The following is a 72,089-nucleotide window of genomic DNA, read 5'->3' as shown; positions in this document are numbered from 1 at the left end:
GGGTCCCGTTTCTCCATGGCCTGTCGTGCATTTCTGGTTTTGACACTTTATTCAGCATGGCCCTTTTGACCGGTGGGAAGCGAGACTTCTTTGTAGCGCTGATTTGCCTTTCCAGGTTGCTTGGTTGGCCAAAAAGGGCGTATGCGTTTTTCCTGAATATATTTAGGAAAAAACGCATACGCCCTCTTTGGCCAAGGGCATCATTGTCGAGGTTTTGCCGCTTTTCCCGTGCTTTAAAGGCGATTCGAATCTACCTCCTGAAATCTGTTTCCTGCAATTCTGCCTTGCTTTCAAATCCTCTTCGTTGCCTTCCCTCAATATATTTGTGGACGAGAGTTATCATTTATAACTCTGCAGGTTTGTGAATTGCAGTGCCCCTGAGCTCCATTTTTCAACTCGCTTTCCTGGTAGCTGGCCGCAAAAGCGCAGGATTGCTTCAGGCCCTATTCTGGTTCCGGGCGGCAGGCTGAGCCTGTGGTTAATTCTTCTTCCTGATGGGAAAATAGAGTGACCTGTGCCTGTCCCAACACCTAGAGCTAGTCTCTCATTGGTTCCCCTCTTCCCGTTCATCCTCAGGACAAATTGCAACCTGTACGGAACAGGAGGTTAAAGGTGCTGATTCTCCAAGGAGGGAGATTGCTAGTAAAGCGGCTGGAATGGCGAACCCGAGCCCAAGGAGATGAGAAATGAGGTCCCTTTTAGAAACCTTTCCCGATCACACGGTGTACCATCTTCTGGGTTTCTCATGCATGTTTTCCATGTAGGAAGATGCCCTTGAACCTGGAGATTTGGGACCCATGGGATGGGAACAATGCAGTATTACTTTAAAGGGTCTGCGTTTGCTCACCCAACCTCACCAAACCTCTCAGCCCCAAGAGTGTCCACCCTTATGTCTCAATCAGCTGTGGGTCTAGGTATGGTCAATCCAAGTGGCATCACAGCCCCTGAGCGAATTTAGTAGGAATTTCTCTCTCTTTCACTGTCTTTGTTTCACGGGTTTTTAAAAGTGATTGATTTTTATAAAGGGGTTTAGATGCTTTTCACTGCTGTGTTTATGCCGCTTTACACCCACTTGACTCACTTACAGAGAGATATCAATACATAGCTTTTAAGATTCTTACTAGTCAGATATATTCTTGGGCGGTGAATAGGTGGTGTTGAGTCCAGTTCACTGAGCAAGGAGTAGGTCGTGTCTGTTACATATTGGGTTTATGGAACGGTATCTGAGCTAATTTGAAACCCTTGTTTTATGCATCACCCCACCTCACCTTTCCCGTTAAGCAGCCATAGTGTGTTTTCTAAACGTGTGACTCTGTTCTGTTTTGTAATTCAGTTCAAGGTCGCAGTTTTTACATTCCCTCTATAAGTGATATCTTATGATAAGTGTCTTTTTCTGTGTGACTTATTTCACTTAGAATCGTCGTACCTAAATCCACTCATCATGCTGCTACTAGACTTATGACGTTGATATCATGGCTGAGTGATATTCTATTATACATAAGGACTAATACTTCTTCATCCATTTTTTTCTTTCCTGGGATATTTACGTTGTAACAAAGTAGAGGTTCTTGTCAACAGATCAGCCCTAAACTTTGGGGTGCCTGTGTCTTGCTGATTTTTAGTTTTCCCAATTTATACGCCCATGAGTGGAAGTGCCCTATGCTCTCTAAGCTGAGTTTTTTAGATGTTTCAGGACACACCGTACACTTCTCCAGAGTGGCTGTTGGCAATTTACATCCCGCCCATCAGCGTAGCAAGGCTCCCGTTTCTCCATGGCCTGTCCTGCATTTCTGGTTTTGACACTTTATTCAGCATGGCCCTTTTGACCGGTGGGAAGCGAGACTTCTTTGTAGCGCTGATTTGCCTTTCCAGGTTGCTTGGTTGGCCAAAAAGGGCGTATGCGTTTTTTCCTGAATATATTCAGGAAAAAACGCATACGCCCTTTTTGGCCAAGGGCATCATGGTCGAGGTTTTGCCGCTTTTCCCGTGCTTTAAAGGCGATTCGAATCTACCTCCTGAAATCTGTTTCCTGCAATTCTGCCTTGCTTTCAAATCCTCTTCGTTGCCTTCCCTCAATATATTTGTGGACGAGAGTTATCATTTATAACTCTGCAGGTTTGTGAATTGCAGTGCCCCTGAGCTCCATTGTTCAACTCGCTTTCTTGGGAGCTGGCCGCAAAAGCGCAGGATTGCTTCAGGCCCTATTCTGGTTCCGGGTGGCAGGCTGAGCCTGTGGTTAATTCTTCTTCCTGATGGGAAAATAGAGTGACCTGTGCCTGTCCCAACACCTAGAGCTAGTCTCTCATTGGTTCCCTCTCTTCCCGTTCATCCTCAGGACAAATTGCAACCTGTACGGAACAGGAGGTTAAAGGTGCTGATTCTCCAAGGAGGGAGATTGCTAGTAAAGCGGCTGGAATGGCGAACCCGAGCCCAAGGAGATGAGAAATGAGGTCCCTTTTAGAAACCTTTCCCGATCACACGGTGTACCATCTACTGGGTTTCTCATGCATGTTTTCCATGTAGGAAGATGCCCTTGAACCTGGAGATTTGGGACCCATGGGATGGGAACAATGCAGTATTACTTTAAAGGGTCTGCATTTGCTCATCCAACCTCACCAAAACTCTCAGCCCCAAGAGTGTCCACCCTTATGTCTCAATCAGCTGTGGGTCTAGGTATGGTCAATCCAAGTGGCATCACAGCCCCTGAGCGAATATAGTAGGAATTTCTCTCTCTTTCACTGTCTTTGTTTCACGGGTTTTTAAAAGTGATTGATTTTTATAAAGGGGTTTAGATGCTTTTCACTGCTGTGTTTATGCCGCTTTACACACACTTGACTCACTTACAGAGAGATATCAATACATAGCTTTTAAGATTCTTACTAGTCAGATATATTCTTGGGCGGTGAATAGGGGGTGTGGAGTCCAGTTCACAGAGCAAGGTGTAGGTCGTATCTATTACATATTGGGTTTATGGTACGGTATCTGAGCTAATTTGAAACCCTTGTTTTATGCATCACCCCACCTCACCTTTCCCGTTAAGCAGCCATAGTGTGTTTTCTATACGTGTGACTCTGTTCTGTGTTGTAATTCAGTTCAAGGGTAGCGGTTTTCACATTCCCTCTATAAGTGATATCTTATGATAAGTGTCTTTTTCTGTGTGACTTATTTCACTTAGAATCGTCGTACCTAAATCCACTCATCATGCTGCTACTAGACTTATGACGTTGATTTCATGGCTGAGTGATATTCTATTATACATAAGGACTAATACTTCTTTATCCATTTTTTCTTTCCTGGGATATTTACGTTGTAACAAAGTGGAGGTTCTTGTCAACAGAGCAGCCCTAAACTTTGGGGTGCCTGTGTCTTGCTGATTTTTAGTTTTCCCAATTTATATGCCCATGAGTGGAAGTGCCCTATGCTCTCTACGCTGAGTTTTTTCGATGTATCAGGACACACCGTACACTTCTTCAGAGTGGCTGTTGGCAATTTACATCCCGCCCATCAGCGTAGCAAGGCTCCCTTTTCTCCATGGCCTGTCCTGCATTTCTGGTTTTGACACTTTATTCAGCATGGCCCTTTTGACCGATGGGAAGCGAGACTTCTTTGTAGCGCTGATTTGCCGTTCCAGGTTGCTTGGTTGGCCAAAAAGGGCGTATGCGTTTTTTCCTGAATATATTCAGGAAAAAACGCATACGCCCTTTTTGGCCAAGGGCATCATTGTCGAGGTTTTGCCGCTTTTCCCGTGCTTTAAAGGCGATTTGAATCTACCTCCTGAAATCTGTTTCCTGCAATTCTGCCTTGCTTTCAAATCCTCTTCGTTGCCTTCCCTCAATATATTTGAGGACGAGAGTTATCATTTATAACTCTGCAGGTTTGTGAATTGCAGTGCCCCTGAGCTCCATTTTTCAACTCGCTTTCTTGGGAGCTGGCCGCAAAAGCGCAGGATTGCTTCAGGCCCTATTTTGGTCCCGGGCGGCAGGCTGAGCCTGTGGTTAATTCTTCTTCCTGATGGGAAAATAGAGTGACCTGTGCCTGTCCCAACACCTAGAGCTAGTGTCTCATTGGTTCCCCCTCTTCCCGTTCATCCTCAGGACAAATTGCAACCTGTACGGAACAGGAGGTTAAAGGTGCTGAGTCTCCAAGGAGGGAGATTGCTAGTAAAGCGGCTGGAATGGCGAACCCGAGCACAAGGAGATGAGAAATGAGGTGCGTTTTAGAAACCTTTCCCGATCACACGGTGCACCATCTTCTGGGTTTCTCATGCATGTTTTCGAAGTAGGAAGATGCCCTTGAACCTGGAGATTTGGGACCCATGGGATGGGAACCACGCAGTATTACTTTAAAGGGTCTGCGTTTGCTCACCCAACCTCACCAAACCTCTCCGCCCCAAGAGTGTCCACCCTTATGTCTCAATCAGCTGTGGGTCTAGATATGGTCAATCCAGGTGGCATCACAGCTCCTGAACGAATTTAGTAAGAATTTCTCTCTCTTTCACTGTCTTTGTTTCACGGGTTTTTAAAAGTGATTGATTTTTATAAAGGGGTTTAGCTGCTTTTCACTGCTGTGTTTATGCCGCTTTACACCCACTTGACTCACTTACAGAGAGATATCAATACATAGGTTTTAAGATTCTTACTAGTCAGATATATTCTTGGGCGGTGAATAGGGGGTGTTGAGTCCAGTTCACTGAGCAAGGAGTAGGTCGTGTGTATTACATATTGGGTTTATGGAACGGTCTCTGAGCTAATTTGAAACCCTTCTTTTATGCATCACCCCACCTCACCTTTCCCGTTAAGCAGCCATAGTGTGTTTTCTAAACGTGTGCCTCTGTTCTGTTTTGTAATTCAGTTCAAGGGTAGCAATTTTTACATTCCCTCTATAAGTGATATCTTATGATAAGTGTCTTTTTCTGTGTGACTTATTTCACTTAGAATCGTCGTACCTAAATCCACTCATCATGCTGCTACTAGACTTATGACGTTGATATCATGGCTGAGTGATATTCTATTATACATAAGGACTAATACTTCTTCATCCATTTTTTTCTTTCCTGGGATATTTACGTTGTAACAAAGTAGAGGTTCTTGTCAACAGATCAGCCCTAATCTTTGGGGTGCCTGTGTCTTGCTGATTTTTAGTTTTCCCAATTTATACGCCCATGAGTGGAAGTGCCCTATGCTCTCTAAGCTGAGTTTTTTAGATGTTTCAGGACACACCGTACACTTCTCCAGAGTGGCTGTTGGCAATTTACATCCCGCCCATCAGCGTAGCAAGGCTCCCGTTTCTCCATGGCCTGTCCTGCATTTCTGGTTTTGACACTTTATTCAGCATGGCCCTTTTGACCGGTGGGAAGCGAGACTTCTTTGTAGCGCTGATTTGCCTTTCCAGGTTGCTTGCTTGGCCAAAAAGGGCGTATGCGTTTTTTCCTGAATATATTCAGGAAAAAACGCATACGCCCTTTTTGGCCAAGGGCATCATGGTCGAGGTTTTGCCGCTTTTCCCGTGCTTTAAAGGCGATTCGAATCTACCTCCTGAAATCTGTTTCCTGCAATTCTGCCTTGCTTTCAAATCCTCTTCGTTGCCTTCCCTCAATATATTTGTGGACGAGAGTTATCATTTATAACTCTGCAGGTTTGTGAATTGCAGTGCCCCTGAGCTCCATTGTTCAACTCGCTTTCTTGGGAGCTGGCCGCAAAAGCGCAGGATTGCTTCAGGCCCTATTCTGGTTCCGGGCGGCAGGCTGAGCCTGTGGTTAATTCTTCTTCCTGATGGGAAAATAGAGTGACCTGTGCCTGTCCCAACACCTAGAGCTAGTCTCTCATTGGTTCCCTCTCTTCCCGTTCATCCTCAGGACAAATTGCAACCTGTACGGAACAGGAGGTTAAAGGTGCTGATTCTCCAAGGAGGGAGATTGCTAGTAAAGCGGCTGGAATGGCGAACCCGAGCCCAAGGAGATGAGAAATGAGGTCCCTTTTAGAAACCTTTCCCGATCACACGGTGTACCATCTTCTGGGTTTCTCATGCATGTTTTCGATGTAGGAAGATGCCCTTGAATCTGGAGATTTGGGACCCATGGGATGGGAACAATGCAGTATTACTTTAAAGGGTCTGCGTTTGCTCACCCAACCTCACCAAACCTCTCAGCCCCAAGAGTGTCCACCCTTATGTCTCAATCAGCTGTGGGTCTAGGTATGGTCAATCCAAGTGGCATCACAGCCCCTGAGCGAATTTAGTAGGAATTTCTCTCTCTTTCACTGTCTTTGTTTCACGGGTTTTTAAAAGTGACTGATTTTTATAAAGCGGTTTAGATGCTTTTCACTGCTGTGTTTATGCCGCTTTACACCCACTTGAGTCACTTACAGAGAGATATCAATACATAGCTTTTAAGATTCTTACTAGTCAGATATATTCTTGGGCGGTGAATAGGGGGTGTGGAGTCCAGTTCACAGAGCAAGGTGTAGGTCGTATCTATTACATATTGGGTTTATGGAACGGTATCTGAGCTAATTTGAAACCCTTGTTTTATGCATCACCCCACCTCACCTTTCCCGTTAAGCAGCCATAGTGTGTTTTCTATACGTGTGACTCTGTTCTGTTTTGTAATTCAGTTCAAGGGTAGCGGTTTTCACATTCCCTCTATAAGTGATATCTTATGATAAGTGTCTTTTTCTGTGTGACTTATTTCACTTAGAATCGTCGTACCTAAATCCACTCATCAAGCTGCTACTAGACTTATGACGTTGATTTCATGGCTGAGTGATATTCTATTATACATAAGGACTAATACTTCTTTATCCATTTTTTCTTTCCTGGGATATTTACGTTGTAACAAAGTGGAGGTTCTTGTCAACAGAGCAGCCCTAAACTTTGGGGTGCCTGTGTCTTGCTGATTTTTAGTTTTCCCAATTTATACGCCCATGAGTGGCAGTGTCCTATGTTCTCTAAGCTGAATTTTTTAGATGTTTCAGGACACACCGTACACTTCTTCAGAGTGGCTGTTGGCAATTTACATCCCGCCCTTCAGCGTAGCAAGGCTCCCGTTTCTCCATGGCCTGTCCTGCATTTCTGGTTTTGACACTTTATTCAGCATGGCCCTTTTGACCGAGGGGAAATGAGCCTTCTTTGTAGCGCTGATTTGCATTTCCAGGTTGCTTGGTTGGCCAAAAAGGGCGTATGCGTTTTTTCCTGAATATATTCAGGAAAAAACGCATACGCCCTTTTTGGCCAAGGGCATCATGGTCGAGGTTTTTCTGCTTTTCCCGAGCTTTAAAGGCGATTCGAATCTACCTCCTGAAATCTGTTTCCTGCAATTCTGCCTTGCTTTCAAATCCTCTTCGTTGCCTTCCCTCAATATATTTGTGGACGAGAGTTATCATTTATACCTCTGCAGGTTTGTGAATTGCAGTGCCCCTGAGCTCCATTTTTCAACTCGCTTTCTTGGGAGCTGGCCGCAAAAGCGCAGGATTGCTTCAGGCCCTATTCTGGTTCCGGGCAACAGGCTGAGCCTGTGGTTAATTCTTCTTCCTGATGGGAAAATAGAGTGACCTGTGCCTTTCCCAACACCTAGAGCTAGTCTCTCATTGGTTCCCTCTCTTCCCGTTCATCCTCAGGACAACTTGCAACCTGTACGGAACAGGAGGTTAAAGGTGCTGATTCTCCAAGGAGGGAGATTGCTAGTAAAGCGGCTGGAATGGCGAACCCGAGCCCAAGGAGATGAGAAATGAGGTGCGTTTTAAAAACCTTTCCCGATCACACGGTGCACCATCTTCTGGGTTTCTCATGCATGTTTTCGAAGTGGGAAGATTCCCTTGAACCTGGAGATTTGGGACCCATGGGATGGGACCCACGCAGTATTACTTTAAAGGGTCTGCGTTTGCTCACCCAACCTCACCAAACCTCTCAGCCCCAAGAGTGTCCACCCTTATGTCTCAATCAGCTGTGGGTCTAGGTATGGTCAATCCAGGTGGCATCACAGCCCCTGAGCGAATTTAGTAGGAATTTCTCTCTCTTTCACTGTCTTTGTTTCACGGGTTTTTAAAAGTGATTGATTTTTATAAAGGGGTTTAGATGCTTTTCACTGCTGTGTTTATGTCGCTTTACACCCACTTGACTCACTTACAGAGAGATATCAGTACATAGCTTTTAAGATTCTTACAAGTCAGATATATTCTTGGGCGGTGAATAGGGGGTGTGGAGTCCAGTTCACAGAGCAAGGTGTAGGTCGTATCTATTACATATTGGGTTTATGGAACGGTATCTGAGCTAATTTGAAACCCTTGTTTTATGCATCACCCCACCTCACCTTTCCCGTTAAGCAGCCATAGTGTGTTTTCTAAACGTGTGCCTCTGTTCTGTTTTGTAATTCAGTTCAAGGTCGCAGTTTTTACATTCCCTCTATAAGTGATATCTTATGATAAGTGTCTTTTTCTGTGTGACTTATTTCACTTAGAATCGTCGTACCTAAATCCACTCATCATGCTGCTACTAAACTTATGACGTTGATATCATGGCTGAGTGATATTCTATTATACATAAGGACTAATACTTCTTCATCCATTTTTTTCTTTCCTGGGATATTTACGTTGTAACAAAGTAGAGGTTCTTGTCAACAGATCAGCCCTAAACTTTGGGGTGCCTGTGTCTTGCTGATTTTTAGTTTTCCCAATTTATACGCCCATGAGTGGAAGTGCCCTATGTTCTCTAAGCTGAGTTTTTTAGATGTTTCAGGACACACCGTACACTTCTCCAGAGTGGCTGTTGGCAATTTACATCCCGCCCATCAGCGTAGCAAGGCTCCCGTTTCTCCATGGCCTGTCCTGCATTTCTGGTTTTGACACTTTATTCAGCATGGCCCTTTTGACCGGTGGGAAGCGAGACTTCTTTGTAGCGCTGATTTGCCTTTCCAGGTTGCTTGGTTGGCCAAAAAGGGCGTATGCGTTTTTTCCTGAATATATTCAGGAAAAAACGCATACGCCCTTTTTGGCCAAGGGCATCATGGTCGAGGTTTTGCCGCTTTTCCCGTGCTTTAAAGGCGATTCGAATCTACCTCCTGAAATCTGTTTCCTGCAATTCTGCCTTGCTTTCAAATCCTCTTCGTTGCCTTCCCTCAATATATTTGTGGACGAGAGTTATCATTTATAACTCTGCAGGTTTGTGAATTGCAGTGCCCCTGAGCTCCATTGTTCAACTCGCTTTCTTGGGAACTGGCCGCAAAAGCGCAGGATTGCTTCAGGCCCTATTCTGGTTCCGGGCGGCAGGCTGAGCCTGTGGTTAATTCTTCTTCCTGATGGGAAAATAGAGTGACCTGTGCCTGTCCCAACACCTAGAGCTAGTCTCTCATTGGTTCCCTCTCTTCCCGTTCATCCTCAGGACAAGTTGCAACCTGTACGGAACAGGAGGTTAAAGGTGCTGATTCTCCAAGGAGGGAGATTGCTAGTAAAGCGGCTGGAATGGCGAACCCGAGCCCAAGGAGATGAGAAATGAGGTCCCTTTTAGAAACCTTTCCCGATCACACGGTGTACCATCTTCTGGGTTTCTCATGCATGTTTTCCATGTAGGAAGATGCCCTTGAACCTGGAGATTTGGGACCCATGGGATGGGAACAATGCAGTATTACTTTAAAGGGTCTGCGTTTGCTCACCCAACCTCACCAAAACTCTCAGCCCCAAGAGTGTCCACCCTTATGTCTCAATCAGCTGTGGGTCTAGGTATGGTCAATCCAAGTGGCATCACAGCCCCTGAGCGAATTTAGTAGGAATTTCTCTCTCTTTAACTGTCTTTGTTTCACGGGTTTTTAAAAGTGTTTGATTTTTTTAAAGGGGTTTAGATGCTTTTCACTGCTGTGTTTATGCCGCTTTATACCCACTTGACTCACTTACAGAGAGATATCAATACATAGCTTTTAAGATTCTTACTAGTCAGATATATTCTTGGGCGGTGAATAGGGGGTGTGGAGTCCAGTTCACAGAGCAAGGTGTAGGTCGTATGTATTACATATTGGGTTTATGGAACGGTATCTGAGCTAATTTGAAACCCTTGTTTTATGCATCACCCCACCTCACCTTTCCCGTTCAGCAGCCATAGTGTGTTTTCTAAACGTGTGCCTCTGTTCTGTATTGTAATTCAGTTCAAGGTCGCAGTTTTTACATTCCCTCTATAAGTGATATCTTATGATAAGTGTCTTTTTCTCTGTGACTTATTTCACTTAGAATCGTCGTACCTAAATCCACTCATCATGCTGCTACTAAACTTATGACGTTGATATCATGGCTGAGTGATATTCTATTATACATAAGGACTAATACTTCTTCATCCATTTTTTTCTTTCCTGGGATATTTACGTTGTAACAAAGTAGAGGTTCTTGTCAACAGATCAGCCCTAAACTTTGGGGTGCCTGTGTCTTGCTGATTTTTAGTTTTCCCAATTTATACGCCCATGAGTGGAAGTGCCCTATGCTCTCTAAGCTGAGTTTTTTAGATGTTTCAGGACACACCGTACACTTCTCCAGAGTGGCTGTTGGCAATTTACATCCCGCCCATCAGCGTAGCAAGGCTCCCGTTTCTCCATGGCCTGTCCTGCATTTCTGGTTTTGACACTTTATTCAGCATGGCCCTTTTGACCGGTGGGAAGCGAGACTTCTTTGTAGCGCTGATTTGCCTTTCCAGGTTGCTTGGTTGGCCAAAAAGGGCGTATGCGTTTTTTCCTGAATATATTCAGGAAAAAACGCATACGCCCTTTTTGGCCAAGGGCATCATGGTCGAGGTTTTGCCGCTTTTCCCGTGCTTTAAAGGCGATTCGAATCTACCTCCTGAAATCTGTTTCCTGCAATTCTGCCTTGCTTTCAAATCCTCTTCGTTGCCTTCCCTCAATATATTTGTGGACGAGAGTTATCATTTATAACTCTGCAGGTTTGTGAATTGCAGTGCCCCTGAGCTCCATTGTTCAACTCGCTTTCTTGGGAGCTGGCCGCAAAAGCGCAGGATTGCTTCAGGCCCTATTCTGGTTCCGGGTGGCAGGCTGAGCCTGTGGTTAATTCTTCTTCCTGATGGGAAAATAGAGTGACCTGTGCCTGTCCCAACACCTAGAGCTAGTCTCTCATTGGTTCCCTCTCTTCCCGTTCATCCTCAGGACAAATTGCAACCTGTACGGAACAGGAGGTTAAAGGTGCTGATTCTCCAAGGAGGGAGATTGCTAGTAAAGCGGCTGGAATGGCGAACCCGAGCCCAAGGAGATGAGAAATGAGGTCCCTTTTAGAAACCTTTCCCGATCACACGGTGTACCATCTACTGGGTTTCTCATGCATGTTTTCCATGTAGGAAGATGCCCTTGAACCTGGAGATTTGGGACCCATGGGATGGGAACAATGCAGTATTACTTTAAAGGGTCTGCGTTTGCTCATCCAACCTCACCAAAACTCTCAGCCCCAAGAGTGTCCACCCTTATGTCTCAATCAGCTGTGGGTCTAGGTATGGTCAATCCAAGTGGCATCACAGCCCCTGAGCGAATATAGTAGGAATTTCTCTCTCTTTCACTGTCTTTGTTTCACGGGTTTTTAAAAGTGATTGATTTTTATAAAGGGGTTTAGATGCTTTTCACTGCTGTGTTTATGCCGCTTTACACACACTTGACTCACTTACAGAGAGATATCAATACATAGCTTTTAAGATTCTTACTAGTCAGATATATTCTTGGGCGGTGAATAGGGGGTGTGGAGTCCAGTTCACAGAGCAAGGTGTAGGTCGTATCTATTACATATTGGGTTTATGGTACGGTATCTGAGCTAATTTGAAACCCTTGTTTTATGCATCACCCCACCTCACCTTTCCCGTTAAGCAGCCATAGTGTGTTTTCTATACGTGTGACTCTGTTCTGTGTTGTAATTCAGTTCAAGGGTAGCGGTTTTCACATTCCCTCTATAAGTGATATCTTATGATAAGTGTCTTTTTCTGTGTGACTTATTTCACTTAGAATCGTCGTACCTAAATCCACTCATCATGCTGCTACTAGACTTATGACGTTGATTTCATGGCTGAGTGATATTCTATTATACATAAGGACTAATACTTCTTTATCCATTTTTTCTTTCCTGGGATATTTACGTTGTAACAAAGTGGAGGTTCTTGTCAACAGAGCAGCCCTAAACTTTGGGGTGCCTGTGTCTTGCTGATTTTTAGTTTTCCCAATTTATATGCCCATGAGTGGAAGTGCCCTATGCTCTCTACGCTGAGTTTTTTCGATGTATCAGGACACACCGTACACTTCTTCAGAGTGGCTGTTGGCAATTTACATCCCGCCCATCAGCGTAGCAAGGCTCCCTTTTCTCCATGGCCTGTCCTGCATTTCTGGTTTTGACACTTTATTCAGCATGGCCCTTTTGACCGATGGGAAGCGAGACTTCTTTGTAGCGCTGATTTGCCGTTCCAGGTTGCTTGGTTGGCCAAAAAGGGCGTATGCGTTTTTTCCTGAATATATTCAGGAAAAAACGCATACGCCCTTTTTGGCCAAGGGCATCATTGTCGAGGTTTTGCCGCTTTTCCCGTGCTTTAAAGGCGATTTGAATCTACCTCCTGAAATCTGTTTCCTGCAATTCTGCCTTGCTTTCAAATCCTCTTCGTTGCCTTCCCTCAATATATTTGAGGACGAGAGTTATCATTTATAACTCTGCAGGTTTGTGAATTGCAGTGCCCCTGAGCTCCATTTTTCAACTCGCTTTCTTGGGAGCTGGCCGCAAAAGCGCAGGATTGCTTCAGGCCCTATTTTGGTCCCGGGCGGCAGGCTGAGCCTGTGGTTAATTCTTCTTCCTGATGGGAAAATAGAGTGACCTGTGCCTGTCCCAACACCTAGAGCTAGTGTCTCATTGGTTCCCCCTCTTCCCGTTCATCCTCAGGACAAATTGCAACCTGTACGGAACAGGAGGTTAAAGGTGCTGAGTCTCCAAGGAGGGAGATTGCTAGTAAAGCGGCTGGAATGGCGAACCCGAGCACAAGGAGATGAGAAATGAGGTGCGTTTTAGAAACCTTTCCCGATCACACGGTGCACCATCTTCTGGGTTTCTCATGCATGTTTTCGAAGTAGGAAGATGCCCTTGAACCTGGAGATTTGGGACCCATGGGATGGGAACCACGCAGTATTACTTTAAAGGGTCTGCGTTTGCTCACCCAACCTCACCAAACCTCTCCGCCCCAAGAGTGTCCACCCTTATGTCTCAATCAGCTGTGGGTCTAGATATGGTCAATCCAGGTGGCATCACAGCTCCTGAACGAATTTAGTAAGAATTTCTCTCTCTTTCACTATCTTTGTTTCACGGGTTTTTAAAAGTGATTGATTTTTATAAAGGGGTTTAGCTGCTTTTCACTGCTGTGTTTATGCCGCTTTACACCCACTTGACTCACTTACAGAGAGATATCAATACATAGGTTTTAAGATTCTTACTAGTCAGATATATTCTTGGGCGGTGAATAGGGGGTGTTGAGTCCAGTTCACTGAGCAAGGAGTAGGTCGTGTGTATTACATATTGGGTTTATGGAACGGTCTCTGAGCTAATTTGAAACCCTTCTTTTATGCATCACCCCACCTCACCTTTCCCGTTAAGCAGCCATAGTGTGTTTTCTAAACGTGTGCCTCTGTTCTGTTTTGTAATTCAGTTCAAGGGTAGCAATTTTTACATTCCCTCTATAAGTGATATCTTATGATAAGTGTCTTTTTCTGTGTGACTTATTTCACTTAGAATCGTCGTACCTAAATCCACTCATCATGCTGCTACTAGACTTATGACGTTGATATCATGGCTGAGTGATATTCTATTATACATAAGGACTAATACTTCTTCATCCATTTTTTTCTTTCCTGGGATATTTACGTTGTAACAAAGTAGAGGTTCTTGTCAACAGATCAGCCCTAATCTTTGGGGTGCCTGTGTCTTGCTGATTTTTAGTTTTCCCAATTTATACGCCCATGAGTGGAAGTGCCCTATGCTCTCTAAGCTGAGTTTTTTAGATGTTTCAGGACACACCGTACACTTCTCCAGAGTGGCTGTTGGCAATTTACATCCCGCCCATCAGCGTAGCAAGGCTCCCGTTTCTCCATGGCCTGTCCTGCATTTCTGGTTTTGACACTTTATTCAGCATGGCCCTTTTGACCGGTGGGAAGCGAGACTTCTTTGTAGCGCTGATTTGCCTTTCCAGGTTGCTTGGTTGGCCAAAAAGGGCGTATGCGTTTTTTCCTGAATATATTCAGGAAAAAACGCATACGCCCTTTTTGGCCAAGGGCATCATGGTCGAGGTTTTGCCGCTTTTCCCGTGCTTTAAAGGCGATTCGAATCTACCTCCTGAAATCTGTTTCCTGCAATTCTGCCTTGCTTTCAAATCCTCTTCGTTGCCTTCCCTCAATATATTTGTGGACGAGAGTTATCATTTATAACTCTGCAGGTTTGTGAATTGCAGTGCCCCTGAGCTCCATTGTTCAACTCGCTTTCTTGGGAGCTGGCCGCAAAAGCGCAGGATTGCTTCAGGCCCTATTCTGGTTCCGGGCGGCAGGCTGAGCCTGTGGTTAATTCTTCTTCCTGATGGGAAAATAGAGTGACCTGTGCCTGTCCCAACACCTAGAGCTAGTCTCTCATTGGTTCCCTCTCTTCCCGTTCATCCTCAGGACAAATTGCAACCTGTACGGAACAGGAGGTTAAAGGTGCTGATTCTCCAAGGAGGGAGATTGCTAGTAAAGCGGCTGGAATGGCGAACCCGAGCCCAAGGAGATGAGAAATGAGGTCCCTTTTAGAAACCTTTCCCGATCACACGGTGTACCATCTTCTGGGTTTCTCATGCATGTTTTCGATGTAGGAAGATGCCCTTGAATCTGGAGATTTGGGACCCATGGGATGGGAACAATGCAGTATTACTTTAAAGGGTCTGCGTTTGCTCACCCAACCTCACCAAACCTCTCAGCCCCAAGAGTGTCCACCCTTATGTCTCAATCAGCTGTGGGTCTAGGTATGGTCAATCCAAGTGGCATCACAGCCCCTGAGCGAATTTAGTAGGAATTTCTCTCTCTTTCACTGTCTTTGTTTCACGGGTTTTTAAAAGTGACTGATTTTTATAAAGCGGTTTAGATGCTTTTCACTGCTGTGTTTATGCCGCTTTACACCCACTTGAGTCACTTACAGAGAGATATCAATACATAGCTTTTAAGATTCTTACTAGTCAGATATATTCTTGGGCGGTGAATAGGGGGTGTGGAGTCCAGTTCACAGAGCAAGGTGTAGGTCGTATCTATTACATATTGGGTTTATGGAACGGTATCTGAGCTAATTTGAAACCCTTGTTTTATGCATCACCCCACCTCACCTTTCCCGTTAAGCAGCCATAGTGTGTTTTCTATACGTGTGACTCTGTTCTGTTTTGTAATTCAGTTCAAGGGTAGCGGTTTTCACATTCCCTCTATAAGTGATATCTTATGATAAGTGTCTTTTTCTGTGTGACTTATTTCACTTAGAATCGTCGTACCTAAATCCACTCATCAAGCTGCTACTAGACTTATGACGTTGATTTCATGGCTGAGTGATATTCTATTATACATAAGGACTAATACTTCTTTATCCATTTTTTCTTTCCTGGGATATTTACGTTGTAACAAAGTGGAGGTTCTTGTCAACAGAGCAGCCCTAAACTTTGGGGTGCCTGTGTCTTGCTGATTTTTAGTTTTCCCAATTTATACGCCCATGAGTGGCAGTGTCCTATGTTCTCTAAGCTGAATTTTTTAGATGTTTCAGGACACACCGTACACTTCTTCAGAGTGGCTGTTGGCAATTTACATCCCGCCCTTCAGCGTAGCAAGGCTCCCGTTTCTCCATGGCCTGTCCTGCATTTCTGGTTTTGACACTTTATTCAGCATGGCCCTTTTGACCGAGGGGAAATGAGCCTTCTTTGTAGCGCTGATTTGCATTTCCAGGTTGCTTGGTTGGCCAAAAAGGGCGTATGCGTTTTTTCCTGAATATATTCAGGAAAAAACGCATACGCCCTTTTTGGCCAAGGGCATCATGGTCGAGGTTTTTCTGCTTTTCCCGAGCTTTAAAGGCGATTCGAATCTACCTCCTGAAATCTGTTTCCTGCAATTCTGCCTTGCTTTCAAATCCTCTTCGTTGCCTTCCCTCAATATATTTGTGGACGAGAGTTATCATTTATACCTCTGCAGGTTTGTGAATTGCAGTGCCCCTGAGCTCCATTTTTCAACTCGCTTTCTTGGGAGCTGGCCGCAAAAGCGCAGGATTGCTTCAGGCCCTATTCTGGTTCCGGGCAACAGGCTGAGCCTGTGGTTAATTCTTCTTCCTGATGGGAAAATAGAGTGACCTGTGCCTTTCCCAACACCTAGAGCTAGTCTCTCATTGGTTCCCTCTCTTCCCGTTCATCCTCAGGACAACTTGCAACCTGTACGGAACAGGAGGTTAAAGGTGCTGATTCTCCAAGGAGGGAGATTGCTAGTAAAGCGGCTGGAATGGCGAACCCGAGCCCAAGGAGATGAGAAATGAGGTGCGTTTTAAAAACCTTTCCCGATCACACGGTGCACCATCTTCTGGGTTTCTCATGCATGTTTTCGAAGTGGGAAGATTCCCTTGAACCTGGAGATTTGGGACCCATGGGATGGGACCCACGCAGTATTACTTTAAAGGGTCTGCGTTTGCTCACCCAACCTCACCAAACCTCTCAGCCCCAAGAGTGTCCACCCTTATGTCTCAATCAGCTGTGGGTCTAGGTATGGTCAATCCAGGTGGCATCACAGCCCCTGAGCGAATTTAGTAGGAATTTCTCTCTCTTTCACTGTCTTTGTTTCACGGGTTTTTAAAAGTGATTGATTTTTATAAAGGGGTTTAGATGCTTTTCACTGCTGTGTTTATGTCGCTTTACACCCACTTGACTCACTTACAGAGAGATATCAGTACATAGCTTTTAAGATTCTTACAAGTCAGATATATTCTTGGGCGGTGAATAGGGGGTGTGGAGTCCAGTTCACAGAGCAAGGTGTAGGTCGTATCTATTACATATTGGGTTTATGGAACGGTATCTGAGCTAATTTGAAACCCTTGTTTTATGCATCACCCCACCTCACCTTTCCCGTTAAGCAGCCATAGTGTGTTTTCTAAACGTGTGCCTCTGTTCTGTTTTGTAATTCAGTTCAAGGTCGCAGTTTTTACATTCCCTCTATAAGTGATATCTTATGATAAGTGTCTTTTTCTGTGTGACTTATTTCACTTAGAATCGTCGTACCTAAATCCACTCATCATGCTGCTACTAAACTTATGACGTTGATATCATGGCTGAGTGATATTCTATTATACATAAGGACTAATACTTCTTCATCCATTTTTTTCTTTCCTGGGATATTTACGTTGTAACAAAGTAGAGGTTCTTGTCAACAGATCAGCCCTAAACTTTGGGGTGCCTGTGTCTTGCTGATTTTTAGTTTTCCCAATTTATACGCCCATGAGTGGAAGTGCCCTATGTTCTCTAAGCTGAGTTTTTTAGATGTTTCAGGACACACCGTACACTTCTCCAGAGTGGCTGTTGGCAATTTACATCCCGCCCATCAGCGTAGCAAGGCTCCCGTTTCTCCATGGCCTGTCCTGCATTTCTGGTTTTGACACTTTATTCAGCATGGCCCTTTTGACCGGTGGGAAGCGAGACTTCTTTGTAGCGCTGATTTGCCTTTCCAGGTTGCTTGGTTGGCCAAAAAGGGCGTATGCGTTTTTTCCTGAATATATTCAGGAAAAAACGCATACGCCCTTTTTGGCCAAGGGCATCATGGTCGAGGTTTTGCCGCTTTTCCCGTGCTTTAAAGGCGATTCGAATCTACCTCCTGAAATCTGTTTCCTGCAATTCTGCCTTGCTTTCAAATCCTCTTCGTTGCCTTCCCTCAATATATTTGTGGACGAGAGTTATCATTTATAACTCTGCAGGTTTGTGAATTGCAGTGCCCCTGAGCTCCATTGTTCAACTCGCTTTCTTGGGAGCTGGCCGCAAAAGCGCAGGATTGCTTCAGGCCCTATTCTGGTTCCGGGCGGCAGGCTGAGCCTGTGGTTAATTCTTCTTCCTGATGGGAAAATAGAGTGACCTGTGCCTGTCCCAACACCTAGAGCTAGTCTCTCATTGGTTCCCTCTCTTCCCGTTCATCCTCAGGACAAGTTGCAACCTGTACGGAACAGGAGGTTAAAGGTGCTGATTCTCCAAGGAGGGAGATTGCTAGTAAAGCGGCTGGAATGGCGAACCCGAGCCCAAGGAGATGAGAAATGAGGTCCCTTTTAGAAACCTTTCCCGATCACACGGTGTACCATCTTCTGGGTTTCTCATGCATGTTTTCCATGTAGGAAGATGCCCTTGAACCTGGAGATTTGGGACCCATGGGATGGGAACAATGCAGTATTACTTTAAAGGGTCTGCGTTTGCTCACCCAACCTCACCAAACCTCTCCGCCCCAAGAGTGTCCACCCTTATGTCTCAATCAGCTGTGGGTCTAGATATGGTCAATCCAGGTGGCATCACAGCTCCTGAACGAATTTAGTAAGAATTTCTCTCTCTTTCACTATCTTTGTTTCACGGGTTTTTAAAAGTGATTGATTTTTATAAAGGGGTTTAGCTGCTTTTCACTGCTGTGTTTATGCCGCTTTACACCCACTTGACTCACTTACAGAGAGATATCAATACATAGGTTTTAAGATTCTTACTAGTCAGATATATTCTTGGGCGGTGAATAGGGGGTGTTGAGTCCAGTTCACTGAGCAAGGAGTAGGTCGTGTGTATTACATATTGGGTTTATGGAACGGTCTCTGAGCTAATTTGAAACCCTTCTTTTATGCATCACCCCACCTCACCTTTCCCGTTAAGCAGCCATAGTGTGTTTTCTAAACGTGTGCCTCTGTTCTGTTTTGTAATTCAGTTCAAGGGTAGCAATTTTTACATTCCCTCTATAAGTGATATCTTATGATAAGTGTCTTTTTCTGTGTGACTTATTTCACTTAGAATCGTCGTACCTAAATCCACTCATCATGCTGCTACTAGACTTATGACGTTGATATCATGGCTGAGTGATATTCTATTATACATAAGGACTAATACTTCTTCATCCATTTTTTTCTTTCCTGGGATATTTACGTTGTAACAAAGTAGAGGTTCTTGTCAACAGATCAGCCCTAATCTTTGGGGTGCCTGTGTCTTGCTGATTTTTAGTTTTCCCAATTTATACGCCCATGAGTGGAAGTGCCCTATGCTCTCTAAGCTGAGTTTTTTAGATGTTTCAGGACACACCGTACACTTCTCCAGAGTGGCTGTTGGCAATTTACATCCCGCCCATCAGCGTAGCAAGGCTCCCGTTTCTCCATGGCCTGTCCTGCATTTCTGGTTTTGACACTTTATTCAGCATGGCCCTTTTGACCGGTGGGAAGCGAGACTTCTTTGTAGCGCTGATTTGCCTTTCCAGGTTGCTTGGTTGGCCAAAAAGGGCGTATGCGTTTTTTCCTGAATATATTCAGGAAAAAACGCATACGCCCTTTTTGGCCAAGGGCATCATGGTCGAGGTTTTGCCGCTTTTCCCGTGCTTTAAAGGCGATTCGAATCTACCTCCTGAAATCTGTTTCCTGCAATTCTGCCTTGCTTTCAAATCCTCTTCGTTGCCTTCCCTCAATATATTTGTGGACGAGAGTTATCATTTATAACTCTGCAGGTTTGTGAATTGCAGTGCCCCTGAGCTCCATTGTTCAACTCGCTTTCTTGGGAGCTGGCCGCAAAAGCGCAGGATTGCTTCAGGCCCTATTCTGGTTCCGGGCGGCAGGCTGAGCCTGTGGTTAATTCTTCTTCCTGATGGGAAAATAGAGTGACCTGTGCCTGTCCCAACACCTAGAGCTAGTCTCTCATTGGTTCCCTCTCTTCCCGTTCATCCTCAGGACAAATTGCAACCTGTACGGAACAGGAGGTTAAAGGTGCTGATTCTCCAAGGAGGGAGATTGCTAGTAAAGCGGCTGGAATGGCGAACCCGAGCCCAAGGAGATGAGAAATGAGGTCCCTTTTAGAAACCTTTCCCGATCACACGGTGTACCATCTTCTGGGTTTCTCATGCATGTTTTCGATGTAGGAAGATGCCCTTGAATCTGGAGATTTGGGACCCATGGGATGGGAACAATGCAGTATTACTTTAAAGGGTCTGCGTTTGCTCACCCAACCTCACCAAACCTCTCAGCCCCAAGAGTGTCCACCCTTATGTCTCAATCAGCTGTGGGTCTAGGTATGGTCAATCCAAGTGGCATCACAGCCCCTGAGCGAATTTAGTAGGAATTTCTCTCTCTTTCACTGTCTTTGTTTCACGGGTTTTTAAAAGTGACTGATTTTTATAAAGCGGTTTAGATGCTTTTCACTGCTGTGTTTATGCCGCTTTACACCCACTTGAGTCACTTACAGAGAGATATCAATACATAGCTTTTAAGATTCTTACTAGTCAGATATATTCTTGGGCGGTGAATAGGGGGTGTGGAGTCCAGTTCACAGAGCAAGGTGTAGGTCGTATCTATTACATATTGGGTTTATGGAACGGTATCTGAGCTAATTTGAAACCCTTGTTTTATGCATCACCCCACCTCACCTTTCCCGTTAAGCAGCCATAGTGTGTTTTCTATACGTGTGACTCTGTTCTGTTTTGTAATTCAGTTCAAGGGTAGCGGTTTTCACATTCCCTCTATAAGTGATATCTTATGATAAGTGTCTTTTTCTGTGTGACTTATTTCACTTAGAATCGTCGTACCTAAATCCACTCATCAAGCTGCTACTAGACTTATGACGTTGATTTCATGGCTGAGTGATATTCTATTATACATAAGGACTAATACTTCTTTATCCATTTTTTCTTTCCTGGGATATTTACGTTGTAACAAAGTGGAGGTTCTTGTCAACAGAGCAGCCCTAAACTTTGGGGTGCCTGTGTCTTGCTGATTTTTAGTTTTCCCAATTTATACGCCCATGAGTGGCAGTGTCCTATGTTCTCTAAGCTGAATTTTTTAGATGTTTCAGGACACACCGTACACTTCTTCAGAGTGGCTGTTGGCAATTTACATCCCGCCCTTCAGCGTAGCAAGGCTCCCGTTTCTCCATGGCCTGTCCTGCATTTCTGGTTTTGACACTTTATTCAGCATGGCCCTTTTGACCGAGGGGAAATGAGCCTTCTTTGTAGCGCTGATTTGCATTTCCAGGTTGCTTGGTTGGCCAAAAAGGGCGTATGCGTTTTTTCCTGAATATATTCAGGAAAAAACGCATACGCCCTTTTTGGCCAAGGGCATCATGGTCGAGGTTTTTCTGCTTTTCCCGAGCTTTAAAGGCGATTCGAATCTACCTCCTGAAATCTGTTTCCTGCAATTCTGCCTTGCTTTCAAATCCTCTTCGTTGCCTTCCCTCAATATATTTGTGGACGAGAGTTATCATTTATACCTCTGCAGGTTTGTGAATTGCAGTGCCCCTGAGCTCCATTTTTCAACTCGCTTTCTTGGGAGCTGGCCGCAAAAGCGCAGGATTGCTTCAGGCCCTATTCTGGTTCCGGGCAACAGGCTGAGCCTGTGGTTAATTCTTCTTCCTGATGGGAAAATAGAGTGACCTGTGCCTTTCCCAACACCTAGAGCTAGTCTCTCATTGGTTCCCTCTCTTCCCGTTCATCCTCAGGACAACTTGCAACCTGTACGGAACAGGAGGTTAAAGGTGCTGATTCTCCAAGGAGGGAGATTGCTAGTAAAGCGGCTGGAATGGCGAACCCGAGCCCAAGGAGATGAGAAATGAGGTGCGTTTTAAAAACCTTTCCCGATCACACGGTGCACCATCTTCTGGGTTTCTCATGCATGTTTTCGAAGTGGGAAGATTCCCTTGAACCTGGAGATTTGGGACCCATGGGATGGGACCCACGCAGTATTACTTTAAAGGGTCTGCGTTTGCTCACCCAACCTCACCAAACCTCTCAGCCCCAAGAGTGTCCACCCTTATGTCTCAATCAGCTGTGGGTCTAGGTATGGTCAATCCAGGTGGCATCACAGCCCCTGAGCGAATTTAGTAGGAATTTCTCTCTCTTTCACTGTCTTTGTTTCACGGGTTTTTAAAAGTGATTGATTTTTATAAAGGGGTTTAGATGCTTTTCACTGCTGTGTTTATGTCGCTTTACACCCACTTGACTCACTTACAGAGAGATATCAGTACATAGCTTTTAAGATTCTTACAAGTCAGATATATTCTTGGGCGGTGAATAGGGGGTGTGGAGTCCAGTTCACAGAGCAAGGTGTAGGTCGTATCTATTACATATTGGGTTTATGGAACGGTATCTGAGCTAATTTGAAACCCTTGTTTTATGCATCACCCCACCTCACCTTTCCCGTTAAGCAGCAATAGTGTGTTTTCTAAACGTGTGCCTCTGTTCTGTTTTGTAATTCAGTTCAAGGTCGCAGTTTTTACATTCCCTCTATAAGTGATATCTTATGATAAGTGTCTTTTTCTGTGTGACTTATTTCACTTAGAATCGTCGTACCTAAATCCACTCATCATGCTGCTACTAAACTTATGACGTTGATATCATGGCTGAGTGATATTCTATTATACATAAGGACTAATACTTCTTCATCCATTTTTTTCTTTCCTGGGATATTTACGTTGTAACAAAGTAGAGGTTCTTGTCAACAGATCAGCCCTAAACTTTGGGGTGCCTGTGTCTTGCTGATTTTTAGTTTTCCCAATTTATACGCCCATGAGTGGAAGTGCCCTATGTTCTCTAAGCTGAGTTTTTTAGATGTTTCAGGACACACCGTACACTTCTCCAGAGTGGCTGTTGGCAATTTACATCCCGCCCATCAGCGTAGCAAGGCTCCCGTTTCTCCATGGCCTGTCCTGCATTTCTGGTTTTGACACTTTATTCAGCATGGCCCTTTTGACCGGTGGGAAGCGAGACTTCTTTGTAGCGCTGATTTGCCTTTCCAGGTTGCTTGGTTGGCCAAAAAGGGCGTATGCGTTTTTTCCTGAATATATTCAGGAAAAAACGCATACGCCCTTTTTGGCCAAGGGCATCATGGTCGAGGTTTTGCCGCTTTTCCCGTGCTTTAAAGGCGATTCGAATCTACCTCCTGAAATCTGTTTCCTGCAATTCTGCCTTGCTTTCAAATCCTCTTCGTTGCCTTCCCTCAATATATTTGTGGACGAGAGTTATCATTTATAACTCTGCAGGTTTGTGAATTGCAGTGCCCCTGAGCTCCATTGTTCAACTCGCTTTCTTGGGAGCTGGCCGCAAAAGCGCAGGATTGCTTCAGGCCCTATTCTGGTTCCGGGCGGCAGGCTGAGCCTGTGGTTAATTCTTCTTCCTGATGGGAAAATAGAGTGACCTGTGCCTGTCCCAACACCTAGAGCTAGTCTCTCATTGGTTCCCTCTCTTCCCGTTCATCCTCAGGACAAGTTGCAACCTGTACGGAACAGGAGGTTAAAGGTGCTGATTCTCCAAGGAGGGAGATTGCTAGTAAAGCGGCTGGAATGGCGAACCCGAGCCCAAGGAGATGAGAAATGAGGTCCCTTTTAGAAACCTTTCCCGATCACACGGTGTACCATCTTCTGGGTTTCTCATGCATGTTTTCCATGTAGGAAGATGCCCTTGAACCTGGAGATTTGGGACCCATGGGATGGGAACAATGCAGTATTACTTTAAAGGGTCTGCGTTTGCTCACCCAACCTCACCAAAACTCTCAGCCCCAAGAGTGTCCACCCTTATGTCTCAATCAGCTGTGGGTCTAGGTATGGTCAATCCAAGTGGCATCACAGCCCCTGAGCGAATTTAGTAGGAATTTCTCTCTCTTTAACTGTCTTTGTTTCACGGGTTTTTAAAAGTGTTTGATTTTTTTAAAGGGGTTTAGATGCTTTTCACTGCTGTGTTTATGCCGCTTTATACCCACTTGACTCACTTACAGAGAGATATCAATACATAGCTTTTAAGATTCTTACTAGTCAGATATATTCTTGGGCGGTGAATAGGGGGTGTGGAGTCCAGTTCACAGAGCAAGGTGTAGGTCGTATGTATTACATATTGGGTTTATGGAACGGTATCTGAGCTAATTTGAAACCCTTGTTTTATGCATCACCCCACCTCACCTTTCCCGTTCAGCAGCCATAGTGTGTTTTCTAAACGTGTGCCTCTGTTCTGTATTGTAATTCAGTTCAAGGTCGCAGTTTTTACATTCCCTCTATAAGTGATATCTTATGATAAGTGTCTTTTTCTCTGTGACTTATTTCACTTAGAATCGTCGTACCTAAATCCACTCATCATGCTGCTACTAAACTTATGACGTTGATATCATGGCTGAGTGATATTCTATTATACATAAGGACTAATACTTCTTCATCCATTTTTTTCTTTCCTGGGATATTTACGTTGTAACAAAGTAGAGGTTCTTGTCAACAGATCAGCCCTAAACTTTGGGGTGCCTGTGTCTTGCTGATTTTTAGTTTTCCCAATTTATACGCCCATGAGTGGAAGTGCCCTATGCTCTCTAAGCTGAGTTTTTTAGATGTTTCAGGACACACCGTACACTTCTCCAGAGTGGCTGTTGGCAATTTACATCCCGCCCATCAGCGTAGCAAGGCTCCCGTTTCTCCATGGCCTGTCCTGCATTTCTGGTTTTGACACTTTATTCAGCATGGCCCTTTTGACCGGTGGGAAGCGAGACTTCTTTGTAGCGCTGATTTGCCTTTCCAGGTTGCTTGGTTGGCCAAAAAGGGCGTATGCGTTTTTTCCTGAATATATTCAGGAAAAAACGCATACGCCCTTTTTGGCCAAGGGCATCATGGTCGAGGTTTTGCCGCTTTTCCCGTGCTTTAAAGGCGATTCGAATCTACCTCCTGAAATCTGTTTCCTGCAATTCTGCCTTGCTTTCAAATCCTCTTCGTTGCCTTCCCTCAATATATTTGTGGACGAGAGTTATCATTTATAACTCTGCAGGTTTGTGAATTGCAGTGCCCCTGAGCTCCATTGTTCAACTCGCTTTCTTGGGAGCTGGCCGCAAAAGCGCAGGATTGCTTCAGGCCCTATTCTGGTTCCGGGTGGCAGGCTGAGCCTGTGGTTAATTCTTCTTCCTGATGGGAAAATAGAGTGACCTGTGCCTGTCCCAACACCTAGAGCTAGTCTCTCATTGGTTCCCTCTCTTCCCGTTCATCCTCAGGACAAATTGCAACCTGTACGGAACAGGAGGTTAAAGGTGCTGATTCTCCAAGGAGGGAGATTGCTAGTAAAGCGGCTGGAATGGCGAACCCGAGCCCAAGGAGATGAGAAATGAGGTCCCTTTTAGAAACCTTTCCCGATCACACGGTGTACCATCTACTGGGTTTCTCATGCATGTTTTCCATGTAGGAAGATGCCCTTGAACCTGGAGATTTGGGACCCATGGGATGGGAACAATGCAGTATTACTTTAAAGGGTCTGCGTTTGCTCATCCAACCTCACCAAAACTCTCAGCCCCAAGAGTGTCCACCCTTATGTCTCAATCAGCTGTGGGTCTAGGTATGGTCAATCCAAGTGGCATCACAGCCCCTGAGCGAATATAGTAGGAATTTCTCTCTCTTTCACTGTCTTTGTTTCACGGGTTTTTAAAAGTGATTGATTTTTATAAAGGGGTTTAGATGCTTTTCACTGCTGTGTTTATGCCGCTTTACACACACTTGACTCACTTACAGAGAGATATCAATACATAGCTTTTAAGATTCTTACTAGTCAGATATATTCTTGGGCGGTGAATAGGGGGTGTGGAGTCCAGTTCACAGAGCAAGGTGTAGGTCGTATCTATTACATATTGGGTTTATGGTACGGTATCTGAGCTAATTTGAAACCCTTGTTTTATGCATCACCCCACCTCACCTTTCCCGTTAAGCAGCCATAGTGTGTTTTCTATACGTGTGACTCTGTTCTGTGTTGTAATTCAGTTCAAGGGTAGCGGTTTTCACATTCCCTCTATAAGTGATATCTTATGATAAGTGTCTTTTTCTGTGTGACTTATTTCACTTAGAATCGTCGTACCTAAATCCACTCATCATGCTGCTACTAGACTTATGACGTTGATTTCATGGCTGAGTGATATTCTATTATACATAAGGACTAATACTTCTTTATCCATTTTTTCTTTCCTGGGATATTTACGTTGTAACAAAGTGGAGGTTCTTGTCAACAGAGCAGCCCTAAACTTTGGGGTGCCTGTGTCTTGCTGATTTTTAGTTTTCCCAATTTATATGCCCATGAGTGGAAGTGCCCTATGCTCTCTACGCTGAGTTTTTTCGATGTATCAGGACACACCGTACACTTCTTCAGAGTGGCTGTTGGCAATTTACATCCCGCCCATCAGCGTAGCAAGGCTCCCTTTTCTCCATGGCCTGTCCTGCATTTCTGGTTTTGACACTTTATTCAGCATGGCCCTTTTGACCGATGGGAAGCGAGACTTCTTTGTAGCGCTGATTTGCCGTTCCAGGTTGCTTGGTTGGCCAAAAAGGGCGTATGCGTTTTTTCCTGAATATATTCAGGAAAAAACGCATACGCCCTTTTTGGCCAAGGGCATCATTGTCGAGGTTTTGCCGCTTTTCCCGTGCTTTAAAGGCGATTTGAATCTACCTCCTGAAATCTGTTTCCTGCAATTCTGCCTTGCTTTCAAATCCTCTTCGTTGCCTTCCCTCAATATATTTGAGGACGAGAGTTATCATTTATAACTCTGCAGGTTTGTGAATTGCAGTGCCCCTGAGCTCCATTTTTCAACTCGCTTTCTTGGGAGCTGGCCGCAAAAGCGCAGGATTGCTTCAGGCCCTATTTTGGTCCCGGGCGGCAGGCTGAGCCTGTGGTTAATTCTTCTTCCTGATGGGAAAATAGAGTGACCTGTGCCTGTCCCAACACCTAGAGCTAGTGTCTCATTGGTTCCCCCTCTTCCCGTTCATCCTCAGGACAAATTGCAACCTGTACGGAACAGGAGGTTAAAGGTGCTGAGTCTCCAAGGAGGGAGATTGCTAGTAAAGCGGCTGGAATGGCGAACCCGAGCACAAGGAGATGAGAAATGAGGTGCGTTTTAGAAACCTTTCCCGATCACACGGTGCACCATCTTCTGGGTTTCTCATGCATGTTTTCGAAGTAGGAAGATGCCCTTGAACCTGGAGATTTGGGACCCATGGGATGGGAACCACGCAGTATTACTTTAAAGGGTCTGCGTTTGCTCACCCAACCTCACCAAACCTCTCCGCCCCAAGAGTGTCCACCCTTATGTCTCAATCAGCTGTGGGTCTAGATATGGTCAATCCAGGTGGCATCACAGCTCCTGAACGAATTTAGTAAGAATTTCTCTCTCTTTCACTGTCTTTGTTTCACGGGTTTTTAAAAGTGATTGATTTTTATAAAGGGGTTTAGCTGCTTTTCACTGCTGTGTTTATGCCGCTTTACACCCACTTGACTCACTTACAGAGAGATATCAATACATAGGTTTTAAGATTCTTACTAGTCAGATATATTCTTGGGCGGTGAATAGGGGGTGTTGAGTCCAGTTCACTGAGCAAGGAGTAGGTCGTGTGTATTACATATTGGGTTTATGGAACGGTCTCTGAGCTAATTTGAAACCCTTCTTTTATGCATCACCCCACCTCACCTTTCCCGTTAAGCAGCCATAGTGTGTTTTCTAAACGTGTGCCTCTGTTCTGTTTTGTAATTCAGTTCAAGGGTAGCAATTTTTACATTCCCTCTATAAGTGATATCTTATGATAAGTGTCTTTTTCTGTGTGACTTATTTCACTTAGAATCGTCGTACCTAAATCCACTCATCATGCTGCTACTAAACTTATGACGTTGATATCATGGCTGAGTGATATTCTATTATACATAAGGACTAATACTTCTTCATCCATTTTTTTCTTTCCTGGGATATTTACGTTGTAACAAAGTAGAGGTTCTTGTCAACAGATCAGCCCTAATCTTTGGGGTGCCTGTGTCTTGCTGATTTTTAGTTTTCCCAATTTATACGCCCATGAGTGGAAGTGCCCTATGCTCTCTAAGCTGAGTTTTTTAGATGTTTCAGGACACACCGTACACTTCTCCAGAGTGGCTGTTGGCAATTTACATCCCGCCCATCAGCGTAGCAAGGCTCCCGTTTCTCCATGGCCTGTCCTGCATTTCTGGTTTTGACACTTTATTCAGCATGGCCCTTTTGACCGGTGGGAAGCGAGACTTCTTTGTAGCGCTGATTTGCCTTTCCAGGTTGCTTGCTTGGCCAAAAAGGGCGTATGCGTTTTTTCCTGAATATATTCAGGAAAAAACGCATACGCCCTTTTTGGCCAAGGGCATCATGGTCGAGGTTTTGCCGCTTTTCCCGTGCTTTAAAGGCGATTCGAATCTACCTCCTGAAATCTGTTTCCTGCAATTCTGCCTTGCTTTCAAATCCTCTTCGTTGCCTTCCCTCAATATATTTGTGGACGAGAGTTATCATTTATAACTCTGCAGGTTTGTGAATTGCAGTGCCCCTGAGCTCCATTGTTCAACTCGCTTTCTTGGGAGCTGGCCGCAAAAGCGCAGGATTGCTTCAGGCCCTATTCTGGTTCCGGGCGGCAGGCTGAGCCTGTGGTTAATTCTTCTTCCTGATGGGAAAATAGAGTGACCTGTGCCTGTCCCAACACCTAGAGCTAGTCTCTCATTGGTTCCCTCTCTTCCCGTTCATCCTCAGGACAAATTGCAACCTGTACGGAACAGGAGGTTAAAGGTGCTGATTCTCCAAGGAGGGAGATTGCTAGTAAAGCGGCTGGAATGGCGAACCCGAGCCCAAGGAGATGAGAAATGAGGTCCCTTTTAGAAACCTTTCCCGATCACACGGTGTACCATCTTCTGGGTTTCTCATGCATGTTTTCGATGTAGGAAGATGCCCTTGAATCTGGAGATTTGGGACCCATGGGATGGGAACAATGCAGTATTACTTTAAAGGGTCTGCGTTTGCTCACCCAACCTCACCAAACCTCTCAGCCCCAAGAGTGTCCACCCTTATGTCTCAATCAGCTGTGGGTCTAGGTATGGTCAATCCAAGTGGCATCACAGCCCCTGAGCGAATTTAGTAGGAATTTCTCTCTCTTTCACTGTCTTTGTTTCACGGGTTTTTAAAAGTGACTGATTTTTATAAAGCGGTTTAGATGCTTTTCACTGCTGTGTTTATGCCGCTTTACACCCACTTGAGTCACTTACAGAGAGATATCAATACATAGCTTTTAAGATTCTTACTAGTCAGATATATTCTTGGGCGGTGAATAGGGGGTGTGGAGTCCAGTTCACAGAGCAAGGTGTAGGTCGTATCTATTACATATTGGGTTTATGGAACGGTATCTGAGCTAATTTGAAACCCTTGTTTTATGCATCACCCCACCTCACCTTTCCCGTTAAGCAGCCATAGTGTGTTTTCTATACGTGTGACTCTGTTCTGTTTTGTAATTCAGTTCAAGGGTAGCGGTTTTCACATTCCCTCTATAAGTGATATCTTATGATAAGTGTCTTTTTCTGTGTGACTTATTTCACTTAGAATCGTCGTACCTAAATCCACTCATCAAGCTGCTACTAGACTTATGACGTTGATTTCATGGCTGAGTGATATTCTATTATACATAAGGACTAATACTTCTTTATCCATTTTTTCTTTCCTGGGATATTTACGTTGTAACAAAGTGGAGGTTCTTGTCAACAGAGCAGCCCTAAACTTTGGGGTGCCTGTGTCTTGCTGATTTTTAGTTTTCCCAATTTATACGCCCATGAGTGGCAGTGTCCTATGTTCTCTAAGCTGAATTTTTTAGATGTTTCAGGACACACCGTACACTTCTTCAGAGTGGCTGTTGGCAATTTACATCCCGCCCTTCAGCGTAGCAAGGCTCCCGTTTCTCCATGGCCTGTCCTGCATTTCTGGTTTTGACACTTTATTCAGCATGGCCCTTTTGACCGAGGGGAAATGAGCCTTCTTTGTAGCGCTGATTTGCATTTCCAGGTTGCTTGGTTGGCCAAAAAGGGCGTATGCGTTTTTTCCTGAATATATTCAGGAAAAAACGCATACGCCCTTTTTGGCCAAGGGCATCATGGTCGAGGTTTTTCTGCTTTTCCCGAGCTTTAAAGGCGATTCGAATCTACCTCCTGAAATCTGTTTCCTGCAATTCTGCCTTGCTTTCAAATCCTCTTCGTTGCCTTCCCTCAATATATTTGTGGACGAGAGTTATCATTTATACCTCTGCAGGTTTGTGAATTGCAGTGCCCCTGAGCTCCATTTTTCAACTCGCTTTCTTGGGAGCTGGCCGCAAAAGCGCAGGATTGCTTCAGGCCCTATTCTGGTTCCGGGCAACAGGCTGAGCCTGTGGTTAATTCTTCTTCCTGATGGGAAAATAGAGTGACCTGTGCCTTTCCCAACACCTAGAGCTAGTCTCTCATTGGTTCCCTCTCTTCCCGTTCATCCTCAGGACAACTTGCAACCTGTACGGAACAGGAGGTTAAAGGTGCTGATTCTCCAAGGAGGGAGATTGCTAGTAAAGCGGCTGGAATGGCGAACCCGAGCCCAAGGAGATGAGAAATGAGGTGCGTTTTAAAAACCTTTCCCGATCACACGGTGCACCATCTTCTGGGTTTCTCATGCATGTTTTCGAAGTGGGAAGATTCCCTTGAACCTGGAGATTTGGGACCCATGGGATGGGACCCACGCAGTATTACTTTAAAGGGTCTGCGTTTGCTCACCCAACCTCACCAAACCTCTCAGCCCCAAGAGTGTCCACCCTTATGTCTCAATCAGCTGTGGGTCTAGGTATGGTCAATCCAGGTGGCATCACAGCCCCTGAGCGAATTTAGTAGGAATTTCTCTCTCTTTCACTGTCTTTGTTTCACGGGTTTTTAAAAGTGATTGATTTTTATAAAGGGGTTTAGATGCTTTTCACTGCTGTGTTTATGTCGCTTTACACCCACTTGACTCACTTACAGAGAGATATCAGTACATAGCTTTTAAGATTCTTACAAGTCAGATATATTCTTGGGCGGTGAATAGGGGGTGTGGAGTCCAGTTCACAGAGCAAGGTGTAGGTCGTATCTATTACATATTGGGTTTATGGAACGGTATCTGAGCTAATTTGAAACCCTTGTTTTATGCATCACCCCACCTCACCTTTCCCGTTAAGCAGCCATAGTGTGTTTTCTAAACGTGTGCCTCTGTTCTGTTTTGTAATTCAGTTCAAGGTCGCAGTTTTTACATTCCCTCTATAAGTGATATCTTATGATAAGTGTCTTTTTCTGTGTGACTTATTTCACTTAGAATCGTCGTACCTAAATCCACTCATCATGCTGCTACTAAACTTATGACGTTGATATCATGGCTGAGTGATATTCTATTATACATAAGGACTAATACTTCTTCATCCATTTTTTTCTTTCCTGGGATATTTACGTTGTAACAAAGTAGAGGTTCTTGTCAACAGATCAGCCCTAAACTTTGGGGTGCCTGTGTCTTGCTGATTTTTAGTTTTCCCAATTTATACGCCCATGAGTGGAAGTGCCCTATGTTCTCTAAGCTGAGTTTTTTAGATGTTTCAGGACACACCGTACACTTCTCCAGAGTGGCTGTTGGCAATTTACATCCCGCCCATCAGCGTAGCAAGGCTCCCGTTTCTCCATGGCCTGTCCTGCATTTCTGGTTTTGACACTTTATTCAGCATGGCCCTTTTGACCGGTGGGAAGCGAGACTTCTTTGTAGCGCTGATTTGCCTTTCCAGGTTGCTTGGTTGGCCAAAAAGGGCGTATGCGTTTTTTCCTGAATATATTCAGGAAAAAACGCATACGCCCTTTTTGGCCAAGGGCATCATGGTCGAGGTTTTGCCGCTTTTCCCGTGCTTTAAAGGCGATTCGAATCTACCTCCTGAAATCTGTTTCCTGCAATTCTGCCTTGCTTTCAAATCCTCTTCGTTGCCTTCCCTCAATATATTTGTGGACGAGAGTTATCATTTATAACTCTGCAGGTTTGTGAATTGCAGTGCCCCTGAGCTCCATTGTTCAACTCGCTTTCTTGGGAGCTGGCCGCAAAAGCGCAGGATTGCTTCAGGCCCTATTCTGGTTCCGGGCGGCAGGCTGAGCCTGTGGTTAATTCTTCTTCCTGATGGGAAAATAGAGTGACCTGTGCCTGTCCCAACACCTAGAGCTAGTCTCTCATTGGTTCCCTCTCTTCCCGTTCATCCTCAGGACAAGTTGCAACCTGTACGGAACAGGAGGTTAAAGGTGCTGATTCTCCAAGGAGGGAGATTGCTAGTAAAGCGGCTGGAATGGCGAACCCGAGCCCAAGGAGATGAGAAATGAGGTCCCTTTTAGAAACCTTTCCCGATCACACGGTGTACCATCTTCTGGGTTTCTCATGCATGTTTTCCATGTAGGAAGATGCCCTTGAACCTGGAGATTTGGGACCCATGGGATGGGAACAATGCAGTATTACTTTAAAGGGTCTGCGTTTGCTCACCCAACCTCACCAAAACTCTCAGCCCCAAGAGTGTCCACCCTTATGTCTCAATCAGCTGTGGGTCTAGGTATGGTCAATCCAAGTGGCATCACAGCCCCTGAGCGAATTTAGTAGGAATTTCTCTCTCTTTAACTGTCTTTGTTTCACGGGTTTTTAAAAGTGTTTGATTTTTTTAAAGGGGTTTAGATGCTTTTCACTGCTGTGTTTATGCCGCTTTATACCCACTTGACTCACTTACAGAGAGATATCAATACATAGCTTTTAAGATTCTTACTAGTCAGATATATTCTTGGGCGGTGAATAGGGGGTGTGGAGTCCAGTTCACAGAGCAAGGTGTAGGTCGTATGTATTACATATTGGGTTTATGGAACGGTATCTGAGCTAATTTGAAACCCTTGTTTTATGCATCACCCCACCTCACCTTTCCCGTTCAGCAGCCATAGTGTGTTTTCTAAACGTGTGCCTCTGTTCTGTATTGTAATTCAGTTCAAGGTCGCAGTTTTTACATTCCCTCTATAAGTGATATCTTATGATAAGTGTCTTTTTCTCTGTGACTTATTTCACTTAGAATCGTCGTACCTAAATCCACTCATCATGCTGCTACTAAACTTATGACGTTGATATCATGGCTGAGTGATATTCTATTATACATAAGGACTAATACTTCTTCATCCATTTTTTTCTTTCCTGGGATATTTACGTTGTAACAAAGTAGAGGTTCTTGTCAACAGATCAGCCCTAAACTTTGGGGTGCCTGTGTCTTGCTGATTTTTAGTTTTCCCAATTTATACGCCCATGAGTGGAAGTGCCCTATGCTCTCTAAGCTGAGTTTTTTAGATGTTTCAGGACACACCGTACACTTCTCCAGAGTGGCTGTTGGCAATTTACATCCCGCCCATCAGCGTAGCAAGGCTCCCGTTTCTCCATGGCCTGTCCTGCATTTCTGGTTTTGACACTTTATTCAGCATGGCCCTTTTGACCGGTGGGAAGCGAGACTTCTTTGTAGCGCTGATTTGCCTTTCCAGGTTGCTTGGTTGGCCAAAAAGGGCGTATGCGTTTTTTCCTGAATATATTCAGGAAAAAACGCATACGCCCTTTTTGGCCAAGGGCATCATGGTCGAGGTTTTGCCGCTTTTCCCGTGCTTTAAAGGCGATTCGAATCTACCTCCTGAAATCTGTTTCCTGCAATTCTGCCTTGCTTTCAAATCCTCTTCGTTGCCTTCCCTCAATATATTTGTGGACGAGAGTTATCATTTATAACTCTGCAGGTTTGTGAATTGCAGTGCCCCTGAGCTCCATTGTTCAACTCGCTTTCTTGGGAGCTGGCCGCAAAAGCGCAGGATTGCTTCAGGCCCTATTCTGGTTCCGGGTGGCAGGCTGAGCCTGTGGTTAATTCTTCTTCCTGATGGGAAAATAGAGTGACCTGTGCCTGTCCCAACACCTAGAGCTAGTCTCTCATTGGTTCCCTCTCTTCCCGTTCATCCTCAGGACAAATTGCAACCTGTACGGAACAGGAGGTTAAAGGTGCTGATTCTCCAAGGAGGGAGATTGCTAGTAAAGCGGCTGGAATGGCGAACCCGAGCCCAAGGAGATGAGAAATGAGGTCCCTTTTAGAAACCTTTCCCGATCACACGGTGTACCATCTACTGGGTTTCTCATGCATGTTTTCCATGTAGGAAGATGCCCTTGAACCTGGAGATTTGGGACCCATGGGATGGGAACAATGCAGTATTACTTTAAAGGGTCTGCGTTTGCTCATCCAACCTCACCAAAACTCTCAGCCCCAAGAGTGTCCACCCTTATGTCTCAATCAGCTGTGGGTCTAGGTATGGTCAATCCAAGTGGCATCACAGCCCCTGAGCGAATATAGTAGGAATTTCTCTCTCTTTCACTGTCTTTGTTTCACGGGTTTTTAAAAGTGATTGATTTTTATAAAGGGGTTTAGATGCTTTTCACTGCTGTGTTTATGCCGCTTTACACACACTTGACTCACTTACAGAGAGATATCAATACATAGCTTTTAAGATTCTTACTAGTCAGATATATTCTTGGGCGGTGAATAGGGGGTGTGGAGTCCAGTTCACAGAGCAAGGTGTAGGTCGTATCTATTACATATTGGGTTTATGGTACGGTATCTGAGCTAATTTGAAACCCTTGTTTTATGCATCACCCCACCTCACCTTTCCCGTTAAGCAGCCATAGTGTGTTTTCTATACGTGTGACTCTGTTCTGTGTTGTAATTCAGTTCAAGGGTAGCGGTTTTCACATTCCCTCTATAAGTGATATCTTATGATAAGTGTCTTTTTCTGTGTGACTTATTTCACTTAGAATCGTCGTACCTAAATCCACTCATCATGCTGCTACTAGACTTATGACGTTGATTTCATAGCTGAGTGATATTCTATTATACATAAGGACTAATACTTCTTTATCCATTTTTTCTTTCCTGGGATATTTACGTTGTAACAAAGTGGAGGTTCTTGTCAACAGAGCAGCCCTAAACTTTGGGGTGCCTGTGTCTTGCTGATTTTTAGTTTTCCCAATTTATATGCCCATGAGTGGAAGTGCCCTATGCTCTCTACGCTGAGTTTTTTCGATGTATCAGGACACACCGTACACTTCTTCAGAGTGGCTGTTGGCAATTTACATCCCGCCCATCAGCGTAGCAAGGCTCCCTTTTCTCCATGGCCTGTCCTGCATTTCTGGTTTTGACACTTTATTCAGCATGGCCCTTTTGACCGATGGGAAGCGAGACTTCTTTGTAGCGCTGATTTGCCGTTCCAGGTTGCTTGGTTGGCCAAAAAGGGCGTATGCGTTTTTTCCTGAATATATTCAGGAAAAAACGCATACGCCCTTTTTGGCCAAGGGCATCATTGTCGAGGTTTTGCCGCTTTTCCCGTGCTTTAAAGGCGATTTGAATCTACCTCCTGAAATCTGTTTCCTGCAATTCTGCCTTGCTTTCAAATCCTCTTCGTTGCCTTCCCTCAATATATTTGAGGACGAGAGTTATCATTTATAACTCTGCAGGTTTGTGAATTGCAGTGCCCCTGAGCTCCATTTTTCAACTCGCTTTCTTGGGAGCTGGCCGCAAAAGCGCAGGATTGCTTCAGGCCCTATTTTGGTCCCGGGCGGCAGGCTGAGCCTGTGGTTAATTCTTCTTCCTGATGGGAAAATAGAGTGACCTGTGCCTGTCCCAACACCTAGAGCTAGTGTCTCATTGGTTCCCCCTCTTCCCGTTCATCCTCAGGACAAATTGCAACCTGTACGGAACAGGAGGTTAAAGGTGCTGAGTCTCCAAGGAGGGAGATTGCTAGTAAAGCGGCTGGAATGGCGAACCCGAGCACAAGGAGATGAGAAATGAGGTGCGTTTTAGAAACCTTTCCCGATCACACGGTGCACCATCTTCTGGGTTTCTCATGCATGTTTTCGAAGTAGGAAGATGCCCTTGAACCTGGAGATTTGGGACCCATGGGATGGGAACCACGCAGTATTACTTTAAAGGGTCTGCGTTTGCTCACCCAACCTCACCAAACCTCTCCGCCACAAGAGTGTCCACCCTTATGTCTCAATCAGCTGTGGGTCTAGATATGGTCAATCCAGGTGGCATCACAGCTCCTGAACGAATTTAGTAAGAATTTCTCTCTCTTTCACTATCTTTGTTTCACGGGTTTTTAAAAGTGATTGATTTTTATAAAGGGGTTTAGCTGCTTTTCACTGCTGTGTTTATGCCGCTTTACACCCACTTGACTCACTTACAGAGAGATATCAATACATAGGTTTTAAGATTCTTACTAGTCAGATATATTCTTGGGCGGTGAATAGGGGGTGTTGAGTCCAGTTCACTGAGCAAGGAGTAGGTCGTGTGTATTACATATTGGGTTTATGGAACGGTCTCTGAGCTAATTTGAAACCCTTCTTTTATGCATCACCCCACCTCACCTTTCCCGTTAAGCAGCCATAGTGTGTTTTCTAAACGTGTGCCTCTGTTCTGTTTTGTAATTCAGTTCAAGGGTAGCAATTTTTACATTCCCTCTATAAGTGATATCTTATGATAAGTGTCTTTTTCTGTGTGACTTATTTCACTTAGAATCGTCGTACCTAAATCCACTCATCATGCTGCTACTAGACTTATGACGTTGATATCATGGCTGAGTGATATTCTATTATACATAAGGACTAATACTTCTTCATCCATTTTTTTCTTTCCTGGGATATTTACGTTGTAACAAAGTAGAGGTTCTTGTCAACAGATCAGCCCTAATCTTTGGGGTGCCTGTGTCTTGCTGATTTTTAGTTTTCCCAATTTATACGCCCATGAGTGGAAGTGCCCTATGCTCTCTAAGCTGAGTTTTTTAGATGTTTCAGGACACACCGTACACTTCTCCAGAGTGGCTGTTGGCAATTTACATCCCGCCCATCAGCGTAGCAAGGCTCCCGTTTCTCCATGGCCTGTCCTGCATTTCTGGTTTTGACACTTTATTCAGCATGGCCCTTTTGACCGGTGGGAAGCGAGACTTCTTTGTAGCGCTGATTTGCCTTTCCAGGTTGCTTGGTTGGCCAAAAAGGGCGTATGCGTTTTTTCCTGAATATATTCAGGAAAAAACGCATACGCCCTTTTTGGCCAAGGGCATCATGGTCGAGGTTTTGCCGCTTTTCCCGTGCTTTAAAGGCGATTCGAATCTACCTCCTGAAATCTGTTTCCTGCAATTCTGCCTTGCTTTCAAATCCTCTTCGTTGCCTTCCCTCAATATATTTGTGGACGAGAGTTATCATTTATAACTCTGCAGGTTTGTGAATTGCAGTGCCCCTGAGCTCCATTGTTCAACTCGCTTTCTTGGGAGCTGGCCGCAAAAGCGCAGGATTGCTTCAGGCCCTATTCTGGTTCCGGGCGGCAGGCTGAGCCTGTGGTTAATTCTTCTTCCTGATGGGAAAATAGAGTGACCTGTGCCTGTCCCAACACCTAGAGCTAGTCTCTCATTGGTTCCCTCTCTTCCCGTTCATCCTCAGGACAAATTGCAACCTGTACGGAACAGGAGGTTAAAGGTGCTGATTCTCTAAGGAGGGAGATTGCTAGTAAAGCGGCTGGAATGGCGAACCCGAGCCCAAGGAGATGAGAAATGAGGTCCCTTTTAGAAACCTTTCCCGATCACACGGTGTACCATCTTCTGGGTTTCTCATGCATGTTTTCGATGTAGGAAGATGCCCTTGAACCTGGAGATTTGGGACCCATGGGATGGGAACAATGCAGTATTACTTTAAAGGGTCTGCGTTTGCTCACCCAACCTCACCAAACCTCTCAGCCCCAAGAGTGTCCACCCTTATGTCTCAATCAGCTGTGGGTCTAGGTATGGTCAATCCAAGTGGCATCACAGCCCCTGAGCGAATTTAGTAGGAATTTCTCTCTCTTTCACTGTCTTTGTTTCACGGGTTTTTAAAAGTGATTGATTTTTATAAAGCGGTTTAGATGCTTTTCACTGCTGTGTTTATGCCGCTTTACACCCACTTGAGTCACTTACAGAGAGATATCAATACATAGCTTTTAAGATTCTTACTAGTCAGATATATTCTTGGGCGGTGAATAGGGGGTGTGGAGTCCAGTTCACAGAGCAAGGTGTAGGTCGTATCTATTACATATTGGGTTTATGGAACGGTATCTGAGCTAATTTGAAACCCTTGTTTTATGCATCACCCCACCTCACCTTTCCCGTTAAGCAGCCATAGTGTGTTTTCTATACGTGTGACTCTGTTCTGTTTTGTAATTCAGTTCAAGGGTAGCGGTTTTCACATTCCCTCTATAAGTGATATCTTATGATAAGTGTCTTTTTCTGTGTGACTTATTTCACTTAGAATCGTCGTACCTAAATCCACTCATCAAGCTGCTACTAGACTTATGACGTTGATTTCATGGCTGAGTGATATTCTATTATACATAAGGACTAATACTTCTTTATCCATTTTTTCTTTCCTGGGATATTTACGTTGTAACAAAGTGGAGGTTCTTGTCAACAGAGCAGCCCTAAACTTTGGGGTGCCTGTGTCTTGCTGATTTTTAGTTTTCCCAATTTATACGCCCATGAGTGGCAGTGTCCTATGTTCTCTAAGCTGAATTTTTTAGATGTTTCAGGACACACCGTACACTTCTTCAGAGTGGCTGTTGGCAATTTACATCCCGCCCTTCAGCGTAGCAAGGCTCCCGTTTCTCCATGGCCTGTCCTGCATTTCTGGTTTTGACACTTTATTCAGCATGGCCCTTTTGACCGAGGGGAAATGAGCCTTCTTTGTAGCGCTGATTTGCATTTCCAGGTTGCTTGGTTGGCCAAAAAGGGCGTATGCGTTTTTTCCTGAATATATTCAGGAAAAAACGCATACGCCCTTTTTGGCCAAGGGCATCATGGTCGAGGTTTTTCTGCTTTTCCCGAGCTTTAAAGGCGATTCGAATCTACCTCCTGAAATCTGTTTCCTGCAATTCTGCCTTGCTTTCAAATCCTCTTCGTTGCCTTCCCTCAATATATTTGTGGACGAGAGTTATCATTTATACCTCTGCAGGTTTGTGAATTGCAGTGCCCCTGAGCTCCATTTTTCAACTCGCTTTCTTGGGAGCTGGCCGCAAAAGCGCAGGATTGCTTCAGGCCCTATTCTGGTTCCGGGCAACAGGCTGAGCCTGTGGTTAATTCTTCTTCCTGATGGGAAAATAGAGTGACCTGTGCCTTTCCCAACACCTAGAGCTAGTCTCTCATTGGTTCCCTCTCTTCCCGTTCATCCTCAGGACAACTTGCAACCTGTACGGAACAGGAGGTTAAAGGTGCTGATTCTCCAAGGAGGGAGATTGCTAGTAAAGCGGCTGGAATGGCGAACCCGAGCCCAAGGAGATGAGAAATGAGGTGCGTTTTAAAAACCTTTCCCGATCACACGGTGCACCATCTTCTGGGTTTCTCATGCATGTTTTCGAAGTGGGAAGATTCCCTTGAACCTGGAGATTTGGGACCCATGGGATGGGACCCACGCAGTATTACTTTAAAGGGTCTGCGTTTGCTCACCCAACCTCACCAAACCTCTCAGCCCCAAGAGTGTCCACCCTTATGTCTCAATCAGCTGTGGGTCTAGGTATGGTCAATCCAGGTGGCATCACAGCCCCTGAGCGAATTTAGTAGGAATTTCTCTCTCTTTCACTGTCTTTGTTTCACGGGTTTTTAAAAGTGATTGATTTTTATAAAGGGGTTTAGATGCTTTTCACTGCTGTGTTTATGTCGCTTTACACCCACTTGACTCACTTACAGAGAGATATCAGTACATAGCTTTTAAGATTCTTACAAGTCAGATATATTCTTGGGCGGTGAATAGGGGGTGTGGAGTCCAGTTCACAGAGCAAGGTGTAGGTCGTATCTATTACATATTGGGTTTATGGAACGGTATCTGAGCTAATTTGAAACCCTTGTTTTATGCATCACCCCACCTCACCTTTCCCGTTAAGCAGCCATAGTGTGTTTTCTAAACGTGTGCCTCTGTTCTGTTTTGTAATTCAGTTCAAGGTCGCAGTTTTTACATTCCCTCTATAAGTGATATCTTATGATAAGTGTCTTTTTCTGTGTGACTTATTTCACTTAGAATCGTCGTACCTAAATCCACTCATCATGCTGCTACTAAACTTATGACGTTGATATCATGGCTGAGTGATATTCTATTATACATAAGGACTAATACTTCTTCATCCATTTTTTTCTTTCCTGGGATATTTACGTTGTAACAAAGTAGAGGTTCTTGTCAACAGATCAGCCCTAAACTTTGGGGTGCCTGTGTCTTGCTGATTTTTAGTTTTCCCAATTTATACGCCCATGAGTGGAAGTGCCCTATGTTCTCTAAGCTGAGTTTTTTAGATGTTTCAGGACACACCGTACACTTCTCCAGAGTGGCTGTTGGCAATTTACATCCCGCCCATCAGCGTAGCAAGGCTCCCGTTTCTCCATGGCCTGTCCTGCATTTCTGGTTTTGACACTTTATTCAGCATGGCCCTTTTGACCGGTGGGAAGCGAGACTTCTTTGTAGCGCTGATTTGCCTTTCCAGGTTGCTTGGTTGGCCAAAAAGGGCGTATGCGTTTTTTCCTGAATATATTCAGGAAAAAACGCATACGCCCTTTTTGGCCAAGGGCATCATGGTCGAGGTTTTGCCGCTTTTCCCGTGCTTTAAAGGCGATTCGAATCTACCTCCTGAAATCTGTTTCCTGCAATTCTGCCTTGCTTTCAAATCCTCTTCGTTGCCTTCCCTCAATATATTTGTGGACGAGAGTTATCATTTATAACTCTGCAGGTTTGTGAATTGCAGTGCCCCTGAGCTCCATTGTTCAACTCGCTTTCTTGGGAGCTGGCCGCAAAAGCGCAGGATTGCTTCAGGCCCTATTCTGGTTCCGGGCGGCAGGCTGAGCCTGTGGTTAATTCTTCTTCCTGATGGGAAAATAGAGTGACCTGTGCCTGTCCCAACACCTAGAGCTAGTCTCTCATTGGTTCCCTCTCTTCCCGTTCATCCTCAGGACAAGTTGCAACCTGTACGGAACAGGAGGTTAAAGGTGCTGATTCTCCAAGGAGGGAGATTGCTAGTAAAGCGGCTGGAATGGCGAACCCGAGCCCAAGGAGATGAGAAATGAGGTCCCTTTTAGAAACCTTTCCCGATCACACGGTGTACCATCTTCTGGGTTTCTCATGCATGTTTTCCATGTAGGAAGATGCCCTTGAACCTGGAGATTTGGGACCCATGGGATGGGAACAATGCAGTATTACTTTAAAGGGTCTGCGTTTGCTCACCCAACCTCACCAAAACTCTCAGCCCCAAGAGTGTCCACCCTTATGTCTCAATCAGCTGTGGGTCTAGGTATGGTCAATCCAAGTGGCATCACAGCCCCTGAGCGAATTTAGTAGGAATTTCTCTCTCTTTAACTGTCTTTGTTTCACGGGTTTTTAAAAGTGTTTGATTTTTTTAAAGGGGTTTAGATGCTTTTCACTGCTGTGTTTATGCCGCTTTATACCCACTTGACTCACTTACAGAGAGATATCAATACATAGCTTTTAAGATTCTTACTAGTCAGATATATTCTTGGGCGGTGAATAGGGGGTGTGGAGTCCAGTTCACAGAGCAAGGTGTAGGTCGTATGTATTACATATTGGGTTTATGGAACGGTATCTGAGCTAATTTGAAACCCTTGTTTTATGCATCACCCCACCTCACCTTTCCCGTTCAGCAGCCATAGTGTGTTTTCTAAACGTGTGCCTCTGTTCTGTATTGTAATTCAGTTCAAGGTCGCAGTTTTTACATTCCCTCTATAAGTGATATCTTATGATAAGTGTCTTTTTCTGTGTGACTTATTTCACTTAGAATCGTCGTACCTAAATCCACTCATCATGCTGCTACTAGACTTATGACGTTGATATCATGGCTGAGTGATATTCTATTATACATAAGGACTAATACTTCTTCATCCATTTTTTTCTTTCCTGGGATATTTACGTTGTAACAAAGTAGAGGTTCTTGTCAACAGAGCAGCCCTAATCTTTGGGGTGCCTGTGTCTTGCTGATTTGTAGTTTTCCCAATTTATACGCCCATGAGTGGAAGTGCCCTATGCTCTCTAAGCTGAGTTTTTTAGATGTTTCAGGACACACCGTACACTTCTCCAAAGTGGCTGTTGGCAATTTACATCCCGCCCATCAGCGTAGCAAGGCTCCCGTTTCTCCATGGCCTGTCCTGCATTTCTGGTTTTGACACTTTATTCAGCATGACCCTTTTGACCGGTGGGAAGCGAGACTTCTTTGTAGCGCTGATTTGCCTTTCCAGGTTGCTTGGTTGGCCAGAAAGGGCGTATGCGTTTTTTCCTGAATATATTCAGGAAAAAACGCATACGCCCTTTTTGGCCAAGGGCATCATTGTCGAGGTTTTGCCGCTTGTCCCGTGCTTTAAAGGCGATTCGAATCTACCTCCTGAAATCTGTTTCCTGCAATTCTGCCTTGCTTTCAAATCCTCTTCGTTGCCTTCCCTCAATATATTTGTGGACGAGAGTTATCATTTATAACTCTGCAGGTTTGTGAATTGCAGTGCCCCTGAGCTCCATTGTTCAACTCGCTTTCCTGGGAGCTGGCCGCAAAAGCACAGGATTGCTTCAGGCCCTATTCTGGTTCGGGGCGGCAGGCTGAGCCTGTGGTTAATTCTTCTTCCTGATGGGAAAATAGAGTGACCTGTGCCTGTCCCAACACCTAGAGCTAGTGTCTCATTGGTTCCCCCTCTTCCCGTTCATCCTCAGGACAAATTGCAACCTGTACGGAACAGGAGGTTAAAGGTGCTGATTCTCCAAGGAGGGAGATTGCTAGTAAAGCGGCTGGAATGGCGAACCCGAGCCCAAGGATATGAGAAATGAGGTGCGTTTTAGAAACCTTTCCCGATCACACGGTGCACCATGTTCTGGGTTTCTCATGCATGTTTTCGAAGTGGGAAGATGCCCTTGCACCTGGAGATTTGGGACCCATGGGATGGGAACCACGCAGTATTACTTTAAAGGGTCTGCGTTTGCTCACCCAACCTCACCAAACCTCTCAGCCCCAAGAGTGTCCACCCTTATGTCTCAATCAGCTGTGGGTCTAGATATTATCCATCCAGTTGGCATCACAGCCCCTGAACGAATTTAGTAAGAATTTCTTTCTCTTTCACTGTCTTTGTTTCACGGGTTTTTAAAAGTGATTGATTTTTATAAAGGGGTTTAGCTGCTTTTCACTGCTGTGTTTATGCCGCTTTACACCCAGTTGACTCACTTTCAGAGAGATATCAATACATAGGTTTTAAGATTCTTACTAGTCAGATATATTCTTGGGCGGTGAATAGGGGGTGTTGAGTCCAGTTCACTGAGCCAGGAGTAGGTCGTGTCTATTACATATTGGGTTTATGGAACGGTATTTGAGCTATTTTGAAACCCTTGTTTTATGCATCACCCCACCTCACCTTTCCCGTTAAGCAGCCATAGTGTGTTTTCTAAACGTGTGCCTCTGTTCTGTTTTGTAATTCAGTTCAAGGGTAGCGGTTTTTACATTCCCTCTATAAGTGATATCTTATGATAAGTGTCTTTTTCTGTGTGACTTATTTCACTTAGAATCGTCGTACCTAAATCCACTCATCATGCTGCTACTAGACTTATGACGTTGATATCATGGCTGAGTGATATTCTATTATACATAAGGACTAATACTTCTTCATCCATTTCTTTCTTTCCTGGGATATTTACGTTGTAACAAAGTAGAGGTTCTTGTCAACAGAGCAGCCCTAACCTTTGGGGTGCCTGTGTCTTGCTGATTTGTAGTTTTCCCAATTTATACGCCCATGAGTGGAAGTGCCCTATGCTCTCTAAGCTGAGTTTTTTAGATGTTTCAGGACACACCGTACACTTCTCCAAAGTGGCTGTTGGCAATTTACATCCCGCCCATCAGCGTAGCAAGGCTCCCGTTTCTCCATGGCCTGTCCTGCATTTCTGGTTTTGACACTTTATTCAGCATGACCCTTTTGACCGGTGGGAAGCGAGACTTCTTTGTAGCGCTGATTTGCCTTTCCAGGTTGCTTGGTTGGCCAAAAAGGGCGTATGCGTTTTTTCCTGAATATATTCAGGAAAAAACGCATACGCCCTTTTTGGCCAAGGGCATCATTGTCGAGGTTTTGCCGCTTGTCCCGTGCTTTAAAGGCGATTCGAATCTACCTCCTGAAATCTGTTTCCTGCAATTCTGCCTTGCTTTCAAATCCTCTTCGTTGCCTTCCCTCAATATATTTGTGGACGAGAGTTATCATTTATAACTCTGCAGGTTTGTGAATTGCAGTGCCCCTGAGCTCCATTTTTCAACTCGCTTTCTTGGGAGCTGGCTGCAAAAGCGCAGGATTGCTTCAGGCTCTATTCTGGTCCCGAGCGGCAGGCTGAGCCTGTGGTTAATTCTTCTTCCTGATGGGAAAATAGAGTGACCTGTGCCTGTCCCAACACCTAGAGCTAGTGTCTCATTGGTTCCCCCTCTTCCCGTTCATCCTCAGGACAAATTGCAACCTGTACAGAACAGGAGGTTAAAGGTGCTGATTCTCCAAGGAGGGAGATTGCTAGTAAAGCGGCTGGAATGGAGAACCCGAGCCCAAGGAGATGAGAAATGAGGTGCGTTTTAGAAACCTTTCCCGATCACACGGTGCACCATCTTCTGGGTTTCTCATGCATGTTTTCGAAGTGGGAAGATGCCCTTGCACCTGGAGATTTGGGACCCATGGGATGGGAACCACGCAGTATTACTTTAAAGGGTCTGCGTTTGCTCACCCAACCTCACCAAACCTCTCAGCCCCAAGAGTGTCCACCCTTATGTCTTAATCAGCTGTGGGTCTATATATGGTCAATCCAGGTGGCATCACAGCCCCTGAACGAATTTAGTAAGAATTTCTTTCTCTTTCACTGTCTTTGTTTCACGGGTTTTTAAAAGTGATTGATTTTTATAAAGGGGTTTAGCTGCTTTTCACTGCTGTGTTTATGCCGCTTTACACCCACTTGACTCACTTTCAGAGAGATATCAATACATAGGTTTTAAGATTCTTACTAGTCAGATATATTCTTGGGCGGTGAATAGGAGGTGTTGAGTCCAGTTCACTGAGCAAGGAGTAGGTCGTGTCTATTACATATTGGGTTTATGGAACGGTATCTGAGCTAATTTGAAACCCTTGTTTTATGCATCACCCCACCTCACCTTTCCCGTTAAGCAGCCATAGTGTGTTTTCTAAACGTGTGCCTCTGTTCTGTTTTGTAATTCAGTTCAAGGTCGCAGTTTTTACATTCCCTCTATAAGTGATATCTTATGATAAGTGTCTTTTTCTGTGTGACTTATTTCACTTAGAATCGTCGTACCTAAATCCACTCATCATGCTGCTACTAGACTTATGACGTTGATATCATGGGTAAGTGATATTCTATTATACATAAGGACTAATACTTCTTCATCCATTTTTTTCTTTCCTGGGATATTTACGTTGTAACAAAGTAGAGGTTCTTGTCAACAGATCAGCCCTAAACTTTGGGGTGCCTGTGTCTTGCTGATTTTTAATTTTCCCAATTTATACGCCCATGAGTGGAAGTGCCCTATGCTCTCTAAGCTGAGTTTTTTAGATATTTCAGGACACACCGTACACTTCTCCAGAGTGGCTGTTGGCAATTTACATCCCGCCCATAAGCGTAGCAATGCTCCCGTTTCTCCATGGCCTGTCCTGCATTTCTGGTTTTGACACTTTATTCAGCATGGCCCTTTTGACCGGTGGGAAGCGAGACTTCTTTGTAGCGCTGATTTGCCTTTCCAGGTTGCTTGGTTGGCCAAAAAGGGCGTATGCGTTTTTTCCTGAATATATTCAGGAAAAAACGCATACGCCCTTTTTGGCCAAGGGCATCATGGTCGAGGTTTTGCCGCTTTTCCCGTGCTTTAAAGGCGATTCGAATCTACCTCCTGAAATCTGTTTCCTGCAATTCTGCCTTGCTTTCAAATCCTCTTCGTTGCCTTCCCTCAATATATTTGTGGACGAGAGTTATCATTTATAACTCTGCAGGTTTGTGAATTGCAGTGCCCCTGAGCTCCATTGTTCAACTCGCTTTCTTGGGAGCTGGCCGCAAAAGCGCAGGATTGCTTCAGGCCCTATTCTGGTTCCGGGCGGCAGGCTGAGCCTGTGGTTAATTCTTCTTCCTGATGGGAAAATAGAGTGACCTGTGCCTGTCCCAACACCTAGAGCTAGTCTCTCATTGGTTCCCTCTCTTCCCGTTCATCCTCAGGACAAATTGCAACCTGTACGGAACAGGAGGTTAAAGGTGCTGATTCTCCAAGGAGGGAGATTGCTAGTAAAGCGGCTGGAAAGGCGAACCCGAGCCCAAGGAGATGAGAAATGAGGTCCCTTTTAGAAACCTTTCCCGATCACATGGTGTACCATCTTCTGGGTTTCTCATGCATGTTTTCCATGTAGGAAGATGCCCTTGAACCTGCAGATTTGGGACCCATGGGATGGGAACAATGCAGTATTACTTTAAAGGGTCTGCGTTTGCTCACCCAACCTCACCAAAACTCTCAGCCCCAAGAGTGTCCACCCTTATGTCTCAATCAGCTGTGGGTCTAGGTATGGTCAATCCAAGTGGCATCACAGCCCCTGAGCGAATTTAGTAGGAATTTCTCTCTCTTTCACTGTCTTTGTTTCACGGGTTTTTAAAAGTGATTGATTTTTATAAAGGGGTTTAGCTGCTTTTCACTGCTGCGTTTATGCCGCTTTACACCCACTTGACTCACTTACAGAGAGATATCAATACATAGGTTTTAAGATTCTTACTAGTCAGATATATTCTTGGGCGGTGAATAGGGGGTGTTGAGTCCAGTTCACTGAGCAAGGAGTAGGTCGTGTCTATTACATATTGGGTTTATGGAACGGTCTCTGAGCTAATGTGAAACCCTTCTTTTATGCATCACCCCACCTCACCTTTCCCGTTAAGCAGCCATAGTGTGTTCTCTAAACGTGTGACTCTGTTCTGTTTTGTAATTCAGTTCAAGGGTAGCGATTTTTACATTCCCTCTATAAGTGATATCTTATGATAAGTGTCTTTTTCTGTGTGAATTATTTCACTTAGAATCGTCGTACCTAAATCCACTCATCATGCTGCTACTATCCTTATGACGTTGATTTCATGGCTGAGTGATATTCCATTGTACATAAGGACCACAACTTCTTTATCCATTTTTCTCTTTCCTGGGATATTTAAGGTGTAACGAAGTGGAGGTTCTTGTCAACAGAGCAGCCCTAAACTTTGGGGTGCCTGTGTCTTGCTGATTTTTAGTTTTCCCAATTTATACGCCCATGAGTGGAAGTGCCCTATGCTCTCTAAGCTGAGTTTTTTAGATGTTTCAGGACACACCGTACACTTCTCCAAAGTGGCTGTTGGCAATTTACATCCCGCCCATCAGCGTAGCAAGGCTCCTGTTTCTCCATGGCCTGTCCTGCATTTCTGGTTTTGACACTTTATTCAGCATGACCCTTTTGACCGGTGGGAAGCGAGAGTTCTTTGTAGCGCTGATTTGCCTTTCCAGGTTGCTTGGTTGGCCAAAAAGGGCGTATGCGTTTTTTCCTGAATATATTCAGGAAAAAACGCATACGCCCTTTTTGGCCAAGGGCATCATTGTCGAGGTTTTGCCGCTTTTCCCGTGCTTTAAAGGCGATTCGAATCTACCTCCTGAAATCTGTTTCCTGCAATTCTGCCTTGCTTTCAAATCCTCTTCGTTGCCTTCCCTCAATATATTTGTGGACAAGAGTTATCATTTATAACTCTGCAGGTTTGTGAATTGCAGTGCCCCTGAGCTCCATTTTTCAACTCGCTTTCCTGGGACCTGGACGCAAAAGCGCAGGATTGCTTCAGGCCCTATTCTGGTTCCGGGCGGCAGGCTGAGCCTGTGGATAATTCTTCTTCCTGATGGGAAAATAGAGTGACCTGTGCCTGTCCCAACACCTAGAGCTAGTGTCTCATTGGTTCCCCCTCTTCCCGTTCATCCTCAGGACAAATTGCAACCTGTACGGAACAGGAGGTTAAAGGTGCTGATTCTCCAAGGAGGGAGATTGCTAGTAAAGCGGCTGGAATGGAGAACCCGAGCACAAGGAGATGAGAAATGAGGTGCGTTTTAGAAACCTTTCCCGATCACACGGTGCACCATCTTCTGGGTTTCTCATGCATGTTTTCGAAGTGGGAAGATGCCCTTGAACCTGGAGATTTGGGACCCATGGGATGGGAACCACGCAGTATTACTTTAAATGGTCTACGTTTGCTCACCCAACCTCACGAAACCTCTCAGCCCCAAGAGTGTCCACCCTTATGTCTCAATCAGCTGTGGGTCTATATATGGTCAATCCAGGTGGCATCACAGCCCCTGAACGAATTTAGTAAGAATTTCTCTCTCTTTCACTGTCTTTGTTTCACGGGTTTTTAAAAGTGATTGATTTTTATAAAGGGGTTTAGATGCTTTTCACTGCTGTGTTTATGCCGCTTTACACCCACTTGACTCACTTACAGAGAGATATCAATACATAGGTTTTAAGATTCTTACTAGTCAGATATATTCTTGGGCGGTGAATAGGGGGTGTTGAGTCCAGTTCACTGAGCAAGGAGTAGGTCGTGTCTATTACATATTGGGTTTATGGAACGGTATCTGAGCTAATTTGAAACCCTTGTTTTATGCATCACCCCACCTCACCTTTCCCGTTAAGCAGCCATAGTGTGTTTTCTAAACGTGTGCCTCTGTTCTGTTTTGTAATTCAGTTCAAGGTCGCAGTTTTTACATTCCCTCTATAACTGATATCTTATGATAAGTGTCTTTTTCTGTGTGACTTATTTCACTTAGAATCGTCGTACCTAAATCCACTCATCATGCTGCTACTAGACTTATGACGTTGATATCATGGCTGAGTGATATTCTATTATACATAAGGACTAATACTTCTTCATCCATTTTTTTTCTTTCCTGGGATATTTACGTTGTAACAAAGTAGAGCTTCTTGTCAACAGATCAGCCCTAAACTTTGCGGTTCCTGTGTCTTGCTGATTTTTAGTTTTCCCAATTTATACGCCCATGAGTGGAAGTGCCCTATGCTCTCTAAGCTGAGTTTTTTAGATGTTTCAGGACACACCGTACACTTCTCCAGAGTGGCTGTTGGCAATTTACATCCCGCCCATCAGCGTAACAAGGCTCCCGTTTCTCCATGGCCTGTCCTGCATTTCTGGTTTTGATACTTTATTCAGCATGGCCATTTTGACCGATGGGAAGCGAGACTTCTTTGTAGCGCTGATTTGCCTTTCCAGGTTGCTTGGTTGGCCAAAAAGGGCGTATGCGTTTTTTCCTGAATATATTCAGGAAAAAACGCATACGCCCTTTTTGGCCAAGGGCATCATGGTCGAGGTTTTGCCCCTTTTCCTGTGCTTTAAAGGCGATTCGTATCTACCTCCTGAAATCTGTTTCCTGCAATTCTGCCTTGCTTTCAAATCCTCTTCGTTGCCTTCCCTCAATATATTTGTGGACGAGAGTTATCATTTATAACTCTGCAGGTTTGTGAATTGCAGTGCCCCTGAGCTCCATTTTTCAACTCGCTTTCCTGGGACCTGGACGCAAATCGCAGGATTGCTTCAGGCCCTATTCTGGTTCCGGGCGGCAGGCTGAGCCTGTGGTTAATTCTTCTTCCTGATGGGAAAATAGAGTGACCTGTGCCTGTCCCAACACCTAGAGCTAGTCTCTCATTGGTTCCCCCTCTTCCCGTTCATCCTCAGGACAAATTGCAACCTGTACGGAACAGGAGTTTAAAGGTGCTGATTCTCCAAGGAGGGAGATTGCTAGTAAAGCAGCTGGAATGGCGAAGCTGAGCCCAAGGAGATGAGAAATGAGGTCCCTTTTAGAAACCTTTCCCGATCACACGGTGTACCATCTTCTGGGTTTCTCATGCATGTTTTCCATGTAGAAAGATGCCCTTGAACCTGGAGATTTGGGACCCATGGGATGGGAACAATGCAGTATTACTTTAAAGGGTCTGCGTTTGCTCACCCAACCTCACCAAAACTCTCCGCCCCAAGAGTGTCCACCCTTATGTCTCAATCAGCTGTGGGTCTAGGTATGGTCAATCCAAGTGGCATCACAGCCCCTGAGCGAATTTAGTAGGAATTTCTCTCTCTTTCACTGTCTTTGTTTCACGGGTTTTTAAAAGTGATTGATTTTTATAAAGGGGTTTAGCTGCTTTTCACTGCTGTGTTTATGCCGCTTTACACCCACTTGACTCACTTTCAGAGAGATATCAATACATAGGTTTTAAGATTCTTACTAGTCAGATATATTCTTGGGTGGTGAATAGGGGGTGTTGAGTCCAGTTCACTGAGCAAGGAGTAGGTCGTGTCTATTACATATTGGGTTTATGGAACGGTATCTGAGCTAATTTGAAACCCTTGTTTTATGCATCACCCCACCTCACCTTTCCCGTTAAGCAGCCATAGTGTGTTTTCTAAACGTGTGACTCTGTTCTGTTTTGTAATTCAGTTCAAGGGTAGCGGTTTCCACATTCCCTCTATAAGTGATATCTTATGATAAGTGTCTTTTTCTGTGTGACTTATTTCACTTAGAATCGTCGTATCTAAATCCACTCATCATGCTGCTACTAGACTTATGACGTTGATTTCATGGCTGAGTGATATTCTATTATACATAAGGACTAATACTTCTTTATCCATTTTTTTTCTTTCCTGGGATATTTACGTTGTAACAAAGTGGAGGTTCTTGTCAACAGAGCAGCCCTAAACTTTGGGTTGCCTGTGTCTTGCTGATTTTTAGTTTTCCCAATTTATACGCCCATGAGTGGAAGTGCCCTATGCTCTCTAAGCTGAGTTTTTTCGATGTTTCAGGACACACCGTACACTTCTTCAGAGTGGCTGTTGGCAGTTTACATCCCGCCCATCAGCGTAGCAAGGCTCCCGTTTCTCCATGGCCTGTCCTGCATTTCTGGTTTTGACACTTTATTCAGCATGGCCCTTTTGACCGGTGGGCAGCGAGAATTCTTTGTAGCGCTGATTTGCCTTTCTTGGTTGCTTGGTTGGCCAAAAAGGGCGTATGCGTTTTTCCTGAATATATTCAGGAAAAAACGCATACGCCCTTTTTGGCCAAGGGCATCATTGTCGAGGTTTTGCCGCTTTTCCCGTGCTTTAAAGGCGATTCGAATCTACCTCCTGAAATCTGTTTCCTGCAATTCTGTCTTGCTTTCAAATCCTCTTCGTTGCCTTCCCTCAATATATTTGTGGACGAGAGTTATCATTTATAACTCTGCAGGTTTGTGAATTGCAGTGCCCCTGAGCTCCATTTTTCAACTCGCTTTCCTGGGACCTGGAAGCAAAAGTGCAGGATTGCTTCAGGCCCTATTCTGGTTCCGGGCGGCAGGCTGAGCCTGTGGTTAATTCTTCTTCCTGATGGGAAAATAGAGTGACCTGTGCCTGTCCCAGCACCTAGAGCTAGTCTCTCATTGGTTCCCCTCTTCCCGTTCATCCTCAGGACAAATTGCAACCTGTACGGAACAGGAGGTTAAAGGTGCTGATTCTCCAAGGAGGGAGATTGCTAGTAAAGCAGCTGGAATGGCGAACCCGAGCCCAAGGAGATGAGAAATGAGGTCCCTTTTAGAAACCTTTCCCGATCCCACGGTGTACCATCTTCTGGGTTTCTCATGCATGTTTTCCATGTAGGAAGATGCCCTTGAACCTGGAGATTTGGGACCCATGGCATGGGAACAATGCAGTATTACTTTAAATGGTCTGCGTTTGCTCACCCAACCTCACCAAACCTCTCAGCCCCAAGAGTGTCCACCCTTATGTCTCAATCAGCTGTGGGTCTAGGTATGGTCAATCCAAGTGGCATCACAGCCCCTGAGCGAATTTAGTAGGAATTTCTCTCTCTTTCACTGTCTTTGTTTCACGGGTTTTTAAAAGTGATTGATTTTTATAAAGGGGTTTAGATGCTTTTCACTGCTGTGTTTATGCCGCTTTACACCCACTTGACTCACTTACAGAGAGATATCAATACATAGCTTTTAAGATTCTTACTAGTCAGATATATGCTTGGGCGGTGAATAGGGGGTGTGGAGTCCAGTTCACAGAGCAAGGTGTAGGTCGTATCTATTACATATTGGGTTTATGGAACGGTATCTGAGCTAATTTGAAACCCTTGTTTTATGCATCACCCCACCTCACCTTTCCCGTTAAGCAGCCATAGTGTGTTTTCTAAACGTGTGACTCTGTTCTGTGTTGTAATTCAGTTCAAGGGTAGCGGTCTTTACATTCTCTCTATAAGAGATATCTTATGATAAGTGTCTTTTTCTGTGTGACTTATTTCACTTAGAATCGTCGTACCTAAATCCACTCATCATGCTGCTACTAGCCTTATGACGTTGATTTCATGGCTGAGTGATATTCTATTATACATAAGGACTAATACTTCTTTATCCATTTTTTTCTTTCCTGGGATATTTACGTTGTAACAAAGTGGAGGTTCTTGTCAACAGAGCAGCCCTAAACTTTGGGGTGCCTGTGTCTTGCTGATTTTTAGTTTTCCCAATTTATACGCCCATGAGTGGAAGTGCCCTATGCTCTCTAAGCTGAGTTTTTTCGATGTTTCAGGACACACCGTACACTTCTCCAAAGTGGCTGTTGGCAATTTACATCCCGCCCATCAGCGTAGCAAGGCTCCCGTTTCTCCATGGCCTGTCCTGCATTTCTGGTTTTGACACTTTATTCAGCATGGCCCTTTTGACCGACGGGAAACGAGCCTTCTTTGTAGTGCTGATTTGCCTTTCCAGGTTGCTTGGTTGGCCAAAAAGGGCGTATGCGTTTTTTCCTGAATATATTCAGGAAAAAACGCATACGCCCTTTTTGGCTAAGGGCATCATGGTCGAGGTTTTGCCGCTTTTCCCGTGCTTTAAAGGCGATTCGAATCTACCTCCTGAAATCTGTTTCCTGCAATTCTGCCTTGCTTTCAAATCCTCTTCGTTGCCTTCCCTCAATATATTTGTGGACGAGAGTTATCATTTATAACTCTGCAGGTTTGTGAATTGCAGTGCCCCTGAGCTCCATTTTTCAACTCGCTTTCTTGGGAGCTGGCTGCAAAAGCGCAGGATTGCTTCAGGCTCTATTCTGGTCCCGAGCGGCAGGCTGAGCCTGTGGTTAATTCTTCTTCCTGATGGGAAAATAGAGTGACCTGTGCCTGTCCCAACACCTAGAGCTAGTGTCTCATTGGTTCCCCCTCTTCCCGTTCATCCTCAGGACAAATTGCAACCTGTACAGAACAGGAGGTTAAAGGTGCTGATTCTCCAAGGAGGGAGATTGCTAGTAAAGCGGCTGGAATGGAGAACCCGAGCACAAGGAGTTGAGAAATGAGGTGCGATTTAGAAACCTTTCCCGATCACACGGTGCACCATCTTCTGGGTTTCTCATGCATGTTTTCGAAGTGGGAAGATGCCCTTGAACCTGGAGATTTGGGACCCATGGGATGGGAACCACGCAGTATTACTTTAAAGGGTCTGCGTTTGCTCACCCAACCTCACGAAACCTCTCAGCCCCAAGAGTGTCCACCCTTATGTCTCAATCAGCTGTGGGTCTATATATGGTCAATCCAGGTGGCATCACAGCCCCTGAATGAATTTAGTAAGAATTTCTCTCTCTTTCACTGTCTTTGTTTCACGGGTTTTTAAAAGTAATTGGTTTTTATAAAGGGGTTTAGCTGCTTTTCACTGCTGTGTTTATGCCGCTTTACACCCACTTGACTCACTTACAGAGAGATATCAGTACATAGGTTTTAAGATTCTTACTAGTCAGATATATTCTTGGGCGGTGAATAGGGGGTGTTGTGTCCAGTTCACTGAGCAAGGAGTAGGTCGTGTCTATTACATATTGGGTTTATGGAACGTTATCTGAGCTAATTTGAAACCCTTGTTTTATGCATCACCCCACCTCACCTTTCCCGTTAAGCAGCCATAGTGTGTTTTCTAAACGTGTGACTCTGTTCTGTTTTGTAATTCAGTTCAAGGGTAGCGGTTTTTACATTCCCTCTATAAGTGATATCTTATGATAAGTGTCTTTTTCTGTGTGACTTATTTCACTTAGAATCGTCGTACCTAAATCCACTCATCATGCTGCTACTAGCCTTATGACGTTGATTTCATGGCTGAGTGATATTCCATTGTACATAAGGACCACAACTTCTTTATCCATTTTTCTCTTTCCTGGGATATTTACGTTGTAACAAAGTAGAGGTTCTTGTCAACAGATCAGCCCTAAACTTTGGGGTGCCTGTGTCTTGCTGATTTTTAGTTTTCCCAATTTATACGCCCATGAGTGGAAGTGCCCTATGCTCTCTAAGCTGAGTTTTTTCGATGTTTCAGGACACACCGTACACTTCTCCAAAGTGGCTGTTGGCAATTTACATCCCGCCCATCAGCGTAGCAAGGCTCCCGTTTCTCCATGGCCTGTCCTGCATTTCTGGTTTTGACACTTTATTCAGCATGGCCCTTTTGACCGGTGGGAAGCGAGAATTCTTTGTAGCGCTGATTTGCCTTTCCAGGTTGCTTGGTTGGCCAAAAAGGGCGTATGCGTTTTTTCCTGAATATATTCAGGAAAAAACGCATTCGCCCTTTTTGGCCAAGGGCATCATGGTCGAGGTTTTGCCGCTTTTCCCGTGCTTTAAAGGCGATTCGAATCTACCTCCTGAAATCTGTTTCCTGCAATTCTGTCTTGCTTTCAAATCCTCTTCGTTGCCTTCCCTCAATATATTTGTGGACGAGAGTTATCATTTATAACTCTGCAGGTTTGTGAATTGCAGTGCCCCTGAGCTCCATTTTTCAACTCGCTTTCCTGGGACCTGGAAGCAAAAGCGCAGGATTGCTTCAGGCCCTATTCTGGTTCCGGGCGGCAGGCTGAGCCTGTGGTTAATTCTTCTTCCTGATGGGAAAATAGAGTGACCTGTGCCTGTCCCAACACCTAGAGCTAGTCTCTCATTGGTTCCCCTCTTCCCGTTCATCCTCAGGACAAATTGCAACCTGTACGGAACAGGAGGTTAAAGGTGCTGATTCTCCAAGGAGGGAGATTGCTAGTAAAGCAGCTGGAATGGCGAACCCGAGCCCAAGGAGATGAGAAATGAGGTCCCTTTTAGAAACCTTTCCCGGTCACACGGTGTACCATCTTCTGGGTTTCTCATGCATGTTTTCCATGTAGGAAGATGCCCTTGAACCTGGAGATTTGGGACCCATGGGATGGGAACAATGCAGTATTACTTTAAAGGGTCTGCGTTTGCTCACCCAACCTCACCAAACCTCTCAGCCCCAAGAGTGTCCACCCTTATGTCTCAATCAGCTGTGGGTCTAGGTATGGTCAATCCAAGTGGCATCACAGCCCCTGAGCGAATTTAGTAGGAATTTCTCTCTCTTTCACTGTCTTTGTTTCACGGGTTTTTAAAAGTGATTGATTTTTATAAAGGGGTTTAGATGCTTTTCACTGCTGTGTTTATGCCGCTTTACACCCACTTGACTCACTTACAGAGAGATATCAATACATAGCTTTTAAGATTCTTACTAGTCAGATATATGCTTGGGCGGTGAATAGGGGGTGTGGAGTCCAGTTCACAGAGCAAGGTGTAGGTCGTATCTATTACATATTGGGTTTATGGAACGGTATCTGAGCTAATTTGAAACCCTTGTTTTATGCATCACCCCACCTCACCTTTCCCGTTAAGCAGCCATAGTGTGTTTTCTAAACGTGTGACTCTGTTCTGTGTTGTAATTCAGTTCAAGGGTAGCGGTCTTTACATTCCCTCTATAAGAGATATCTTATGATAAGTGTCTTTTTCTGTGTGACTTATTTCACTTAGAATCGTCGTACCTAAATCCACTCATCATGCTGCTACTAGCCTTATGACGTTGATTTCATGGCTGAGTGATATTCTATTATACATAAGGACTAATACTTCTTTATCCATTTTTTTCTTTCCTGGGATATTTACGTTGTAACAAAGTGGAGGTTCTTGTCAACAGAGCAGCCCTAAACTTTGGGGTGCCTGTGTCTTGCTGATTTTTAGTTTTCCCAATTTATACGCCCATGAGTGGAAGTGCCCTATGCTCTCTAAGCTGAGTTTTTTAGATGTTTCAGGACACACCGTACACTTCTCCAAAGTGGCTGTTGGCAATTTACATCCCGCCCATCAGCGTTGCAAGGCTCCCGTTTCTCCATGGCCTGTCCTGCATTTCTGGTTTTGACACTTTATTTAGCATGGCCATTTTGACCGACGGGAAACGAGCCTTCTTTGTAGTGCTGATTTGCCTTTCCAGGTTGCTTGGTTGGCCAAAAAGGGCGTATGCGTTTTTTCCTGAATATATTCAGGAAAAAACGCATACGCCCTTTTTGGCCAAGGGCATCATGGTCGAGGTTTTGCCGCTTTTCCCGTGCTTTAAAGGCGATTCGAATCTACCTCCTGAAATCTGTTTCCTGCAATTCTGCCTTGCTTTCAAATCCTCTTCGTTGCCTTCCCTCAATATATTTGTGGACGAGAGTTATCATTTATAACTCTGCAGGTTTGTGAATTGCAGTGCCCCTGAGCTCCATTTTTCAACTCGCTTTCTTGGGAGCTGGCTGCAAAAGCGCAGGATTGCTTCAGGCTCTATTCTGGTCCCGAGCGGCAGGCTGAGCCTGTGGTTAATTCTTCTTCCTGATGGGAAAATAGAGTGACCTGTGCCTGTCCCAACACCTAGAGCTAGTGTCTCATTGGTTCCCCCTCTTCCCGTTCATCCTCAGGACAAATTGGAACCTGTACAGAACAGGAGGTTAAAGGTGCTGATTCTCCAAGGAGGGAGATTGCTAGTAAAGCGGCTGGAATGGAGAACCCGAGCACAAGGAGTTGAGAAATGAGGTGCGATTTAGAAACCTTTCCCGATCACACGGTGCACCATCTTCTGGGTTTCTCATGCATGTTTTCGAAGTGGGAAGATGCCCTTGAACCTGGAGATTTGGGACCCATGGGATGGGAACCACGCAGTATTAATTTAAAGGGTCTGCGTTTGCTCACCCTACCTCACGAAACCTCTCAGCCCCAAGAGTGTCCACCCTTATGTCTCAATCAGCTGTGGGTCTATATATGGTCAATCCAGGTGGCATCACAGCCCCTGAATGAATTTAGTAAGAATTTCTCTCTCTTTCACTGTCTTTGTTTCACGGGTTTTTAAAAGTAATTGGTTTTTATAAAGGGGTTTAGCTGCTTTTCACTGCTGTGTTTATGCCGCTTTACACCCACTTGACTCACTTACAGAGAGATATCAGTACATAGGTTTTAAGATTCTTACTAGTCAGATATATTCTTGGGCGGTGAATAGGGGGTGTTGTGTCCAGTTCACTGAGCAAGGAGTAGGTCGTGTCTATTACATATTGGGTTTATGGAACGTTATCTGAGCTAATTTGAAACCCTTGTTTTATGCATCACCCCACCTCACCTTTCCCGTTAAGCAGCCATAGTGTGTTTTCTAAACGTGTGACTCTGTTCTGTTTTGTAATTCAGTTCAAGGGTAGCGGTTTTTACATTCCCTCTATAAGTGATATCTTATGATAAGTGTCTTTTTCTGTGTGACTTATTTCACTTAGAATCGTCGTACCTAAATCCACTCATCATGCTGCTACTAGCCTTATGACGTTGATTTCATGGCTGAGTGATATTCCATTGTACATAAGGACCACAACTTCTTTATCCATTTTTCTCTTTCCTGGGATATTTACGTTGTAACAAAGTAGAGGTTCTTGTCAACAGATCAGCCCTAAACTTTGGGGTGCCTGTGTCTTGCTGATTTTTAGTTTTCCCAATTTATACGCCCATGAGTGGAAGTGCCCTATGCTCTCTAAGCTGAGTTTTTTAGATGTTTCAGGACACACCGTACACTTCTCCAGAGTGGCTGTTGGCAATTTACATCCCGCCCATCAGCGTAGCAAGGCTCCCGTTTCTCCATGGCCTGTCCTGCATTTCTGGTTTTGACACTTTATTCAGCATGGCCCTTTTGACCGGTGGGAAGCGAGACTTCTTTGTAGCGCTGATTTGCCTTTCCAGGTTGCTTGGTTGGCCAAAAAGGGCGTATGCGTTTTTTCCTGAATATATTCAGGAAAAAACGCATACGCCCTTTTTGGCCAAGGGCATCATGGTCGAGGTTTTGCCGCTTTTCCCGTGCTTTAAAGGCGATTCGAATCTACCTCCTGAAATCTGTTTCCTGCAATTCTGCCTTGCTTTCTAATCTTCTTCGTTGCCTTCCCTCAATATATTTGTGGATGAGAGTTATCATTTATAACTCTGCAGGTTTGTGAATTGCAGAGCCCCTGAGCCCCATTTTTCAAATCCCTTTCTTGGGAGCTGGCCGCAAAAGCGCAGGATTGCTTCAGGCCCTATACTGGTCATGGGCGGCAGGCTGAGCCTGTGGTTAATTCTTCTTCCTGATGGGAAAATAGAGTGACCTGTGCCTGTCCCAACACCTAGAGTTAGTGTCTCATTGGTTCCCCCTCTTCCCGTTCATCCTCAGGACAAATTGAAACCTGTATGGAACAGGAGGTTAAAGATGCTGATTCTCCAAGGAGGGAGATTGCTAGTAAAGCGGCTGGAATGGCGAACTCGAGCCCAAGGAGATGAGAAATGAGGTGCGTTTTAGAAACCTTTCCCGATCACACGGTGTACCATCTTCTGGGTTTCTAATGCATGTTTTCGATGAAGGAAGATGCCCTTGAACCTGGAGATTTGGGACCCATGGGATGGGTACCACGCAGTATTACTTTAAAGGGTCTGCGTTTTCTCACCCAACCTCTCCAAACCTCTCAGCCCCAAGAGTGTCCACCCTTATGTCTCAAGCAGCTGTGGGTCTAGATATGGTCAATCCAGGTGGCATCACAGCCCCTGAACGAATTTAGTAAGAATTTCTCTCTCTTTAACTGTCTTTGTTTCACAGGTTTTTAAAAGTGATTGATTTTTATAAAGGGGTTTAGCTGCTTTTCACTGCTGTTTATGCCGCTTTACACCCACTTGACTTACTTACAGAGAGATATCAATACATATGTTTTAAGATTCTTACTAGTCAGATATATTCTTGGGCTGTGAATAGGGGGTGTTGAGTCCAGTTCACTGAGCAAGGAGTAGGTCGTGTCTATTACATATTGGGTTTATGGAACGGTCTCTGAGCTAATTTGAAACCCTTGTTTTATGCATCACCCCACCTCACCTTTCCCGTTAAGCAGCCATAGTGTGTTTTCTGAACGTGACTCTGTTCTGTTTTGTAATTCAGTTCAAGGGTAGCGGTTTTTACATTCCCTCTATAAGTGATATCTTATGATAAGTGTCTTTTTCTGTGTGACTTATTTCACTTAGAATCGTCGTACCTAAATCCACTCATCATGCTGCTACTAGCCTTATGACGTTGATTTCATGGCTGAGTGATATTCCGTTGTACATAAGGACCACAACTTCTTTATCCATTTTTCTCTTTCCTGGGATATTTAAGGTATAACGAAGTGGAGGTTCTTGTCAACAGAGCAGCCCTAAACTTTCGGGTGCCTGTGTCTTGTTGATTTTTATTTTTCCCATTTTATACGCCCATGAGTTGAAGTGCCCTTCGCTCTCTAGCTATGTTTTTTAGATGTTTTAGGAAACACCATACACTTCTCCAGAGTGGCCGTTGGCAAATTACATCCCGCCCATCAGCCTTACAAGGCTCTCTTTTCTCCTTGGCCTTTCCTGCATTTCTGGGTTTTACACTCTTTTAGAATGGCCCTTTTGACCCCTGGGAAGTGAGACTTCTTTGTAGTGCTCATTTGCATTTCTGGCTTGCTTGATTGGCGAAAAAAGGCATATGCGTTTTTTCCTCAATATATTCAGGAAAAAAGGTATACTCCCTCTTTGGCCAAGGGCATCATTTTCGATGTTTTACCGCTTTTCATGTCCTTTAAAGGCGATTTGAATCTACCTCCTGAAATTTGTTTCCTGCAATTCTGCCTTGCTTTCAGATCCTCTTCGTTGCCTTCCCTCAGTATATTTTTGGATGAGAGTGATCATTTATAACTCTGCATGTTTTTGAATTGCAGTGCCCCTGAGCTCCATTTTTCAACTCGCTTTTTTGTGAGCTGGCTGCAAAACCACAGGATTGCTTTTGGCCTTATACTGGTTCCGTGGGGCAGGTTGAGCCTGTGGTTAATTCTTCTTCTTGATGGGAAATTAGAGTGACCTGTGCCTGTCTGAACATCTAGGGCTTTTCTCTCATTGTTTCTCCTCATTCCCCTTCATCCTCTGGACAAATTTCAAACTCTGTGCAACAGGATGTTGAAGGTGCTGACATCCTCAAGTGTTTAGAATGTTAGGAAAGAGGCTGGAGGGGTGAACCCGACAACCAGGGGATTAGGAGATGAGGTGCGTTTTCCAAAATCTTCCTGATCCATCCGTGTACCATCTTCTGGGTGTCACAGGCATGTTTTAGCTGTAGGAAAGGTCCCATGTATGTAAGGAGAACTCCAGGGATTTTTTCAAATCAGTGTCTCCCCGAACCCCAATCTGGGGAATTTTTAAGCTACTGGTACATGTATGTTCATTAAGGGACTGGGCTGTAGGCAGAGTCCGAACTTTAGAGGATTGAAGTCTTCATGGTCCGAAATGCTCACCATCGGCCTCCTTTAGTTTCCATTTTATCTGTAGTTGATAGATGATGTCGATATTGATATCTATTGTTTTTCAGATTATTTCCCCTTAGGGGTTATTACAAAATATTGAGTATAGTTCCCTGTGCTATACAGCAGTTCCTTGTTGATGATATATTTTATACATAGCAGTGTGTATATGTTAATCCGAAACTGTTAATTTATCCCTCCTCCCACCTTTCCCCTTTGGTAATAAAAAAATACAAGATTTAATACTTCTCAGAAATCTAGGAGCTGAAAGAGAGGTATCATTTTCAATGGAAAATCATTCAAAACAAGATTGAAACTTCAGCCAAGATTAGTAGATCCACATCCTTGGAAAGAAATCACTGCATTTCTCTAATGTTGACCTGACAAATACGACAAACCCCTCCACTGAACTTGCTTATAATAAAGTGATGGAAATATCAAATGGAAGTGTTAGAAATACCTTATTTTACACGAGCCTTATACACTGCTCTATGTTAACTACAGTTTGGCTCACACATCTGTTCATTGAAGTTACAATATTTGGCTCACACATCTGTTCATTGAAGTTACAATATTTGGCTCACACATCTGTTCATTGAAGTTACAATGTTCTCAAATTCTGTTACTGATCCTGCAGAGTCGGCCCCAACAAGGGTCCCCCTGCACAGTGTCATTGGAGCCAACAGATCGAGACTGAGTTTGGTTCAGAAGCAAAGGAAAACTTTATATTTTGATCAGAGAATGGAGAGGTGAGAGCGTGCGCTCCCCCGCGGACTGTGGGCCGGGCTGCTCTGTAGGGATCCCGTCAGCGTCAGCGGGAGGGACGGGGCGGAGCTCTCGAGGGCTGAGTTGGCTGGAGCTCAGGCTCTATGTGGCGGAGTCTGCACAGGGCCCCGAGAGCTGAGGTGTCGGCCCAGCCATTTTGCACTAGGAAATCGGGTCTGAAGTGCCAGGTGTGGGACCTCTGCCTGTGGAAACCTAGGAACAAGTGAAATTAGAAAAAGCACAAAGGAAAAAAAGGTTAGACTTTATTTTATTGCCCAGATTCTATTTTTATCTCCCAGGAATTTTTAATGGGCTTTGCCGGTGACAAACCCCTCCTCTGCCTCTTGTCCCATTCCACATTCTTGGGGCGCTGAGGGTGCAGACACCTCTTCTGTAAATGCTTCGTGCTGAGTTGGGTGTCCTCATACCCGGGGGGGAGGGGCAGGACTTCTCCCCAGCAGCCTCCAGGTGAGGTTGATTGTCCCCAGGCCTCCTCCCTCACTGCTCGTCTGCCTGAGCACCAGCGTTGGAAGTTTTATAGATTCTAATGACCTTTAAGGGTCCAGGAAAGAGATGCGCAGGGACGCTGGGGGGGCCGGTTTTACCCTGCTCCACATTGGTTCGGCCCCCTTAGGCTGACGGTTTCTGCCAGCCTAGATGCTCTGACCAGTAGTCTGCGCTTTCTTCAGTTAGGCCACTGAATTAACGTACAAAGAGCACCAGGTGTCAGAGCCCTGCCTGCTCAACTCCCAGACAGTCCAGGGCCGGTGGTGATCCAGGACCATGACGGCCACTCAGTCACCGCCCTTTTGAAGTAACCAGGAGTACATCTGGTCTCATTGGTCGCCGTCACCATGGTGTCTGTAGGCTTTTCTATGGTGGCAGCGTTATTTACGGGTCCCCTGCCAGGTTTATTAGCTCCGCTCTGGGTGCAGTAAGTCCTGCAAGCAATAGTCTGTTCTTTTGGGGCACACTCTTGTGGTTTTCTGAGAGAAGCTCCAGGTCAAGTGATGGTCACACGAGTCGTCATGGGGGCCTGTTGCCTCAGGTTGTCTCTCTGGAGGTTGGAGTTGGAGGGCCTCCTCACTCGAGGTCATTGTGCCCACGGAGCGATCCCTGCAACTTCAGGGCATGGTGGGTGGTTAGGATCACCAAGTGGCGTCCTTTACCCTTAGGAGGGAGCTGGCCTTGCGGGCTGCTCATTTCCAGGTTTTTAGATACCCCCAGTATCCTGGTCGGATGGGGTGGCTGGCCAATGCCTGGAGGGCATTCTTGCGTTGTTCCATTTCAAGCGGTCCCAGTTTTGGCACTAAAACTCCAAGGGCGATTCGCCTTCGACCAGGAATGTAAAGGTCAAAGGGTTTAGCTAAATTAAGGAGGTCCAGGGCAAGGGTCTGAATTGACTGCTCTTTCCATTCTTGAAAGGCCGCTTCTGGATTCTATTCAAAAGGATCATCATCTTTTCCTTTCAGTGTTTCATATAGAGGCCCAGGTATTAGACTGTAGTTAGGGATTCAGATGCAGCAAACCCTGGTCTCCCCAGGAACCCCTAAGCTGTCTTCTAGTTTTAGGAAGGGTGAGGCTGCAAATGGCTTCTTCCCTTTCCTGGGATGGGCTTCTCCGATCTTCTGTGAGAATGAAGCCCAGGCAGGTCACCTTAGTCTGTGATATTTGAGCCTTTTTCTTGGACACCTTCTATCTTTTATTGGCTAGGTAGTCCAGAGGCCTCCTTAGTAGGGCTGGCGATCAGAATGTCGTCTGCAGATTTTTTTTAAATTTATTTATTTATTATTTATGGCTGTGTTGGGTCTTCGTTTCTGTGCGAGGGCTTTCTCTAGTTGCGGCAAGCTGGGGCCACTCTTCATCACGGTGCGCGGGCCTCTCACTATCGCAGCCTCTCTTATTGTGGAGCACAGGCTCCAGACGCGCAGGCTCAGTAATTGTGGCTCACGGGCCTAGGTGCTCCGCGGCATATGGGATCTTCTCAGACCAGGGCTCGAACCTGTGTCCCCTGCATTGGCAGGCAGATTCTCAACCACTGCGCCACCAGGGAAGCCCAGAATGTCGTCTGCATATTGAAGGAGGGTTCACTTCTCCAGAGGTAGATCTTTTAGGGTTTTAGCTAACGTTTCCCCAAAGATGGTGTGGGAATTTTTGAACCCCTGGGGCAGGACGGCCAAGCAGTATTGTTTTTGTTGTATGTTGAGTCCTGCCACTCACAGCCAAAATTTCTTGTGACTCTGGGACTAATGGAATACAGAAGAAGGCATCATTGAAGTCTAATACAGAATACCATGTCCTGGTGGATGGTAGAATGACCAGCAGGGTGTAGGAATTAGGAACTACTGGATGTATATCCTCTGTGGCTTCACTGACTGTCCTGGCGTCCTTTACCAGGTCCCCAGCAGCCCACGGGGCTCTCATGGTCAGGCCCCTCCCAGGATATGGAGCTCACCTGTGCAGGTAGCCAGCAGCCCACGGGGCTCTCGTGGTTAGGCCCCTCCCAGGATATGGAGCTCACCTGTGCAGGTACCCAGCAGCCCACGGGGCTCTCGTGGTCAGGCCCCTCCCAGGATATGGAGCTCACCTGGGCAGGTACCCAGCAGCTCACGGGGCTCTCGTGGGCAGGCCCCTCCCTGGATATGGAGCTCCCTTGGACAGGTACCCAGCAGCTCACGGGGCTCTCGTGGGCAGGCCCCTCCCTGGATATGGAGCTCCCTTGGACAGGTACCCCGGCAGAGCTGGGCACACAGGAACCGTGCACATAGCCCTCATTGCAGAGCACCCCCAGCACACCTGTCGCTCAGAGCTGACACAGAGCACCTCAGAGCAGGGCTTGAACTAACAAACAGCAGCTCCGACATGTCTGTGACCCTAGGCTTCACTCTGTGCGGCCTCCCTCCACCTGGTCTTCCAGGGGCTTCCACTGCAGCCGGGGCACCAGGCCTCTGTCTCCACCCACCAACCCTCCTCTCCCTGACTCCTGGGTTCCTCTCATTAGGAGAGGGTCTTCTTGAAGTTGTCTTCCACTCATGGACCAGATAAAATGATTAGAAAACAAGCCAGGGCTGCCGCCCCTTGTCTATCCTGACTCTCGGGACCCTACACCTGTTCCTTGGATCTGGCCGGTGCAGCAAGGCCCATTATCTGCAACTCTGAGCCCCTGAGGGGCAAGGATTGGCTGACCTGGGCAGCCTGACCTGGCCGGCCAGCCCTTCCCAGGTGTGCCTCGGTTGAGGTCAATATAAACACCCCTCCAGGCAGCAAAAGCCTCTGCAGCTGTGCCTGACGCCATATTCTCTGCCCCATCAGCAGTCTCGGGGTTGTGCTGGTGGGAGGGAGTAGGGCCCAGGGCTCTATGAGTGGCCCCGTGTGAGTGGGGCTCTGCTGGACTTTCTGCAGGAGTTGCCGGGCTGCCACCTGCTAAAGAAGACGATGTGTCACCCATACCTGCTGCTGGAATTTCTCCCCGGGCAGAGGTGAGGAAGGAAAAAAGCAGTGGGGACCGGGACAGGAGGGGTACCTCAGGCAGGGAAATGGAAAGCTTCCAGAAGAGCGCCCGGGGCCAGGACCGTCCTGGCTGGCCTGCAGGCACCAAGTCGGCCTGCGTGCTGTCGCTGGTGTGACTCCAAGCCCTTTCCTCTAGGCTTTAAAGTCTTTGTACACATTCGGGTGTTTTACCTGGGAAGGGTGGGAAAAGTTCAGCAGCAGCTGGCCTGAGGCTCAGCTCACGTTTACTCAGAGACGCCTCCTCATGGTCCCTCAGCTTTGCAATGAGGACGCTCCTTGCGGGGGAGCTGCTGGCTGCATGGGAGACGATTCCCCACCTCTGACCAACTTCAGAATTGTTTACCACTGGAGCAAGTGCCCTGATAGGGTTTTCCTCTGTATGACCAGTGGGTTCTGTTTTTTTTTTTTTTTTCTTTTTTGGTTCAAGGTAGGTTTTATTCCTCTTTTTGTATTTATAGATATAAGCATGGAACTAATTCATTCATATAAATACGTCTATGGGAAGGACAGAACTTTTTTTTCTGTTTTCTGTTTTTAAATATTATTTTTTAATTTTTAAATTTTATTTTATTCATTTTTTTATACAGCAGGTTCTTATTGGTTATCTATTTTATACATATAAGTGTATATATGTCAATCCCAGGCTCACAATTCATCCCACCACCACCACCCTGCCACTTTCCCCCCTTGGTGACCACACATTTGTTCTCTACATCTGTGTCTCTATTTCTGCCTTGCAAACCGGTTCATCTGTACCATTTTTCTAGGTTCCACATGTATGCGTTAATATACGATATTTGTTTTCCTTTTTCTGACTTACTTCACTCTGTATGACAGTCTCTAGATCTATCCACGCCTCTACAAATGACCCAATTTCATTCCTTTTTATGGCTGAGTAATATTCCATTTTATATATGTACCACATATTTTCTATTTGTCTATCTATGGGCATTTAGGTTGCTTCCATGACCTGGCTATTGTAAATAGTGCTGCAATGAACATTGTGGTGAATGTGACTTTTTGAATTATGGTTTTCTCTGGGTATATGCCCAGTAGTGGGATTGCTGGGTCATATGGTAATTCTATTTTTAGTTTTTTAAGGAACCTCCATACTGTTCTCCATAGTGACTGTATCAATTTACATTCCCACGAATAGTGTAAGGGGGTTCCCTTTTCTCCACACCCTCTCCAGCATTTGTTGTTTGTAGATTTTCTGATGATGCCCATTCTAACTTGTGTGAGGTGATACCTCATTGTAGTTTTGGTTTATATTTCTCTAATAATTAGTGATGTTGAGCAGCTTTTCATGTGCTTCTTGGCCATCTGTATGTCTTCTCGGGACAAATGTCTGTTTACGTCATCTGCCCATTTTTGGATTGGGTTGTTTGTTTTTTTACTGTTGAGCTGCATGTGCTGTTTATATATATTGGAGATTAATCCTTTGTCCATTGATTCGTTTGCAAATATTTTCTCCCATTCTGAGGTTGTCTTTTCGTCTTGTTTGTAGTTTCCTTTGCTTTGCAAAAGCTTTTAGGTTTCATTTGCTCCCATTTGTTTATTTTTGTTTTTTATTCCATTACTCTAGTAGGTGGATCAAAAAAGATCTTGTTGTGATTTTTGTCAAAGAGTATTCTTCCTATGTTTTCCTCTAAGAGTTTTATAGTGTCCAGTCTTACATTTCGGTCTCTAATCCATTTTGAGTTTATTTTTTGTGTATGGTGTTAGGGAGTGTTCTAATTTCATTCTTTTACATGTAGCTGTCCATTTTTCCCAGCACCACTTATTGAAGAGACTGTCTTTTCTCCATTGTATATCCTTGCCTCCTTTGTCATAGATTAGTGGACCATAGGTGTGTAGGTTTATCTCTGGGCTTTCTTTTTTTTTCCTTTTACATCTTTATTGGAGTATAATTGCTTTACAATTGTGTGTTAGTTTCTGCTGTATAAAAAAGTGAATCAGCTATACGTATACATATAACACCATATCCACTCCCTCTTGCACTTCCCTCTCACTCCCTTATCCCACCCCTTTAGGTGGTCACAAAGCACCGAGCTGATCTCCCTGTGCTATGTGGCTGCTTCCCAGTAGCTATCAATTTTACATTTGGTAGTGTATATATGTCCATACCACTCTCTCACTTTGTCCCAGCTTACACTTCCCCCTCCCCGTGTCCTCAAGTCCTTTCTCTACGTCTGTGTCCTTAATCCTTTCCTGACCCTAGGTTCTTCATAACCTTTTTTTCTTTTAGATTCCATATATATGTGTTAGCATACGGTATTTGTTTTTCTCTTTCTGACTTACTTCACTCTGTAGGACAGACTCTAGATCCACCCACCTCACTACAAATAACTCAGTTTCGTTTCTTTTTATGGCTGAATAATGTTCCATTGTATATATGTGCCACATCTTCTTTATCCAGTTATCTGTTGATGGACACTTAGGTTGCTTCCATGTCCTGGCTATTGTAAATAGAGCTACAATGAACACTGTGGTACATGACTCTTTTTGAATTATGGTTTTCTCAGGGTAAATGTCCAGTAGTGGGATTGCTTGGTTGTACGGTTGTTCTATTTTTAGTTTTTAAGGAACCCCCATACCGTTCTCCCTAGTGGCTATATCAATTTACATTCCCACCAACAGTGCAAGAGGGTTCCCTTTTCTCCAATAAATGCCTCTCCAGCATTTATTGTTGGTAGAATTTTTGATGATGGCCATTCTGACTGGTGTGAGGTGATACCTCATTGTAGTTTTGATTTGCATTTCTCTAATAATTAGTGATGTTCAACATCCTTTCATGTGTTTGTTGGCAACCTGTATATCTTCTTTGGAGAAATGTCTATTTAGGTCTTCTGCCCATTTTTGGATTGGGTTGTTTGGTTTTGTGATATTGAGCTACAGGAGCTGCTTTTTGGAGGTTAATCCTTTGCCATTTGCTTCATTTGAAAATATTTTCTCCCATTCTGATGGTTGTCTTTTCATCTTGCTTATGTTTTCCTTTGCTGTGCAAAAGATTTTAAATTTCATTAAGTCCCATTTTTTTATTTTTGTTTTTATTTCCATTTCTCTAGGAGGTGGGTCAAAAAGGATCTTGCTGTGATTTATGTCATAGACTGTTCTGCTTATATTTTCCTCTAAGAGTTTTATAGTGGCTGGTCTTACATTTAGGTCTCTAATCCATTTTGAGTTTATTTTTGTGTATGGTGTTAGGGAGTGTTCTAATTGCATTCTTTTACATGTAGCTGTCCAGTTTTCCCAGCACCACTTACTGAAGACACTGTCTTTTCTCCATTGTATACCCTTGCCTCCTTTGTCATAGATTAGTGGACTGTAGGTACGTGGGTTTATCTCTGTGCTTTCTATCCTGTTCTATTGATCTATATTTCTGTTTTTGTGCCACTACCATATTATCTTGATTACTGTAGCTTTGCAATATAGTCTGAAGTCTGGAAGTTTGATTCCTCCAGCTCTTTTTTTTTCCCCTCAAGACTGCTTTGGCTATCCGGGGTCTTTTGTGTCTCCCTACAAATTTTAAGATTTTTTTTTCTAGTTCTGTAGAAAATGCCAAAGGTATTTTGATAGGGATTGCATTGAATCTGTAGATTGCTTTGGGTAGTATAGTCATTTTCACAATATTGATTCTTCTAATCCAAGAACATGGTATATGTCTCCATCTGTTTATATCATCTTTGATTTCTTTCATCAGTGTCATAGTTTTCTGAGTACAGGTCTTTTACTTCCTTAGGTAGGTTTATTCCTAGGTATTTTATTTTTGTTGCAGTGGTAATGGGATTGTTTCCTTAATTTCTCTTTCTGTTCTTTCATTGTTAGTGTATAGGAATGCAAGCAATTTCTGTGCATTAATTTTGTATCCTGCAACTTTACCAAATTCATTGATTAGCTCCAGTGGTTTTCTGGTGGCATCTTTAGGATTCTCTATCTATGATATGATGTCATTTGCAAACAGTGACAATTTTACTTCTTCTTTTCCTTTTTGTATTTCTTTTATTTCTTTTTCTTCTCTGATTGCCATGGCTAGGACTTCCAAAACTATGTTGAATAGTAGTGGTGAGAGTGGACATCCTCGTCTTGTTCCTGACCTTAGAGGAAACGTTTTCAGTTTTTCACCGTTGAGAATGATGTTTGCTGTGGGTTTGTCATATATGGCCTTTATTATGTTGAGGTAGTTTCCCTCTATGCCCACACTCTGCAGAGTTTTTATCGTAAATGGGTGTTGAATTTTCTCAAAATCTTTTCCTGCATCTATTGAGATGATCATATGGTTTTATTCTACAATTTGTTAATATGGTGTATCACATTGATTTGTGTGTATTGAAGAATCCTTGCATCCCTGGGATAAACCCCACTTGATCATGGTGTTTGATCCTTTTAATGTGTTGTTCGATTCTGTTTGCTAGTATTTTGTTGAGGATTTTTACATCTATATTCATCAGTGATATTGGTCTATAATTTTCTTTCCTTGTAGTATCTTTGTCTGGTTTTGGTATCAGGGTGACGGTGGTCTCATAGAATGAGTTTGGGAGTGTTCCTTCCCCTGCAATTGTTTTGAAGAATTTGAGAAGGTTGGGTGTTAGCTCTTCTCTAAATGTTTGACAGAATTCACCTGTGATGCCATCTGGTTCTGGACTTTTGTTTGTTGGAAGATTTTTAATCACAGTTTCAATTTCATTGCTTGTGATAGGTTTGTTCATATTTTCTATTTCTTCCTGGTTCAGTCTTGGAAGGTTATCCCTTTCTAAGAATTTGTCCATTTCTTCCAGGTTGTCCATTTTATTGGCATAGAGTTGCTTGTAGTAGTCTCTTAGGATGCTTTGTATTCCTGTGGTGTCTGTTGTAACTTCTCCTTTTTCACTTCTAATTTTGTTGATTTGATTCCTCTCCCTCTTTTTCTTGAGTCTGGCTAAAGGTTTATCATTTTTGTTTACCTTCTCAAAGAACCGGCTTTTAGTTTTATTGATCTTTGCTTTCGTTTTCTTTGCTTCTATTTCATTTATTTCTGCTTTGATCTTTATGATTTCTTTCATTCTACTAACTTTGGGTTTTGTTCTTCTTTCTCTAGTTCCTCTAGGTGTAAGGTTAGATTGTTTAGTTGAGATTTTTCTTGTTTCCTGAGGTAGGCTTGTATTGCTATAAACTTCCCTCTTAGAACTGCTTTTGCTGCATCCCATAGGTTTTGGATCATCGTGTGTTTCTTGTCATTTGTCTCTAGGTAGTTTTTGATTTCCTCTTTTATTTCTTCGGTGATCTCTTGGTTATTTAGTAACGTATTGTTTAGCCTCCATGTGTTTGTGTTTTTTACGGTTTTGTCCCTGTTATTGATTTCTAATCTCATAGCATTGCGGTTGGAACAGCTGCTTGATATGATTTCAGTTTTCTTAAATTTACTGAGGCTTTATTTGTGACCCAAGATGTGATCTATCCTGGAGAATGTTCCGTGTGCAGTTGAGAAGAACGTGTAATCTGCTGTTTTTGGATGGAATGTCCTATAAATATCAATTAACTATATCTGGTCTATTGTGTCATTTAAAGCTTGTGTTTCCTTATTAATTTTCTGTCTGGATGATCTCCACTGGTGTAAGTGAGCTGTTAAAGTCCCCTGCTATTATGGTGTTACTGTTGATTTCCTCTTTTATAGCTGTTAGCAGTTGCCTTCTGTATTGAGGTGCTCCTATGTTGGGCACATATATATCTATAATTGTTATATCTTCTTCTTGGATTGATCCCTTGACCATTATGTAGTGTCTTTCCTTGTCTCTTGTAACATTCTTTATTTTAAAGTCTATTTTATCTGATATGAGTATTGCTACTCCAGCTTTCTTTTGATTTTCATTTGCATAGAATATATTTTTCCATCGCCTCACTTTCAGTCTGTATGTGTCCCTAGGTCTGAAATGGGTCTCTTGTAGACAGCATATATACGGGTCTTGTTTTTGTATGCATTCAGGGAGCCTGTGTCTTTTGGTTGGAACATTTAGTCCATTCACGTTTAAGGTAATTATTGATATGTATGTTCCTATTACTATTTTCTTAATTGTTATGGGTTTGTCTTGGTGGGTCCTTTTCTTCTCTTGTGTTTCCCACTTAGAGAAGTTCCTTTAGCATTTGGTGTAGAGCTGGTTTCATGGTGCTGAATTCTCTTAGCTTTTGCTTGTCTGTAGGGCTTATGATTTCTCTGTCAAATCTGAATGAGATCCTTGCTGGGTGGAGTACTCTTGGTTGTAGGTTCTTCCCTTTCGTCACTTTAAATTTATGCCACTCCCTTCTGGCTTGTAGATTTTCTGCTGAGAAATCAGATGTTATCCTTATGGGAGTTCCCTTGTATGTTATTTGTCATTTTTCCCTTGTTGCTTTCAATAATTTTTCTTTGTCTTCAATTTTTGTCAATTTGGTTACTATGTGTCTTGGCATTTTTCTCCTTTGATTTATCCTGACTGGGACTCTCTGCACTTCCTGGACTTGGGTGGCTATTTCTTTTCCCATGCTAGGGAAGTTTTCGACTATAATCTCTTCAAATGTATTCTCGGGTCCTTTCTCTCTCTCTTCTCCTTCTGGGACCCCTTTGATGTGAATGTTGTTGCGTTAAATGTTGTCCCAGAGGACTCTTAGGGTGTCTTCATTTATTTTCATTCTTTTTCTTTATTCTGTTCCATGGCAGTGATTTCCACCTTTCTGTCTTCCAGGCCACTTATCCGTTCTTCTGCCACAGTTTTTCTGCTACTGATTCCTTCTGGTGTATTTTTCATTTCAGTTATTATATTGTTCACCTCTGTTTGTTTGTTCTTTAATTCTTCTAGGTGTTTGCTCCTTAATTCTTCTAGGTCTTTGTTAAGCATTTCTTGCATCTTCTCGATCTTTGCCTCCATTCTTTTGCCAAGGTCTTGGATCATGTTCACTATCATTATTCTGAATTCTTTTTCTGGAAGGTTCCCTATCTCCACCTCATTTCGTTTTTTTTCCTAGGGGTTTATCTTGTTCCTTAATCTGGTATAAAGTCCTCTGCCTTTTCATTTTGTCTATCTTTCTGTGAATGTGGTTTTC

The sequence above is a fragment of the Balaenoptera ricei genome, chromosome 9, assembly GCF_028023285.1.
Source record: "Balaenoptera ricei isolate mBalRic1 chromosome 9, mBalRic1.hap2, whole genome shotgun sequence".
Classification (NCBI taxonomy): domain Eukaryota; kingdom Metazoa; phylum Chordata; class Mammalia; order Artiodactyla; family Balaenopteridae; genus Balaenoptera; species Balaenoptera ricei.
Note: the sequence above shows the minus strand (reverse complement) of the source record.